We start from the raw sequence: 72,089 nt of genomic DNA on the forward strand, positions 1-72,089 counted from the left end.
GTATGATTGCCAATGAGACAACTATCCACATAAGACCAAAATGACACAGACATTATAACAACTATAGGTCACCGTACGGCCTTCAACAATGAGCAAAGCCCATATCGCATAGCCATCTATATAAGGCCCCGATAAGACAATGTAAAAAAATTCAAACGAGAAAACTAACGGCATTATTTTTGTAAAAAAAAAAAAAAATGAACGAAAAACGAATATGTAACACATAAACAAACGACAACCACTGAATTACAGGCTCCTGATTTCGGACAGGCACATACATAAATAATGTGGCGGGGTTCAACATGTTAGCGGGATCCCAACCCTCCCCCTAACCTGGGACAGTGGTATACCAGTACAACATAAGAACGAACTATAAAAATCAGTTGAAAAAGGCTTAACTCATCAGATGGACAAAAATACAAGTGGACGTGGCCCAGTTAAACATCCCGACACAAAAAGACACAATGAACAGATCTGAGAGTACTCGCAGTTATCTGACAGCTAGTTCAAAGCCACTAACAACTAATAAAAAAATCATGCATCTAAGACTAAACTTTCAATCCGTACACATCCAACATCCAATGGATTTAGTGTAAAGACGTCATAAACAGCCAGAGAAAAACATGACCTTGTGCAATGCAAAGTTACAGGTGTCGACAGATTGTAGATCCATGAATATGTATATGCATATAACATACTAGTAATATTAAGTTAGCTTTTAATTTACTGATAACAAAATCAATATTTATACCAATAAAAACAATATTCAATGATCTTATTACAGTGTTGAATAGGTAACCTTTTAGAATAAGTTTATTTAAAGGAGCGACAAGTTTACATGGATCATTTTTTAAATTTCCGGGTACGGTTAACAACATTTCCGTAAAAATGAGGATGTGCTATCCCGTTTGAAATAAGTTTTCTACAGGTACAACCAAACTTCAAAAACTAAATCTTTATATCTATGGAAAAATTTAGTAAAGGTTTTTAGTAATTTATGGTAACGATATCACTGGTTTAATAATTTACCAGTAATACATAGGTTGCGTTCATTAAAATCAAAAACGTCACAACAGACACGGGCATAGCGAACAAGTTGTGAAATATAAACACCGTAAGATGGTGCCAAAGGAACATCACCATCTAAAAATGGAAAATTAACAATAGGGAACGAAAAATCGATTCTTTTGTCGTAAATTTTAGTGTGGAGTTTCCCGTTTAAAACCAAAATATCTAAATCTAGGAAAGGACAGTTATTACCGAATAAATTTGATTTATTTAAAGTAAGTTCCTTGGGGTAAATTTCAGCAGTATATTGAGAAAATTCTTGATTATTTAACGAAAAAATATCATCAAGGTAGCGGTAAGTGTTGTTGAATTTATCAATTAAATGCAATTTCGACGGGTCTTTGCTGAGTTTAGTCATGAACTGTGATTCGTAACAGTACAAAAACAAGTCTGCTATTAAAGGGGCACAATTAGTGCCCATGGGGATACCTACAACCTGTCGATAAACTTTGTTGCCGAAACGTACATAAATATTATCAAGGAGAAAATTAACAGCTTCAGTCATCTCATCACACCTCCAGTAAGTATATCTAGCATATTTACCTTTCTCATTAGAGAAGAAGGCTTTAAATGAGTTGCAGCAAATATATCTACATTTAGCTTTACCAAACTACCATTTAATTAAATAGGAGAACTTTTGTTTAATAAGATAGTGTGGAAGTGTAGTGTAAAGAGTAGAAAAATCAAAACTATTAACAGAATCAAAAGGACCATCAAAAGCACGTAATTTATCTAAAACTTCCAAAGAATTTTTTACACTCCAAAAATGGTTTATACCACTATGTTCATATATTTTATTCAAGAGTTTATGATAAGCTCTTTAATAGTAGTTTTAAATGAACTAGTTAAGAACACTGAAAGATTAGTTGTAGAACACTTACTAGAGGCCGAGATGAAACGATATTTTTATGGTTTTTTGTGTAGTTTAGGTAGCCAATACATAGTAGGGACCTTCAAATGTTCAGAAGAAGCCTTAACCTTTTCTCTGCCATAGGGCCTATCCGGCCTATTCAAAAACACTACCGTTGAGTGCCACGCTGAGGCCCAAAGGCCAACGGAATGTTTACGTTACGTAATAATAAGCATTGCGTCATAGTGCCAGAGTGCTTGATTTGGAAAATGGCAGGCGTCAACGCCGTGGATTCGGGTTTAGCCGGTCAGAAGAAGATGAACCAGAGTTTAACGTCACCCAACGGGGACCAATTAGAAAGCCGGATAAAACTTGATTTTTACAAATGTTAATTATGTTCATCATCAAAATTACTTTATTCGTACTATAAAAAAAATCTAGAATTTTCTTCTTTGAAGTCATAAAAATTTTTCTAAAAAGAATTTCTCATTTTATTTAACGTGCGCTTTAAGCAAGCGAGAGCACCTGATAGCTTGGTACATGTTTGAAATTCTTTGTATTCGGAAAATAAAAGAAAATGATGTCGCATTGTTGTTTTGTTTATACTAACTATAAAAAAAAAACAATAAGTCAGAAACTTTAAATTGCCTTGTATCAACTATTCAAAATATCTTCTCTTTTGTTTGTCGGTGATTTTGTTTCCATGCACTATACGTTTACTGAATGAATTCTAGTTTATAAAAAAGTGTCATTAGCTCAACAAAACAAACGTATAAAATGTCAAACTAGCATACAAAATTTCGAAGCAGTGGCAGTGTACTACACAAATGAAACCATTTATCAATTTTGATCAATATCTGATTTAAACCAAACACGGAAAAATATATATATTTCGATTTATTTGTGATAAATTGGATATAATGAATAACAATCAAATAGATCAGCTGAAATTAGTTATGTCGTCCTGACGGATGTCGGGTGACATTTGGTTATTGTACGATTCTTTTTTCATTCAGGCCCCTCATCGAGGTTTGGGCGTACACGTAAAAATTACCTAGCTACTCCACTGAGCACAAACATGATCTGATAACGTTTACAGGGTACATGTTTCTGGAGAAAACTAAAAACATTAGATGACTAAATTATCTGAAAATATTCTTCAAACAATTCTTTATCTTTCTAATTAACATGATTAAAATTTGTAAAACTTTCAAAATATATATTTTAAATGTGTTAAATATTTGAAACCAATAGCAAAATGTTAAGACTGTACATCCATAAGACAGAAAACAAACGATACAAAAATGGAAAAAATAAAAAGAAGGGGTCAACAAACACTGCCGCCCATAAATTGTATGGCTTGATCCCTACTACACAAATATTACACCCAATTTGAAAGTCAAACTTTTTTTTTCTAAGCAGAAATTGCGTAGCGTGAGATATATAAGTAATATTTTTTGTTGTCCCATTTGTAATCATATGTCAAATCAACACCTGCTTTGTGGATGACATGAGAACAAAAAGTGCGGAAGATATTAAAGGATCACACAAAACTTTTAAGTTCAAGAGAAACTGACAATGCCAAGGTGAAATCCTGTCTCACGAATTTTCTTTAAAAATGGTGCATTCTTGAGTATTGATATAGAAATGTCCATGATATTGATATATACTCTATTAGGGTCACCAAACTTTTTTTTTATTATATAAATATATATATATATATATAACGTCTGAATATTAGAAAAAAAGAAGATGTGGTATGATTGCCAACGAGACAGCTGTCCACCAGACCAAAATGACACATACATTTAATGATTAACAACTATAGGTCACCGTACGGCCTTCAACAATGAGCAAAGCCCATACCGCCCATTAGTCCACATATCTTTCCAACGAGAGCGCTGGATCGTTATGAGTAAAGATATAGTAACATGTACTACACAATAAATAAATAACATAAGTACGTCTGAACCAGTGACAACACTACGACAAATTATATCCATAGGTTTATTGGTCCGAGTACACAGTTATTTCGTAGTGCATTTCTTTTAGACAATAAATGAAAATTAAAAAAAAATCCCACCTGCGCTTTCTCAATAATATTTTTACAGTGTGTTGTACTACTTTTGGGACAAATTATATCAAAATTATAGAAAACTTCATCAGCTCTAAATCAAAATATGGACAATTTTATGTTAAGGGGGTCTTGAAATCTTTTGACAGCTTCCGAAGTGCTAATTTTTTACCTTTTTCAGCTGGACCTAATCACTACTTTACATTAATATTTATGACCCAATTTTATTTACGGTGTCATTTCACCCCCCCCCCCCCCCCCCCAACTTGCTATATGAGGCATAAAACATGGAGAAATAAATTTGGAAGGGGTATAACAAAATTTGGCAAGTAACACACTGTCCACACTAAGGACTACACTAGTAAATGTGCCACGCATGATAATCGTGCTAAAATCATACGAAAATCAAAGGACGGTAACTGTGTACTCGGACCTATTGGCTGAAAACACATTCTGTATAAGTAATAAATAAATAATTCGTCTGAATATCAGCCAAACAGTGTAAGATCTGTAAATTTGCGGAGTTCTATATTCTGTTCAATAGGAGAATGGCATAGTAACGTCGTGATTGCATTGTGCATCAAATTCTTAATTTCAAAGTCTCTATATATAACATGTACATTTGAAAGGGATCAAACAGTAAACACAAATTCGTTTACTCCTGTAAAGGAGTAGGTCCGGTAAGACCCCTTTTTGGCCCCAAAATATAGCAGTTTTACAAAATTGTTAAAATGTTAAGTCATGCTAAATCACTGAAATCTTCACAATTCTAGCATTTTAGTTAAATTTTAGACGGTTTTCGTGTAAAACGAAAGTGGCCGCATTCGTGTTCATCCTTAATATTAAAATGTAAGTTGTATTTTATGATAATACATAACATATATACATATATAAAGGTTGAGGATGAACACGGATGCGACCACTTTCATTTTTGACAAAAACCATCTGAAAAGTGACATTTTTTTGCATATTTGGTAGATTTTTCATATTTGAGCTTGAATCATATCGTTTTACAGTGACTTGACTGATAGTGTTGCTATCCAACAATTGCAATTCATTCAAAATTTTGACCAAATTGCAATTTGTTTTATTAAACCAAATTGTTCAACTGGTCAGAAATTTGAACAAATTGTTCAGTCAAAATGTGAAAGTGCAAGGTGATAAAATAAATCATACTTACAATCCTATAAGACTTTAACTCCACTGTGTTGATGTTATTTTTAAATTAGTTTATCAATCTGTATAGGTATATATAGCTATTACCATACTAAAGGTGAACTGTTTTATTTGTAATTGCTATAAAAATGTCCAAACTAAGCTTTTATATAGTTTTTCTTTCAAAATGTATTCTATATTCATAAGAATCACACAGTATATGAATAAAAACATCATATTCAGTAAAATAATTTGTAAAATTGCAATATATTTGTAGGAAGGGGAGATAATCTTTTTTGGTTTCAAAAAGTCTTTATTCAAAAGAATTAGTATTTTAGGTTATTTCCCAAAGGAAACTTATCAATAGCATATTGTTATTTCACATATAGTTTACTGAATATATGATGTATTATTTTAAATGATATATGATTCTTATAAATATAAAATCCTTTTCGAAAGAAAAACTATATAAAAGCTTAGTTTGGACATTTTTATAGCAATTCAAAATAAAATAGTTGACCTTTAGTATGGTAATGGCTATAATATAACATATATGATATAATATAATTATACCAATTGCAACTCATTCAAAATTTTGACCAAATTGCAATTTGTTTTATTAATCCAAATTGTTCAGCTGGTCAAAAATTTGAACAAATTGTTCAGTCAAAATGTGAAAGTGCAAGGTGATAAAATAAAATATACTTACAATCCTATAAGCCTTTAACTCCACTGTATTGATATATTATATCATATATGTTATATTATAGCCATTACCATACTAAAGGTCAACTATTTTATTTTAAATTGCTATAAAAATGTCCAACCTAAGCTTTTATATAGTTTTTCTTTCGAAAAGGATTTTATATTTATAAGAATCATATATCATTTAAAATAATACATCATATATTCAGTAAACTATATGTGAAATAACAATATGCTATTGATAAGTTTCCTTGGGGAAATAACCTAAAATACTAATTCTTTTGAATAAAGACTTTTTGAAACCAAAAAAGATTATCTCCCCTTCCTACAAATATATTGCAATTTTACAAATTATTTTACTGAATATGATGTTTTTATTCATATACTGTGTGATTCTTATGAATATAGAATACATTTTGAAAGAAAAACTATATAAAAGCTTAGTTTGGACATTTTTATAGCAATTACAAATAAAACAGTTCACCTTTAGTATGGTAATAGCTATATATACCTATACAGATTGATAAACTAATTTAAAAATAACATCAACACAGTGGAGTTAAAGTCTTATAGGATTGTAAGTATGATTTATTTTATCACCTTGCACTTTCACATTTTGACTGAACAATTTGTTCAAATTTCTGACCAGTTGAACAATTTGGTTTAATAAAACAAATTGCAATTTGGTCAAAATTTTGAATGAATTGCAATTGTTGGATAGCAACACTATCAGTCAAGTCACTGTAAATGGCACAATCAGTTAAAATCTTTCACATCAACTAATTGAATCAAATAAAATAGACAATTAAGTGTTTAAAAAGTGGTCAAAATCTTTCGTCAGATGAACCTGAAATTTGAGGCCAAAATCGGTCCTTACCGGACCTACTCCTTTTATATAAAACGGAAAATGTATTGACATAAAATATAGTTTCAAATAAAACAATTTCTAAGACAGTTTTAGAGAAAACACAATAAACATTAAGAGCTGCATCGGATAAAAATCGACCGAATGAAAGTGCGTGTATATATGTACATGTATGTAAGACTCAATTTAAGACTTTGTTTGATTTTGGAACATTCAAATACGAAAAAGAAGATGAATTTTGGACTGTTAGTAGGGTTCTTATAACAACTCAGTTTTCAAACACTTACAGACTTTCTGTAGATTAACAGATGTATTGATATACATTTGCATAAGATCGATTTCTATCCGACGTACATGTAGCTCAATATTTTGATTTATTTATGTACTTCTTTCTGAAGAATATTAAATTCGCTCTTTCCCCAGAATTATAAAATTTCTTGCATGCTTTTTTTATATATATTTTCTGCTCTAATAGGTATATCAACTTTGCATATTTCTTAAACATCCGTTAGATTGACCATTTTCGTTTATTATCAAACAAAAATCTAACTAACAAACGTCGACCGTCGAAACAGAATTGCGTCCATACGGAAACAATTGCATGACGTTATGCATTGTTACGCTTCCTTTGTGACGTTTTCCGTTGGAATTTGAAATCAAGGGCCTATCCCTTGGCACTCAACGGTATAATAGTAGCAAAATATTGTTTTGGCACATGCATGCGGAGGGTATTAATTTGTTGTCAAAAGCGGAATCGTTTCTTCTCGGGAGGCATTGAACGCCTGACGTTATGCCCCTTTCAGATAACCAGTCTACTCGCAAATACAACTTAACTTCCACGTGATGCAAATTCAAATTTTTCAAATATTTTATTGGACAAAGCACATATGATACAATGCGTATTCCAAGATACAAACACATTAAACATGACAATTTATGCAAATACAACATAAAGAAACATTTCAAGTACTAATTATATATATAATATCACAGTATTACTCAGTATTATACTTATGGTAGACCAACTGACATTAGATTTTTATTACGAAGTTCAAAAGCTTGACTTAAATAATTACATATTTGTCTGATATCATCATCATTATTAAGGTTATTGAAAATATCAAACTTCTCTCGAAGGTCTTTATATAGAGGACAATATAAAAGAAAATGAACTTCATCTTCCACTTTATCTTTACAAAGTTTGCAGTATCTTTCACTTGCTAAAATTTTTGGTTTGCTATATCTCCCAGTTTCAATTGCAAGTGAATGTGCACTTATTCTAATTTTTGTAAGCAGTGATCTATCATATTTCTTAATATCAAATCTTAAGTAAGCTTTTAAGTCAAAAGATGAGCACATTTTACTATAAAATCTTAGTTTACCTGTGTTATTAGATTTGATATGCTGAAGTTGACCCAAAATCTTGCATTTATAAAAGTTTTTTAGTGAGTCCTCAAACACATTATGTGATATTTGAAGTGAATCGAAGTTGATTAACTTTTTTAGTTTATGTAATGATTGTACCCAGCAAGAGCTCTTTTGTGTATACAATTTTTTATCTTCAATGAATGCAGATTTTAATAAATCAAATTTTGGGTTGTTTCCAACTTCAATGTCAGTTAATCTAGCATAGTATTTAAACATTAGTTTATATGATATAAAACACACTGGATATAGCTCAAGTTCTGTACGTAAAGCTAAATTGGAAGCCTTACCATGAACACCAAGAATATTTTTCATAATCATATTCTGAACCTTTTCAAATGGCAGTTTATCAGCAGTTTCAAGATTTATATTAAAATCTGAGATCCAAATTTCAGATCCATAAGTCATAATTGGTGAAATTAATGAGTTGAAAAGTCTTACCCATTTTTCCACTGCAATACAATTAGAATATGGTAATTTTGATTTCAAGGCGAAATATGCCTTACGTGCTTTATCAGCAAGATTTTCAGCTGCTATATTAAGTTTACCTCTATTGTTGAAGACTATACCTAAGTATTTATATTCTTTAGCAGATTCTAATGGTTGGGGACCAAAATAAAAATAATGTTTATCTAATAAAGATCTATTTTTACTATTTGATAAAATCATAGTTTGGGTTTTCTTGGTGTTCACATTTAGGCCCAATCAATACAAAAAGATTGTAAGGCATCCACACAGTGCTGCAAGCCATTAGGTGTTTCTGAAATTAAGATTAAATCATCTGCATAAAGAAGATGACTAAAGTTATTCTGATTTAAATTAACTGGATCAGACAAAACGGGGTTGAAATAGGAATCGATGTCATCAACAAAAATATTAAAAAGGGTGGGGCTAAGACTGTCCCCCTGTTTCACCCCTAAATTAGCATGGAATGATTCACTAATAAATCCATCTGTTTTACAACAATATAATGTATTACTATACATATGTTTTAACAAGTCATAAAATTTCCCACCTATTCCCTTTTTGAGCAATTTATGTAGTAATGCCTTTCTTACAACACTGTCGAATGCCTTTTTAAAGTCCACAAAACAAATGTAAAGATTTTTCTTACACTTATTTAAATATTTATTAATTAAAGTTTTCATTATGAATATATGGTCACTTGTTCTATATCCTTCACGAAAACCACCCTGCTTGGCACTCAACAAGTCTTTAGACTCTATGAACACAGTTAATCTGTTTTGCAGTAATGAAGTAAATAATTTACCTAAACAGCTAGAGACACATATACCTCTATAGTTATTGCAATCATTTGGATCACCTGATTTAAAAATTGAAGAAATATATGACAGATTCCATGATTTTGGAAATTTTCCACATTGTAGTATTTTATTAAAAAGTTTTACTATAACTAGTACCATGGATGAGGCACTACATTTAATAAACTCATTCAATATCAAATCAGGGCCACCAGACTTACCAGATTTAAGTCTAGTGATACCCTTTTTAACTTCATTACAAGTAAATGGGTAATCCAGAGAGCAATGATTGTCCTTTGATGTTTCAAGATCATCAGGAAAATTAAGTTCTGAATCAGAGTTTAATAAGGATTTGTAATGTTCTACCCATTCCTGCTTTGATAATGGACTGGGCGCCTGTTGGTGGTTATTTTTTAGATTGTTAATAGATTTCCAAAAGGACTTAGAGTCTTTGTGTTCTAGGCTATTCAATTTACTAATAAATGTCCTATAAAATTCTGCTTTTAAGCTCTTTTTTTGTTTATTATAATGTTTTACACAATTAGAATATGTTTGGCGCAGGTTAGCATTATTTTTATCCTTTTGGAGTCTTTTACCAAGAGACCTTACTTCTTTCCTCAGCAAAAGACAATCATTGGACATCCATGCTTTTTTTGGTTTAGCTCTTTTTCTCTTATTAGATGGACGAGAACTTTTCTTTTTTAATACTAAAGTTTTTGATGCTGCATTTACATAAATTTTATTAACTGATGAGACAAGAAAATCAATATCATCACAGTTTTCATCATCAATATTGTTCATTAGATCTAATATATCATTTACAGACTCTTTATGTAATAAAGCATCATGATAATTGTCTGACATGGAATGTTCCCATTGAAATTTACCAACATCAGAAAGAGACTCAAGAGTTGTCTCTCTTTGAGTACATGATTTAAAGCATACAGATAATAAACAGTGGTCAGACAATTCCACTGGAGATCTAACAATAAAATGCTGTACACAATAGAATAAATTAGGTGTTGCTAACATATAATCAACTGTGCTTTGGCCATTAGAATTATAAAAAGTAAAAAATCCTAAGGAATCGCCTAGAAATCTCCCATTAAGAAGTCTCAACTGCAAATCTTTACAAAGGGACATAAGAAGAGTGCCATGTATGTTTTTTTCTCTATCCATTTGACGTCTTACTAAGGGAATATCAGGGGAGTAATTAATAGGGACAGGACAATCAATGAAATTTTCATTTCCATCATCATTTTGAATGTAGTCCTGCAGTCCTCCTGTTCGGGCATTAAAGTCACCACAGATTAGAATTTCTCCCTGATGTTTAAACTGCATGATTTCATTTTGAAGCTGTGTAAATATCAATTCTGAATCATCTTTATTCATATATGGTTTTATATAACAAAAACACAAATAAACTGTATAAGGTAGTCCAAGTATTTGCTTATCCAGCTTTAACCAAAGTGAAAATTTTGATCTTTTTATCTCTTTTACTCCCTTTCTGATATGCGGTTTGCAGTATACTGCTATACCACCTGATGCCCTTCCCTTTCTTTTGCGTTTAATAGGTTTTACAGTAAAAGGCATAGAAAAATCTGGGAGATTTCCAGGTGAGTCAGATACTAAAGTTTCAACAAAACCAACTATCTCAAAACTATTTACATAAGTAACAAAATCTACATCTTCAATTTTGTGACTATTTAGGCCATGAGTATTCCAAAAACCTATATTAAGCTTACTCATTTTTTCAAAAAGATATATGTGAGAATAAAAGGGTTATCATAAAATCGATAACTTTGGATTGAATCAATCCGATAGACCTGGTTTGACATCTTTGTTTACTTGTCGACGTCATGTATATACATTGTATGTGTAGAACAAAAATTTTTGGGTTTTTTTTTTGTTTTTTCAGTTTTAAGAACTGAATTAATTATTTTAACTTTAATTGAAAATGAAATAATCATTACATTAAAATTGAAAAAAGAAATCAATCTAAATCCTGAAGCTAATCAAAACTGAGGGGGCTATATTTCTCTAAGAAAAAGACAAAAAAGGGGGGGGGGGCAAATTGAATTACAGTAAAACTATTTTAATATCAATTTTTTGATTTTTTTCTCATCTTTTTCATTAGGAAGAAATTTTTTTTTTTACCATTAGCTACATTTTGTACATTAGTATTTCAAAAATAACAATTAAACATGTTGGTCCATCTGACCAAAATACAAGCTCAAGTTGCTAGTTATCTTTTACTGAGTCTGTGGGCCATACCTTTTACTTTTTCAAAAATAGGGGGGTTTAAATTACATAAAAGTAATAAAAAGTCTTTATTTTCCTAAAAAGACATAAAATATGATCATTCTAAATAATAAAATAAATTTATAAAAATGAATGTTTATAATTAGGCTACAGTACATTTGTATTTCGAAAATTACAGTTTAACTAGCAAGTTGTAACAGCTGTTGGACTAGCTTGTTGATTTCAAATTCTTTGTTCTTATTTCCATGATTACCAGTGAATTTTCCCTTTTCTGAGTTTTGTTTTGTCACTTTTGATTGTTGAAAAGATCTGTTTTTCTGTGGACGGAAGTAGTCCTCATATGGCTTAAGACCAATGTGCGGGTTAAGATGGGCCTTGATTATTCGCACTAAACTTTTCTTTCCAGTATTACTGAAGTGAATACCATCTGAGAACAGTGATGGATCTAGCGATGATATTAATTTGTTTTCAATGAATTCACACTTTTCATTTTGTGAGCAAAACCATTTAATTTCTGCATTAAAATCTGCACATTTTGAGTTGAAAGTCGCTTTGTTTACCCTTTCAAATGCAGGTAAAACATGGATGGTTGTATCCTTATTCTTTTGAAGAAATGTAAGAATAAAGTACTTTATGTCTGCAATACATGTATCAGTGGGTTTCTTTTCTAAATCATTGTTTCCTACCCCTATAACAAGATGTGTAGGGGAGCTGTGTGAATCACAGTAGTTTTTTGCTCCATTTATGGTTTTTTCTCCTTTTCCCAATATAATTAGTTCTGCGTCTTTGTTTTTATAAATTCTTTTTGGATCTATCCCATTTCCATGGGAATCCATAACAAATCTAATTTCACAATGATGTTGATTAGAGATTGGAGCTTTAAGCTCTGTTTCTTTTTCGTCATTGCTTATGTTGTTATTATGGTCCGCAAGTAAGGAGAATGAATTTGAGGTTGATACCTGTGGGATAACGTCTTGTGTTTTGTGTTCCATTAAGGATTGAATTTTCTCCTCTAACATTTTCAAATTTGATTTCAAGGTCATATTTTCTGACCGCAGCAATTGGTTGTCAGAAATCAGTTGAGAATCTTTGTTTTGAGAAAATTGTGATTCTGGTTGTTTCTCTTTTGGTTGTACAAATGTTGCATGTTCGCACTTTTCTTGAAATATTTCAAACTTGTTTTCAAATTCCAATACTTTCTCTTCTATTTCAGAGTATGTCTTTGTTTCTTGTTTTATTTCTGTTACCTTTAAGTTGACGTAATCAACAATTTTGTTCTCTAAAACATTTAGCCTTTGTTCAAGAGCTGCTGATTGATTGTTTTCGAATTCAAATACTTTCTCTTCTATTTTAGGATATGTCTTTATTTCTTGTTTTATTTCTGTTACCTTTGAGTTTATGTAATCAAAAATTTTGTTTTCTAAGACTTGTAGCCTTTGTTCAACATCTGCTGGTTGATTGTCACTTTTTAATGTCAAGTCTTGTATCAATTGTTCACATTTACTGAGTTTTTCAATTTTTGAATTAATATTGTCTAAATGGGAATCTAGACTTGTTGACATACTACAAATTTTTTCTTCCATTTTCTGAATGGAAAAACAAATGCTCTCATTGTCAGTATGAATCTTTGACTGCGATTTTGGTACAATAATTCGAGGCGAAGAGGCGACTTTGAGATTTGTTTCACTTACGTCATTCTTTGATTCAAGCATTGTAACAAAATGAAGATAGTTATTATCACTGCTGTCAAGGTCATGTGTTAATAAGTTTTCTGACGGTACAATGCAGTCAGCATCTACGATAGATTTCATATATTTGAATTCATTTTCTGCCCACACAGAGTGAAGGTTACCCTGCACAGTTATGACAAATGTTGTAGGATAAAGGTGGAATGTTAAAAGTTTATTGGATTCAATTTTTGTCTCTTGTTCTGTTCCTTGAAAAATCTGAATAAAAATTTCAACTATTGGACCAGTATCATTGTTTACTTTGTCTACCCAGATACAAGTGTGATCACTCAGTTCCCCTAGTTGTAAATGATATCGATATGCAAATGTTTTTATCCAGGATAAAAATCTTTCAGTGGATCTCACTCGAAACGCTGTCATTCTTGCCCCTGGCATATATAGGTCACCACTACATGTATTGGCATCTTCATATTGTGCATGTAGGGCTTTGCCAGTAGGCTGCTTGGGTAGTCTGGGTAGTTTATATTTGGAGATATCATTTTGTTTTTTCCAAAAAGGAGAGGACAGAACTTGTTCTGGATCTAGCTTCTCTAATTTCGTAAACACCGGATCCATATTTATCATGGCCACGTGGGTCTTCAAACAATGTTATTAATATAAATATCGATAATAGAACACCTTATTCTGATTTTTATGATTACAAATCAGTCATATTGTCTTTCTACAAATTCCATTTTACTCTCACAAATCATTATTTAGCAATCTATGCTTTTGTTTCGACTGCTGTTTTCTTTCCGTCCGTTCATGGCGGGACCGGAAGTAATATTATGCCTTTGAATGTCGATTGTTTTAAAACTTTTTTTAGTCGTCTTCGTCTCTTTCATGGTTTATTGTTGATATGAGTGACTGTGGATCAAAATAGAGAGGGCAAACGATGTCCGGTAAAAAATTGAAAAAAAAAAACCATAAATAAAATTAAATTAAAAAAAATCAGTATAGAACTTAACTATAGATACATTGACTTAATTGATTTGCGAGCCGACATGTAAAATATTTAGATCGTCTGATCACTTTATATAACATGATCATAGAAAAGTAGTTGCGGAAATTTGAAAAAGCCGGTTCAGACGATTGAAGACCTCTTTTAGGATATTTAGGACAACCACAAAAGAAAAGCGTCTATAGTTACCAGCAGATCTACTTAGCTCAACTTATTTAGAGAATAGCTGTGCAAAGGATTATTAATTTCGATTGCAATTCAAAAGGGTATGTTGATTATTTTACTTATCAATTTATCTAAACAGAAATATGCGGGGTTCCGTACAACAGTATTGTATTTAAAATATTAATCTTCTTACGGTACATATGAAACTGCAAGAATTTTCACGATCATTTCAACTTAAAAAACTTACATGAATCCGTAAGAAAATCAAAAACATACCAAAAATAAATTGGTATTTTGAACAATAAAATTTAACAGTTCGTAATATTATATTATTAATATTGCCGCGGACGATGCCAAGAAAAGAAATCATTTACGGAGTCTGAAAACTACTTGCTCTAAGAAACTTTTTTGAGTTTCTTTTCTATAACGTTATATTATTACTATACTATATATAAAAATATTAATTTTCGCGAACCATTTAGGTCACGGAAATTCCAAAATATGGCATCAGTAAGGAGAGTTGTGCAAATAATGTGAATACACAGAACCCCCATCCAAATTATCTCTAGCTAAAAGTATTCATCTTTTTCTATTTTATATGTACTAACAATATTCAATTTTTCTATAATTTCGATTAAAATATTCCAAAATCTGAGTAAAAATAGATCGAATGCCCCAAATAAACATTGTCTGATTGGTTGAAGTACTGTGGCGTCGGTGCTTAGCATAATAAGCCTCGATGTAAAGCACACGCTTTACAGGAATAAGGAGAGTTTTACAAATAATGTGAATACACAGATCATCCATCCTATTTATATTTTGCTGGAAATGTTGCAGTGTTCATCATTTCTGTTTTGATTCTGCTCACAACATTCCATTTTTTCTATAATTCCGATTTAAATATGTGGAACCCGCAATAAAAATAGATGGCCTTAATCACGTGGCCTCAATGATTTAATGGCAACGCAAAAAATTCCATTAATCATGTTGTACTTTGTTACCAGTCGGAACTTCTCGGCCTTTCTGCTTGCACGAAGTGAATAGCCGAGTAGTTCCGATTGACGATGTTACATAAGCCGAATCACACATACAGATCTTTGCGCTCAAATGTAATTCTTGGTGAAGCATACAGGTAACTTCGTTTACGAAAATTTATACACACTTTTTCATTAACATATTACCAGACTTTTGCATATTCACGTTTTTTTTATGCTGAACTGTAGTCGAATTCAATTCTATACATTTTTTTTTACGTGAAGCAATAGGAGTAAGAATTTTTTTCGCGCCAATTTAAGCAGCTTCATCACCATCAACAAAATTATTTATTGTTATTTTCGTGAAATTTTAGTCATATAGTTTATCAATTAGAGAATTTTTGGTAAGTATTACTTATTAATGTTAAAGTTCTACTGATGTGCTTCTCTAGACCTTTTTGACGGTTCGTTTTATCCCATTTATCTCAATACTATCTCCGATGACAGAAATGTCAACCCGACCTATTCGTGTCGAAAGTGAAAATCGCATCTATGATCATCTATTTGATGAAATAATTTCTTCTTCAGCGGTTCATGCATTATTTCTGTAATGTTTGATAACCAATCACATTCACGTTACATGTTTGCATGAAAATGGTTATGTATTAGTGAATTGTAAGGGCGATGCAACATGGGAGGTCAGTGCGCGATCACGTGACATTATTATTTGTAAACATACATGCTCCCCGTGTAACACGTGTCTGAATTATATTTTCAAAGTGTTATGAATCTTTCAATCACTATTTTATGATATATTTCTTTTTGTTTTTAGGTCTGCATATCAGTATAGTCCAAGTGAATTAGTAATAGTTCTGAGTTGTGTGTTTTTTTTATAGAATTAGAAGGTAACTATAAGTCTACATAAGTTATATTTAACTAATGTCTAAAAAGATAACTCGATCCACTTTCCCTCTATATTTAAAACCGCATACTAATTTAAACAGCATTTGCTCCCCTTGAACACTAATTTGCCCCTTCCCCGTCATTTCCCTTTAAATTTGCGCAAAAGTCATACTTTTAGTCCATTTACATTAATGACCGATTGTCTTTTTTTTTTTCATTTCTATACTCATGTGACATGATACAACAAATCTGAGCACAAAAAGGCTCTTGCAATTAACTTTTCTTGCAGAGAGAATGGTCTGATACAAAGATTTTTGGCTTTTTAGTGAAAAACTTGAATGCAATTTTAGTGTCAACAGGCTTATATTTAAACCACTTGCTATCCTACAGAAGAAAACGAAAGATATGTGAAATGGAACAGGTACAATAGACATTGTAAAGTGCTTTTGGTTCAAATTTAGTGAGGTCTTCATTGTGGACTTCAAATTTTATGTACCAAGAACCCCACTTTTGACTTCATCCAAACAAGGGCGTTAGACAAGGGTCATTTATACAACACATTTTGCACATATTGTCTGAGATAATCTTCTTTCTGTAGATCCTGAGTTCATAAACAAGTAAAGGAACTAGATGAAAAGGCATAGAAACACAAGTATTGACACATGAAAACCTGTCCGATAGAAAGTCAGGATGCCATGTATGCATTAATATTGAAAAAGCCTTAAAATGCCTATTTTGACCATAAAATGCCAAAATTGGTAATTTTTGTAGAAATTCTATAGAATAAAAGTTTGAATCCTTTAGTTTCATGCTATTTGACAAATTGACACCACCAAATCATTTAAGGAAGTTGCCCAAGTACAGATTCTATATTGACAGACTTCACGAACACAATTAATTGGTAGCGCATTTCTTTTAGAACATAAATGAAAATAAAAAAAATCCCACCTGCGCTTTCTCAATGAAACTTTTACAGTGTGTTGTACTACTTTTTGGACAAATTATATCAAAATTGTAGAAAACTTCATCGTCTCTAACTCAAAATAAGAACAATTTTATTTTTAGGGCGTCTCGAAATCTTTTGACAGCTTCCGAAGTCCTATATTTCAACCTTTTTCACCTGGAACAATTCACTACTTTCCTTTTAAATTCGGGACCCAAATTTTTTTACAGTGTAATTTCACCCCCTTACTTACAATTTGAGGCATTAAACATGGATAAATTAATTTGGAAGGGGTATTAAAATTAATGGCAAGTAACCCACTATTAACACTGGGGACTTTATTCGTGAACAACGAAAATCAAGGGACAACAATTGTGGTCTCGAACCATTTGTCTGTCTGGATTGTTAAAACCACAAAATCAGATAGTGATGAATATGCAAGTTTTCAACAATCCCGGAAAATACGAAAAATACACCTTATCGCTATTTAATCCAATCTGGGAAAGACAGTCAAATGTACAACTCCCTGTTTGGGTCATGTGGCTGAAAATAGAGTTTTTTTAGTAGAGAGCTGAGGGAGTAAAAACTTTAGAAAGCGATCATCAAGAAACTTTAAGGGGGTGGCGGGTCTAAATCATTTATATAGGATTTCTCTATATTTTTCTATAAATGAACTTTATATTATAGTTAATAGAAAAATTAAATAAAAAAAGTGGGGTCACCCTTCATTTGCGCTCATAATCAGTCTTCCAAAGAAGCATACATTTATGTAAAAGTGTTTTTTTTTCTGTTGAAGTAATAGGAGAAATAAAGTTAATATCGAAATAAAAAAAGAAATTTATTACAGAAATCGCTCAAATTTTACAATAATTTAGTTTAAGTACAGCTTACATATGGAAATGATATTAAAAAATATAGGTCACAGATGAGTTGAAAAAGATATTTCAATTTTAAAGCAAAAAAATGACATTTACCCACCAAAGGGAGATCATTTGGAACTTTTTCAATGATGAATACATTCTAAAACAGGGACAAAACTTAAAGGGGGCCCAGTCGCCCATGGCTCCTACATTTTGAGCTGGGCCCCTAAACTTTCAGTTAAATTTTAGTTGAACATATACAAACTAATTATGAAATATCTGGTCTGGGCTCCTAGCTTGAAATTCCCAAGTTTAGTCCCTGTAAAAGTCATCTGGGGCCAACACAAATTTATTGTTTTGAATGATTTTTGTACCATATGATTAAGTAACAACTACAAAAGGTAACAAATAAAATTTGTAATGAAAAACAAATGTTTATTTTTTTTCTGAAAATTTTATACCCTCGAGGCTCCTAAATCATGTTGATATAGTATGATCCACTTTTTTCGAAATTAAAATTGAAGTAAAAAATTATTTTGTTTAAAGTTTTTACGGTAAGGGACGACATCAAAAGATCAATGTAAGATAAAAAACTTAATTCAAATAGTTTGGGGGTTGGACTGCGGCAAAATATATCCATATGGGTCAATAAGTTTTTCCCAAATTAAGTTAAGAAGGGGGTAGGGGGGTCAGTGAAAAAATTATGTGAATTAAGTTTTTTATCCTTCATTGAACTTTTGGTGTCGTCCTTAAGTTAAAACAGGTCTCATAAAAAAGTATTGTGCATCAGTTTAAATTTCATGAATTCTTAAATCACATGTATATGAATCATGGATATGTTTCATTGACGTCAGTAACATGCAAAATCATGGAACACATCATTTTCAAACACATTATGCAACATCTTGAAAAATATGACATATTAGTCGATTACCAACACGGCTTCAGACAGAAAAGATCATGCGAATCTCAATTAGTAACAACAATTGAAGATATCGCAAAACATCTAGATAAAAAAGAGCAAGTGGATATGCTAATATTAGATTTCAGCAAAGCATTTGATGTAGTGCCTCACATACGGCTTCTGCGGAAACTAGAGCACTATGGAATAAATGGCAAAATAATAGAGTGGGTAAAGGCCTGGCTCACACAACGACAGCAGTGTGTAGCAGTTGAAGGCGAAACATCTACAAATGCCTTTGTAAAATCAGGAGTACCCCAAGGTACAGTTTTAGGTCCATTGATGTTTCTTTTGTACATCAATGATATTGGGGATGACATCAAGTCAAAGTTGCGTCTCTTTGCAGATGACAGCCTATTATACCTAGCAATAGACTGCAAAGATGACTGTAACCAACTACAAAAAGATCTAGATAAATTGATTGACTGGGCATCTAAATGGCAGATGAAATTTAATGCTTCAAAATGTTATGTTCTAAGAATAACCAACAAGAAAAAACCTATATTACATAACTATCATATGCATGGCCAAGTTTTAGAAAATGTAAGCCAAAACCCATATTTAGAAGTTCAGTTTACCAACAATCTGAAATGGGATATACACATCAATAACATCACGACAAAGGCAAATAAATCATTAGGCTTTCTGAGGAGAAACATCGGCAAATTCCCAGAAGAAATTAAGAAAAGAGCATATCAAGCCATTGTCAGACCAAACGTTGAATATGCAAGCAGTGCATGGGATCCATATCAAGAAAACCACATCAAACAGATAGAAATGGTGCAAAGAAGATCAGCACGTTTCATCAAACATCAATACAGCAGAGAACCGGGGTCAGTTACTAGTCTACTGAAGGAGCTAAAACTACCATCATTAGAAATAAGACGGAAAATAAAAAGGCTTTGCTTGTTTCACAAAGCTTTACATAAAAAGATAGCCATAAATATACCAGATTATGTAGAACAACAAGGCAGGACAACACGGCAATACCACCGAAGCAAATTTAGAAACCTTCAAACTTCAACAAACACCTACAAATACAGCTTCTTTCCACGTACCATCAAAGACTGGAATACTCTACCAATAAGACTGTTAAATATAGAAGATGCAGAGGCATTCAAGAACAGCCTCACATCTTATTTAACAGAGTAGTCACGCAACAAACATTTGATTTTAATTTCACATGTAAATACGTTTTTAATGAGCACCATATTGAATGACCAAATTAGTACTTGCGTGATGGGTCTTAGACCCTTTGCATTTCAACGATATAGATGTAGATGTAGATGGACTATAATTCTTTATAGCAATGTCTGTTAGCCATTTAGGGGTCTTTTGCATTTAAAGTTCAGATTAAGTGGGTTTATTTTACGAAAAATGACCTCAATATAAAGGACAATATATATATATATATATAGACAATATATAGACTCAAAAAATGGTATATCAAACAGAAGACAAAAAAAGGGAAAATATAGTGAATTTTGGAGAATTTATATTATTGTTAGCAATATAATATTTCCCACAGAACGTAATCAAAAGTTAGCGTGCAATAAATTCTAATATTGCACTAGTGCAATAAATCTTCAAAATTCATGACGTCATCAACGTTTAAATCTTAGTTTAAACCAAGTTTTACTTTAAAATATTATATTGCTATACAATAAAAGGGTTATTGCATGAATATTGGGGAATATTGTCCCTCGTAGAACATATATTGCACTCGCAAGCTCGTGCAATATAAAATTCTACTCGGGACAATATTCCCCAATATTCATGCAATAACCCTATATTATTAAATGTACATGCATTTGAAATATTTAAGATCCATGGTGACCTAGCTACCTGTTTAGAAAACAGTGATTTAAATGCTAGTCTATTAGAGGGATATTTCATTTTCATTGGTAGTAGATATAGAATCTTATTTTATCATGAAGTCCAATTTGAAAATGACTTTGGGGAGGGTTGGGATCCCGCTAACATGTTTAACCCCGCCACATTATTTATGTATGTGCCTGTCCCAAGTCAGGAGCCTGTAATTCAGTGGTTGTCGTTTGTTTATGTGTTACATTTGTTTTTCATTCATTTTTTTTTACATTGTCTTATCGGGGCCTTTTATAGCTGACTATATATGCGGTATGGGTTTTGCTCATTGTTGAAGGCCGTAGGGTGACCTATAATTGTTAATGTTTGTGTCATTTTGGTCTTTTGTGGATAGTTGTCTCATTGGCAATCATACCTCATCTTCTTTTTTATATTTGGGTATGAAGATGTAGTAAAGGCTGAATGCCAGTTTTAGTCTTATATATGTACTTTATAATTTTAGCCTTACATGTATATAATTACATATATATATATATATATATATGTATGTGTACATATATCACTGATTTAGTGGCAATGATAAATAGACACTGACAAGTCTTCAATGGTGGATCAGAGCTCCAGATAAGCTGCGTATTTGCGTGATCCCGCTATACAAATAATAAAAAACCCAATGCAATTGCCCATTGTTGGGTTCAATAACCCAATTATATGCCAAAAACATTAGTTCTCAACCCTTTTATTGGCTACAGTTTACGTTATTTACCCTTATCTGTTTACAGTCGTTGCGTAAATCTTTAAATTTTTATAATATTCATAATTGGAAATTTCCTTTCGTCCTAAAAATAAATCCCTGCATCAAGTAGCTGAAATGGGTCCCTGTTGGAGTTTTCCATTGCTTAATAAGTACACATGTTTTTTAAAACATTTCAATCTTCTCGGCGTTTATCCATTAGCATGTGTCATGAAGTCATATTTGTTTCGAATTGCTCGGGATTTATCATAACATACATTGAATTCAAACAAAAGTGTATGTCCGATAAAAATATTGAATAGAAGCATGTTTTCTGCTTCTTTTGAAAAGCTGAGGGAAAGTTCTGATGATAACAAGACCCAACCAGTTTTATTAGGAAGCGTCCTCGAACGCACGGGCGTGTATGCATACCTTAAAAAGAACATTGCAATCAAACATCAGGTTTTCGTAAAAAAAAAAAACAGTTGGAAAAAGTGAAAGGCCAAATCAATTATGACATGATAAACATGATAAAGCACCAGAAACCTAAAGTTCTAGTAAAAGACAACTAAACCAGTAGATTTATGTAAATTGAATAAAACTTAAACATTCATGTATAATTAGAGTTCTTATACTATTTTTATTTCATTTTACGGTTAATTTATGAATACACATATACAGGCACTGTCACTGGTCTCAGAATTTATTATATAAAGGTACATGACGTGTGCCTGTGAATACACATATCCATTTTTGTGAGAAAACACAAAACTGGCAGAAAGTTTAAAACGGGACACAAATTGAACCTACTATTGCTCCTCAGTGAATAAACCAAATAAAACAGCTAGCAAATAACCCTAAACCAAATAAAACAGCTAAACAAAGAAAGAAACACATTTAAGATGGAAAAAAATCTGGGGTTGATATTGCCTAAATATTCAATATTGTGTTGATGAAAAAACCCAATACATTAAGGAGCTTGGTGGTGAAAACCCCAATTTGATATTAACATGAGGGGTGAACTGGAATTGATAATGCAATAAAAAAACTTTATCACCCAATTATATAAGAAAATGGTGGGTAAAAATCCCAATTTGTGAATCCTTATCTGGAGCTCTGGTGGATCCAGAACTTTTCATGGGGGGGGGGGGGGGGGCAGTCATGCTTTAGTGAGTGATTCCCTATATAATCAACCTATATCAATATGTGCATAAAGCAAATTGATAGTTGCTAGATACTGAATGATTATACCACAAGAAAGTTTTAACCTGTGCATATATATACTTAAAATACGATAAAACAATCATGTCTTTTTCAGGAATTCTGAATCCAACCATGTAGTATGGAATGTTCTTGAGATATGGTTTTGGTCGATGGATGTTCACGAAGGACCTGTAGTACAAAGTATATCACTGGATTTAGCTCTTTGTCTAAGTGTATTATTAAATTACTCTGCTTTGAGCTCAGTTCATTGTTATGCAATTCTTTCTTTGTAAAATATTTGAAAGACAACTCTCATGTACAAGGATTTGTCAAAGTAGTATCACCTCTTATGTACAATGTAAGTATTAGGGAGATAAAAGCATTCTATTTTAATTTGAACCAAACATATTATGTTTGTTCAATTATGTTAAAAAAATGATAAGCTCTATCTAGGCTTATCGATTTCTTAAACTATATTTCATTGTTCATGCTTGAAATTTTTATACAACCACAGAAATTTTTGCGGTCCTAAATAGGTATCCTGTCGTCGTCGTCCGAAGACAGATGGTTTCCATATAATAACTTAACTATAAGCAAAAAGAAATAAATAAAATTATAACACAATGTTTATAACCACAAAAGGAAGCTTGGGATTGATTTTGGAGGTTATAGTCCATAAGGTTTAGGTTCCAAAGGTGCCCAAAACAAGCATTAATTTAGTGTCAGTACAATAAGTTGTGTATAAGTATTTCAATTGCTCTGAAATTGTACCATAATGTTTAATACCATAAGTAGAAGGTTGGGGTATATTTTAAGGGTTATTGGGGCAAACAGTAGAGGAATTGAGGGCCAAAAACAAGCATGTTTGTAGAGTCGAGACCATAAATTGTCCAGAATGGTTGTTGAATTACCTAAAACCAATGCTTTATGAAATCTTCTTTGAAAATTAGAGTTGTCTTTCTCTGTCAAGAATAGTAGTTTAATCATCTTAAATTAATGCTTTATACAATATACAATGCAAAATTCACTTTACTACCAACTGATAAATTAAAGTAGTCTTTAATAACCATTCAGTGATTACAAGCACTTTGATTATCATTCTAGGGTTATGCCCTTTTACAAATGGAAACATTGAAGAATTATTTAGTCTTAACTTAAGTTTGTTTTAACTAAATCTAGTGAACCATACCAATAGTAAGCAAATACATATGAAAAAGATGTGGTATGCTTTCCAATGAGACAGTTCTCCACAAGAGACCAAATGACACAGAAGTTAACAACTATAGGTCACTGTACGGACATAAACAATAGGTAAAGCCAATACCGCATAATCAGCTATAAAAGGCACCGAAATGACAATATAAAACAATTCAAACGAGAAAACTAATGGCCTTATTTAGTAAAAAAAAACAAAAAAAAAAAATTTATATGTAACACATAAATAAACGACAATCACCGAGTTACATGCTCCTTATATCATGTTCTCAAATCTAGATATCATCTCCCATATAGAAAAAAAATGAGACAACTATCCACAAAAGACCAAAATGACACAAACATTAACAGTTATAGGTCACCGTACGGCCTTCAATAATGAGCAAAGCCCATACCGCATATATAGTCAGCTATAAAAGGCCCCGATAAGACAATGTAAAACAATTCAAGCGAGAAAACTAATGGCCTCATTTATGTAAAAAAATGAACGAAAAACAAATATGTAACACATAAACAAATGGCAACCACTGAATTACAGGCTCCTGACTTGGGACAGGCACATACAAAAATAATGTGGCGGGGTTAAACATGTTAGTGGGATCCCAAGCCTCCCCTAACCTGGGACCCCTACAACATAAGAACAAACTATAAAAATCAGTTAAAAAAGGCTTAACTCATCAGATAGACAAAAAAATAACACCATAAAGGAAAAACATAGAACTCCTTTTGTCATAAGACACTGTCAAACATCCAAACATACTATCCACACTCATCTGTGTCCACACTTGTAAATATATACAATATAAATAAACAATGAAAAGATCACAATTTATCCTACAATTTGAAGTTCTAAGATTAAAACAGTGTAGTTTCTTAGATATCGTATGCTCAAGACACTTTCCTAACGTATTGTTGAATTTAAGTACCTGTAATTTATCAACTAATAAGCAGTTGAAGCGATACCCGTGAGGTTGAGGTCGTCAGTTTTGAAGTGCGAAGATACGAGTTCGAATCACGAGATTTTTTCAAAAATTTTTTTTTGGCATAATTACTTTTTTAATATTGTCATAACGTTTTAAAGACAATAACAATCAAAACCAAGGAGTAAACAAAGACTCACAAAACCAAAGGACATTTACATCAACAGTTATAAATAATAACTATTGAAACAACACGAACTCCACTAAAAAGAATGATTTTTAATGATGAGATTTTTTTATAGATATTTACTGAAGAGCGGTAAACATGTGATTTTGAAGAGAGACATTATACTTCACCTGAATGTACTAGCAGTTGTCACTTACATACTTAATGGTCCCATACTTTAGGTATTACTTATCTTTTTTTTCTGATTCGTTTCTCAAAGCATTTGTGCTCGAATAAAGAGTTTAAACCTATGTTTTAATGATGATTAATTGATAACATTATATTATCATGCACAGAAACGAAAAAGACTACTTTTTGACAGTTTATAGTGTGCGGCTATAGAAGAACTTATCTTTTATTTTTAAATTGAAAAAATGGTTAGTAATATTTTCATAGTAATTTTGATAAACTTTCTAAACATAAAATGTTTACTTAATACCCTGTCATATTCAGTTCAAAATAAAGAATACATTATTTTGATAATCTTTTTTTTTCAACAGATTTTAAGCTGGTTTAAACAATGCAAGTGTATGATGGATGGAAGGAATACGTCGGTTCCTGATAGGAACTCTTGATCTTAAGGTGAGAATAGAATTAAGAGAAATTGACTGCGTGCTTTAAATTCTAGTAATTATGATAAACGTAATTTGATGAGAGCATGTATTACTTACATTTCGAGAACACTTAAGAGCTTCGCATATTGAGTAGATACATTTTTGTTGAATATTTTATGTTTCCCTCTGTTTGTCTTTGTTTGTGTGTGTTGTTATAGGGGTGGTGTTCAGCAGCTGTCCTATGAATGTTTATCCGTTATATCTTTGTACTCCTGTTTTTAGGTTGTATATCTAATATGTGAAGAGTTTACGATTTATTTATTATCATTAACTATCCGTGATTTTTATACTGACATAAACACTTTTGTTAGTAGGTTCCATTTATAGCTAATTTCCTAATACATGTAGAGAAAGACTTTGGCTAGCTTGTTTGCTTTGTTTTTAGATTATGTAAAATTGTAATTGGGATAACGTCCAATCAATTTTAAAAAGTAATATATACATGTTTAACTACGTCTGAGTATATATATATATTGTTTGAAGATGCTAATTTTTATTACAAAACTTGATTAAATGTTTATACAAACATAGCAAGCAAGCCAACCAAAGTTTTATTCTACACGCAGTAGGAAATTAGCTGTAAACGTTAAACAATAATTAAGTATAGACAATCAGGGTTGAATACCGCATATTCTAAAACTGATATTTCGTGAAGAAATTGACATGTATTAAACAAAAAAGTAAACACACACACGTGCACAGACAAATACACACAACAAAACTAAGAAACGTACGCACCATGGTATTTTCAGGCTAAAACAATCTATTTACGATATTGTATTTTATGATTTTAAATCACACTTTGGATATTCTGCATGTTATTCTGATTTACCTCATGCTAAGTGTTTAAATATTTCCATTTCTAATTTTCAGAGAATGTCAACGCCCAGAAACTATAATTGCATTTTGTGTTCAAAAAGACCAAAAACCAGAGACAGGCGAAAACTCATAGGACCCAACAATAAATCACTACGTAAATGTTTACAACAGAAGTTTTTCATTGAACATGACAAAATTAAGCATTTTTATAAAGTAGCACCACTGACCCCTCAGTAACTCCATGACACAAAAGTATCACCATTGACAACATACTTCAAATTTCACTTTTATTAAGTAATAAACACAAAACAAAGAACATGTGCACTGAGCAAAATAAAAAGAAAAAAAAACCAATAAACACTAAAACAGATGTTTTTATCCTCATTGTTTTCAACACTTAAAATAAACAAGTTTATAATTTTATTACGTATTGTTGGTCATCACCATTCTACTATAAGTCGTTTTGAGAATAAAAATCAGGCAAGAAGCGATGTTAAAGACCTTCCGAGGTCAAGAAGACCCCCTATAACATCTGCTAGGGAAAATAAAGCATAATGAAGGTTGGTCAGAAGGAAACCCATTGCAAATAATACAATCCTTAAAAGAGAATGATGACAATACAGGAGCCTTTAAACAAGAACTGTTCGAGATCGGCTCATCGCTACTGGTTATCGTGCGATAATACCATTTCGGGGACCTTTGCCTACGAACAGACTCACAGATGCCCGTATCCAATATAGTGCAGAGCTCGCCAAAGTTGGAAATTAGCGTCGTGGAGGAAGATCCATTGTTCCAATGGAATTCGGTTTATCTTCCTTGGCCCAATCGTAGCCCGAATTTGAACCATATCGAACATATATGGGACACTATTGGGCGTAAAGTGCATGAAAGGACACCCCAGTTCAAACAAGTCATGAAATAAACAATACCCTTCGTCAAGAATGGTTGCTGCTAGCTTAGCAACAAATTAGTCGACTTATGACAGGAATTAGAAGACGTTAAGATGTGGTTATCCGTTTGAATGGAGGCTGCGCACAAAGTACTAATTCTTTGGCGTATAACGATCCACCATGATGTGAACAATCATCTAAAGATTAATTTTGAAATGTCTGACATTGTAAAGTTCGACTACAGTGAAAGTTGAAAATGCATTTTTTTGTACAAAAAACACTTCATTTTGTAATAAAAATTTTGGTTAGATACAACTTTTTTCTTCATACATTTTTTGTTCGTTTTAAAGCCAATGTTATCATTAACTACGTTTCAATATTATTTTACAAATATTTCATCATATTCCATCCAAAATAAGAGATTGACTTTTCAAGTTTTAAAAAATCAAGGTGTTGCAATACTATTTTCCATGTGTATATATTCAGTGGTGTTACTGAACTGGTCAATGGTGTTATTTTATCAAAGTGGTCTCACCATTGACAGTAACACCAATGATTTACAGTTGAATTTTAAGATTTAATTACATGTACAAAATAAGTGCTCCATTCCCCTATTTTATATGTTGTTCCTGGTGCATGTTTCTGTAATCAATATCTTTTCATAAATCAAAGTTCAGGAAATCTTTCGGAAAATGATTTTTATAAAGGGTACACGATGGACACTATTTTCAATTGCGATATAGCTTTTACTTATTTTTAAGATTTTTCACTTAATTTTCAACATAGACGTTTGTTTTCTTTTGCATAACATGCTTACATTGCTAAGGGAGAAACTATTGTAAATGTTAAAATTTTGAGAAAGATAAATCTTACCCTACCAAATTGTCTTTTGGTTACACCATGACCATAGTGATAAATTATCATAACAAATGATATGAATAATAGTCATATTTCAGGTCTGAAAGGATTTATGGTAAAAAATAAGTTAATTCTGGCTATATCCAAGGGTTTAAGAAAACATTAAGGATGTTTTTATTTACATTTCATATTGTATAATTTTTTGATAATGACCCGTATATTAAACTGCCATTATAAGAAATATGTTCACTTGTTATAAAAAAAAAGAAGAAGAAAAGGAATAAAGAAAAAAATAGTCGTTGAATTTTGTTACCATGCCTTAAATCATTATATGGTGAAATTTTAGGTTGTAACTTTGTCATATAGTTAATTTTTTGCATGTCATATTGGGGCGCAGTTGTTCTCACTCTTTCGCACAATTATCTTGGTTTACATAAAGTAGTAAATAAGATGTTTACGCCAAACAGTGAGTTGCGGTTTTAGTAAATTAATCCTCTTTGTGAAGAAGCGTTCAAAGTCTATGACTGAAGATGGAACATATACTAGGACTCTGTTCACACTAGCATTTTTTTTTAATCGATCTAATTTGAATCGAACTAAATAAAATCAGTTAGCGTTCACATTATCTCTTATCAAAACGATCTCTATCGGTCCAATCTGAACCAGTGCGTTCACACTACAATTAAAAACGCAATCGATCTGACCTTTTTACCCGTAAAACTTTAAACATTGCGTATAATTAGAACTAATTTATCAAATTAATGTGTTGATACAATGATACACACACTTGAAAGTTATTGTTTCTCTTGAATCACAAGTTTAAATTTTGATACTGGTACATGAATTATTGAAGTTTAATTTCTTTATTTTGAAAAAAAAAATGTAGCAACGAAGTTACAACATGACGAAATACTGCGGTTCCTCAGTGAAAAGAAAAAAATCAACAAGAAAAAAAATCAACATATGAAAAGAAGACACAGATTTCGCGAAGGAGTAGGGACGGTAAGGGCCTCAAATTTCAGGTTCATCTAACGGAAGTTTTTGGACACTTTTTAAACACTTTTAGTGTCTATTTCAATTGATTCGATTAGTTTATGTGAAAGCTTTTAACTGGTTTTATAGTCATTAAAAACGCTCTGATTCAAGCTAAAATATGAAAAATCTATCAAATATGCCAAAAAACGTCACTTTACAGATGTTTTTTTGTCAAAAATGGAAGTGGCCGCATCCGTGTTCATCCTCAACCTTCATACATATTTTATATTATCATCAAATACAACTTACATTTCAATATTATGGATGAACACGAATGCGGCCACTTTCATTATAGACAGAAACCGTCTAAAAATTAACCAAAATGGTAAAATTGTGAAGATTTCAGTAATTTAGCATGACTTAATGATGATAGAACGCGATATTTGTGCATTGTGTTGTCAAACACAGCTCATATTTATGCAGCAGAAGCAGTTTACTTTCCAAAATATAGCTTAAAGATTACATTTTCACAATTTTCTAAAACTGCTATATTTTGGGGCCAAAACGGGGTCTTACTGAACCTACTCCTTTATCACGGTGTATATTCATAACGCTTCCTTTCCGATAGGCTTCCTTTCCGAGTCAGAAAACGCGTACTTTCCGATACTGTACACAGAAAAAGATTACAACGATTGAATGGTAGGTTTCCTTTTATGCCAATTTATGCTACGTCGAAGACAATATGTTTTCATTTTGTTTTATAAAACGTGCATGTACACAAAGGTCTGTTAACAGAGAAATATGGGCTAAACAATGAACCAATGATATATAGTTTTGCCGCTATACATGCGCAAACATTATTTTCGATTCAATCGTACTAGTTTAAACCGATCTATGTGTTCACATTTAAAGTAAGATCGGTTTACTTTAGATCGATTCAAACTAAACTATCTCTTTTGGTGTTTTAGTTTAGACCGATTGAAGACCGATTCAAAGCGTTCACATTATCCCTTAAAATTAATCGATCTAAAGTGAACCGATCTAGTTTAAATCGCTCTAAATGGCCTAGTGTGAACGGGGTCTAGTACTTGGTTTACATTTGCAAACATTTCACATATTTACAAACTTTTTTAAAACCCTTTTAAACTAAAATAAAAAAATACCAAAACCACTTAAAACAATTAAGGGGCACTACCTACGAGATAAATAAAAAAAAATAAAATAAGATTTTTTATTCGTTCAATCATTTATAAAAGTGAAATAGTGAAATAATAATTAGCTTTTAGCAGGCATTATGGTTCAATTTTGTTAAAATAAGCGAAGAAACATTTATAATGTATTATTCACCTGCAAGTGAATAACTCAACCTCATTAAATCCGTATTCATGTGAACTTCAATATAACACCTTAGCTAGAGATGGATAATGCACGAATTGTGCGTGTATAGTTACTCAAAGGAAAAGAATGTCAGCATTGAAAGTGAAACAAGGATAAATCATTTAATTGACAAATTCGATTTAAAAAAAATCATCCTTATATAGGTAAAAACAATTATATGGTTAGACTGTTGTTATGATATTGTAATTATTATGTTTATTTATGTTGGCCTAATTTGTGTTGTATGGCCTGATAGTTGTTTACCAAATAATCTTATAACTGTGCAGTTGAGGAATCACTGGAACAATCACAGAATGATTGGAACTTTCTAGAATGATCCTTATAAAAGATGCGTAATTTAAACTTCTACGTTATTCCAGAAACTTCCGTTGTAACTTTCCAGGATTTTCCACAATGTTCCATTATAGAGTGTTCTAGAATTTTCCATTGACAACACTATATATACAGACACTAAAGTTAAACTCTCATGATTAAAACTTGGACATAGACATTGATAGACATTAGTATTCACAGCATTTGGATTGACACTTTTATTCTACAAACAACATCATACTGGATTGTGACATTAGTAGTGAACGTAATATTCAAATTGGATTCCGAAAGATTTCCGGATACAGATAAAGATAACTGATTGGACTCATATTTTGACAGTTAAGTTAACAGTAATATTTGTGTAATACCTTTTGTAAACTTTTGTATATTAAATATTGTTAAATTTTATTATTGATTTGTGTCTTTTGTTGGCTACAATTTAAAGGCGATTTCTGGCCGTAACACTGTTTATTTATATAAAGAAAACTTGGTGGTTTAATTTATAATACAAAATATTTAATCAAACATAAAAGTTCGTGTTTTGAGAACATTTGTTTCAAATAAGCTATTTAAGGGGAGATTAACCCTTTTAGTAAAAAAAAAAATACATACTGGCTATTAGGGAAATTTTTAATTTTGACTTGTAGCAAGAAAACACATGTTTGGTGACACCATTTTCTCATTTTATTTTCGTTAAACATATTATGAAACCTTTCTTCTCACTTCTATCTCGTATATTTTTTTTTAAGCACACACACGAATCAGTTTTCATGAACAATCTAACCAAATTTAGGCAATTTCAACGACTCATGATCAGAGCTTGAAAAATAGCACGGTGATCCATACTTATTAATACTTATTAATATATAATTTGGCAAAGTAAAAGAAAATTCTTTCTCAAGAAATACATACTTACATGGCCCGTATGCATAAAACATCTTAACTTAAGTATTCCTAAGACTTAGATTTCACTAAGAATTCCCTTAGTTAAGTAAAAATCTTAAGTCGTATGCATATACTTACTTAAGTCTTCACTTAACTAAGGAATACTTAAATCGGAACCTTTCTCTAATTACCGTATGATAAATTATATATGATTATATTAGCCCATTACACGTACTGATCATCCGTGTAAAAGTTTGTTATGATTATTTACATTGATTGATCAATACATACTTTTATCAAGAGCTGGGTTAAACTGATGTCGGTATGTTAAACAATTCTATAACTAAAAAATAATGCATAAGAAAAAAGGTTGACGTTTTGGTGTTTCCAAAACTTAACACTTCTTAATCTTTAATGCATCCTTCACGGATGTTATATTTTCTAGAGACAACAATATTATGTAAACTCTCACAAAACATTTATGATAAAGGTTCCAATGGCGTAGCACAAGTGTAGCATTGTAAGCAAGTGTTTACAAATAAATAAATATACCTTTTTTTCAATAAAAAATTTACTATAATCATTCAGCTGCTTTTGGATTGCCGTCCCCCCTTTCACACCCACTGTTTACGTTTTCAGTTTGGTTTTAAAAAAATCTACTTCGATTTGAAATAGCATTTTTATCCTTTCCATTTTACTACAAAAAAGGGGGTAGGATTAATTTTCCACGAATCCATATAAAAAAAGGGTATTTTTCAAAAAAAGGTTTTACAATCTTAACTAAAACACATGATTAGATTGATATATTCACGGCAAGGTTTAATCAATGTCTTAGTGCGATTATCAATACTTTCGTTAACAGCAACATATTTTTTTTTACATAAATAAGGCTGTTAGTTTTTTCGTTTGAATTGTCATTTCGGGGCCTTTTATAGCTGACTATGTGGTATTGGCTTTGCTCATTGTTGAAGGCCGTACGGTGACCCATAGTGGTTAATTTCTGTGTCCTTTTGGTCTCTTGTGGAGAGTTGTCTCGTTGGCAATCCTTCCACATCTTTTTTTCTATATATCACTGCGTATATAAGGAAACATGCGTGGTTAAGGTATCATAAATACGTTATATAATCTTCAAACTGCATGGCAGTGACGGATCCAGAGGGGTCCTTTGGTTGGAAGCTCCCCTTTTAGACATTAAATTCATTTGAATGGGAACATATAGTTGGAATATCCCTTTATCCTGGCATGCCAAGAAATCCTCGCTAAAAATTCCGGTTGACCTCCTGCGGCACCTATTAGTAGTTAAAGATTGGATTTCATTCAACAAATTAATTTATGATCTGCATGTACGTGTCGCTTAGAACACGGCCATATACCAAATGGTTAATAATAATCATCCATGTAATTTGCTCTATGGGATGTTTGCAAAATTTCAACGGAGGCAATTTCTTGGCATGACGACACAGCCTTCTAGCGATAAAATAATATGTTTAAAAGAACTAAGCACTCGGCTACCTTGTTTTCTTCAAATCGTTTTTAAAACGTCTTGGTTTCTTCAATTTGAATAATAGAAAACAAAACTATATATCAAACGAAAACTGGATAAAGTTAGAAACAAGTTTCTTTCGTTAGTAAAAATTACTATTTCACTGCTTATTTCAGAGTTCGAACCCTACGCGTGGTAGCTTGGTTCGACTCCAATCTTAATTGACTAGGATTGACAGTTTCCCTGCCGAAGGTCAGTGGTTCTCTCCGGGCGTCTCAGCTTTCTACACTCAAAAACAGCTGGGCGCCATGAAATAGCAAATAATGATAAAAGTGACATTAAAGACCAACAATGAATACACCAATCATTGTACATCAGATCATAGTTTTGTTCAAACACGAATCTATTTATTTGAAATTGAATTTGACAATAGCAATTTTTCCCGCATCGTATAACGATGAATCCGGATAACACTGTGATATGTGCCGCTGGACATGAAAAAGCTTAACCTTTAATAATTTTAAATAATAGAAAGATTACTAGATGAATTTTAAAGCAGAACTATTAAAAATTAATGTCAGATGTTTAAAGGGATTCCAATAAATAATAAGAAGATATTTAAGATTTCCAAGGATAAGAGAACATAAAGGGGTACTGTCATTAAAGGTTGGTGTATCCATCATATTACATATGTGGCAACCTTTTGTTTAAGTTTTATAACAAATAAAACTTTTCAAAGTTATTCAAGTTCCATTACTAACTTAAAGTCGACACCTTATAATGTAGAATATCTATTTTAAATAGAAAAGGGTGTTTTCTAAGTCAAAAGATTGCAAAATTTTTGAGAATGAATAGAGCTGTCCCTATTCGAATGCAGCATTCATTAACTTAGTAGACATGTCTTTGATAAGCAATACTTTGAACCACTGACAGGGTCTTTAACGACCCAATGCGCAAAAATGACAATATTAAAGACAGAGTATTGTCCCTGCTAACCTGAAGAGTGTAGGTTTCAGCTCGAGAGTTCCCAGTGAAGAAATTTTTTTTGTTTCAGTTAAAAAATTTGAGGTTCAGAAAATCAGATCATTTCGTCTTTTTCTATTTAGTTCTTTGAGTCGCTTTTTTGCTTTTCTTTACTTTAGTATGCATGACATGAAACTTTAAATTCATATTCTAAAACAATATTTACGTGTGCATTGTGCTTCAATATGAAAATATGGGATAAACGTCAATGATACAGTCACCTAGTGACAGAAACAACCAAAAGACATGCATGTGCTCGGTTTGACGGTAAACCAGATATATGCGAGATAGCCTCACGGGAGAAAGGAAGAAAGAACCTTCACAATTTGCCTTACAATTGTTTTTCCCTTTTTTTTAAATAAACAATTAAAAAAAAACTTTCTAATGTAGAGTTCTTAAGATAAAAATATTCCCTGTGGAAGAACCCGCCCCCCTTTTTTTTCGTCCTCTCCGATTTTAACTCTCAAATTAAGCTTTCCAATCTAATTAAAATTAAAACCTTGCTTTCTAACCGATCTATCCATGTATTGGACCGGCAATTTTCTCCATTTAATAAGAAAATATACAGTTGCGTTATAAAACATGCATGTTGTCTGCTTGGAGTCCCCGCCCGAAAAGAAAGAAATAGCCTAACTCCAAGATACAATATTCCTGCATCACGTGATTTTTGCCACGTGGAGCTTACATTAGAATGAATACCGAATATGGAAAGTGAAACTAAAATTCAAAACAAAGTCCAAAGGCACATGGATAGAAAAAGTTTGTTTTTTTTTTTGCAAAGGGTGCCGGGGTAATCTCTCTGTGTTCATAATATACATGAAACATTTGCCACTGCTCCTTGTCTGCTCTATAAATTCTTACCCCGAGTTTTCTATCTGTTACTGACGACACAGCCTTCTAGCGATAAAATAATATGTTTAAAAGAACTAAGCACTCGGCTACCTTGTTTTCTTCAAATCGTTTTTAAAACGTCTTGGTTTCTTCAATTTGAATAATAGAAAACAAAACTATATATCAAACGAAAACTGGATAAAGTTAGAAACAAGTTTCTTTCGTTAGTAAAAATTACTATTTCACTGCTTATTTCAGAGTTCGAACCCTACGCGTGGTAGCTTGGTTCGACTCCAATCTTAATTGACTAGGATTGACAGTTTCCCTGCCGAAGGTCAGTGGTTCTCTCCGGGCGTCTCAGCTTTCTACACTCAAAAACAGCTGGGCGCCATGAAATAGCAAATAATGATAAAAGTGACATTAAAGACCAACAATGAATACACCAATCATTGTACATCAGATCATAGTTTTGTTCAAACACGAATCTATTTATTTGAAATTGAATTTGACAATAGCAATTTTTCCCGCATCGTATAACGATGAATCCGGATAACACTGTGATATGTGCCGCTGGACATGAAAAAGCTTAACCTTTAATAATTTTAAATAATAGAAAGATTACTAGATGAATTTTAAAGCAGAACTATTAAAAATTAATGTCAGATGTTTAAAGGGATTCCAATAAATAATAAGAAGATATTTAAGATTTCCAAGGATAAGAGAACATAAAGGGGTACTGTCATTAAAGGTTGGTGTATCCATCATATTACATATGTGGCAACCTTTTGTTTAAGTTTTATAACAAATAAAACTTTTCAAAGTTATTCAAGTTCCATTACTAACTTAAAGTCGACACCTTATAATGTAGAATATCTATTTTAAATAGAAAAGGGTGTTTTCTAAGTCAAAAGATTGCAAAATTTTTGAGAATGAATAGAGCTGTCCCTATTCGAATGCAGCATTCATTAACTTAGTAGACATGTCTTTGATAAGCAATACTTTGAACCACTGACAGGGTCTTTAACGATCCAATGCGCAAAAATGACAATATTAAAGACAGAGTATTGTCCCTGCTAACCTGAAGAGTGTAGGTTTCAGCTCGAGAGTTCCCAGTGAAGAAATTTTTTTTGTTTCAGTTAAAAAATTTGAGGTTCAGAAAATCAGATCATTTCGTCTTTTTCTATTTAGTTCTTTGAGTCGCTTTTTTGCTTTTCTTTACTTTAGTATGCATGACATGAAACTTTAAATTCATATTCTAAAACAATATTTACGTGTGCATTGTGCTTCAATATGAAAATATGGGATAAACGTCAATGATACAGTCACCTAGTGACAGAAACAACCAAAAGACATGCATGTGCTCGGTTTGACGGTAAACCAGATATATGCGAGATAGCCTCACGGGAGAAAGGAAGAAAGAACCTTCACAATTTGCCTTACAATTGTTTTTCCCTTTTTTTTTTAAATAAACAATTAAAAAAAAACTTTCTAATGTAGAGTTCTTAAGATAAAAATATTCCCTGTGGAAGAACCCGCCCCCCTTTTTTTTCGTCCTCTCCGATTTTAACTCTCAAATTAAGCTTTCCAATCTAATTAAAATTAAAACCTTGCTTTGTAACCGATCTATCCATGTATTGGACCGGCAATTTTCTCCATTTAATAAGAAAATATACAGTTGCGTTATAAAACATGCATGTTGTCTGCTTGGAGTCCCCGCCCGAAAAGAAAGAAATAGCCTAACTCCAAGATACAATATTCCTGCATCACGTGATTTTTGCCACGTGGAGCTTACATTAGAATGAATACCGAATATGGAAAGTGAAACTAAAATTCAAAACATAAAGTCCAAAGGCACATGGATAGAAAAAGTTTGTTTTTTTTTTTGCAAAGGGTGCCGGGGTAATCTCTCTGTGTTCATAATATACATGAAACATTTGCCACTGCTCCTTGTCTGCTCTATAAATTCTTACCCCGAGTTTTCTATCTGTTACTGACGACACAGCCTTCTAGCGATAAAATAATATGTTTAAAAGAACTAAGCACTCGGCTACCTTGTTTTCTTCAAATCGTTTTTAAAACGTCTTGGTTTCTTCAATTTGAATAATAGAAAACAAAACTATATATCAAACGAAAACTGGATAAAGTTAGAAACAAGTTTCTTTCGTTAGTAAAAATTACTATTTCACTGCTTATTTCAGAGTTCGAACCCTACGCGTGGTAGCTTGGTTCGACTCCAATCTTAATTGACTAGGATTGACAGTTTCCCTGCCGAAGGTCAGTGGTTCTCTCCGGGCGTCTCAGCTTTCTACACTCAAAAACAGCTGGGCGCCATGAAATAGCAAATAATGATAAAAGTGACATTAAAGACCAACAATGAATACACCAATCATTGTACATCAGATCATAGTTTTGTTCAAACACGAATCTATTTATTTGAAATTGAATTTGACAATAGCAATTTTCCCCGCATCGTATAACGATGAATCCGGATAACACTGTGATATGTGCCGCTGGACATGAAAAAGCTTAACCTTTAATAATTTTAAATAATAGAAAGATTACTAGATGAATTTTAAAGCAGAACTATTTAAAATTAATGTCAGATGTTTAAGGGGATTCCAATAAATAATAAGAAGATATTTAAGATTTCCAAGGATAAGGGAACACAAAGGGGTACTGTCATTAAAGGTTGGTGTATCCATCATATTACATATGTGGCAACCTTTTGTTTAAGTTTTATAACAAATAAAACTTTTCAAAGTTATTCAAGTTCCATTACTAACTTAAAGTCGACACCTTATAATGTAGAATATCTATTTTAAATAGAAAAGGGTGTTTTCTATGTCAAAAGATTGCAAAATTTTTGAGAATGAATAGAGCTGTCCCTATTCGAATGCAGCATTCATTAACTTAGTAGACATGTCTTTGATAAGCAATACTTTGAACCACTGACAGGGTCTTTAACGATCCAATGCGCAAAAATGACAATATTAAAGACAGAGTATTGTCCCTGCTAACCTGAAGAGTGTAGGTTTCAGCTCGAGAGTTCCCAGTGAAGACATTTTTTTTTGTTTCAGTTAAAAAATTTGAGGTTCAGAAAATCAGATCATTTCGTCTTTTTCTATTTAGTTCTTTGAGTCGCTTTTTTGCTTTTCTTTACTTTAGTATGCATGACATGAAACTTTAAATTCATGTTCTAAAACAATATTTACGTGTGCATTGTGCTTCAATATGAAAATATGTGATAAACGTCAATGATACAGTCACCTAGTGACAGAAACAACCAAAAGACATGCATGTGCTCGGTTTGACGGTAAACCAGATATATTCGAGATAGCCTCACGGGAGAAAGGAAGAAAGAACCTTCACAATTTGCCTTACAATTGTTTTTCCCTTTTTTTTTAAATAAAAAATTAAAAAAAAAAACTTTCTAATGTAGAGTTCCTAAGATAAAAATATTCCCTGTGGAAGAACCCGCCCCCCTTTTTTTTCGTCCTCTCCGATTTTAACTCTCAAATTAAGCTTTCCAATCTAATTAAAATTAAAACCTTGCTTTGTAACCGATCTATCCATGTATTGGACCGGCAATTTTCTCCATTTAATAAGAAAATATACAGTTGCGTTATAAAACATGCATGTTGTCTGCTTGGAGTCCCCGCCCGAAAAGAAAGAAATAGCCTAACTCCAAGATACAATATTCCTGCACAACGTGATTTTTGCCACGTGGAGCTTACATTAGAATGAATACCGAATATGGAAAGTGAAACTAAAATTCAAAACATAAAGTCCAAAGGCACATGGATAGAAAAAGTTTGTTTTTTTTTGCAAAGGGTGCCGGGGTAATCTCTCTGTGTTCATAATATACATGAAACATTTGCCACTGCTCCTTGTCTGCTCTATAAATTCTTACCCCGAGTTTTCTATCTGTTACTGACGACACAGCCTTCTAGCGATAAAATAATATGTTTAAAAGAACTAAGCACTCGGCTACCTTGTTTTCTTCAAATCGTTTTTAAAACGTCTTGGTTTCTTCAATTTGAATAATAGAAAACAAAACTATATATCAAACGAAAACTGGATAAAGTTAGAAACAAGTTTCTTTCGTTAGTAAAAATTACTATTTCACTGCTTATTTCAGAGTTCGAACCCTACGCGTGGTAGCTTGGTTCGACTCCAATCTTAATTGACTAGGATTGACAGTTTCCCTGCCGAAGGTCAGTGGTTCTCTCCGGGCGTCTCAGCTTTCTACACTCAAAAACAGCTGGGCGCCATGAAATAGCAAATAATGATAAAAGTGACATTAAAGACCAACAATGAATACACCAATCATTGTACATCAGATCATAGTTTTGTTCAAACACGAATCTATTTATTTTAAATTGAATTTGACAATAGCAATTTTTCCCGCATCGTATAACGATGAATCCGGATAACACTGTGATATGTGCCGCTGGACATGAAAAAGCTTAACCTTTAATAATTTTGAATAATAGAAAGATTACTAGATGAATTTTAAAGCAGAACTATTTAAAATTAATGTCAGATGTTTAAGGGGATTCCAATAAATAATAAGAAGATATTTAAGATTTCCAAGGATAAGAGAACATAAAGGGGTACTGTCATTAAAGGTTGGTGTATCCATCATATTACATATGTGGCAACCTTTTGTTTAAGTTTTATAACAAATAAAACTTTTCAAAGTTATTCAAGTTCCATTACTAACTTAAAGTCGACACCTTATAATGTAGAATATCTATTTTAAATAGAAAAGGGTGTTTTCTATGTCAAAAGATTGCAAAATTTTTGAGAATGAATAGAGCTGTCCCTATTGGAATGCAGCATTCATTAACTTAGTAGACATGTCTTTGATAAGCAATACTTTGAACCACTGACAGGGTCTTTAACGATCCAATGCGCAAAAATGACAATATTAAAGACAGAGTAGTGTCCCTGCTAACCTGAAGAGTGTAGGTTTCAGCTCGAGAGTTCCCAGTGAAGACATTTTTTTTTTGTTTCAGTTAAAAAATTTGAGGTTCAGAAAATCAGATCATTTCGTCTTTTTCTATTTAGTTCTTTGAGTCGCTTTTTTGCTTTTCTTTACTTTAGTATGCATGACATGAAACTTTAAATTCATGTTCTAAAACAATATTTACGTGTGCATTGTGCTTCAATATGAAAATATGTGATAAACGTCAATGATACAGTCACCTAGTGACAGAAACAACCAAAAGACATGCATGTGCTCGGTTTGACGGTAAACCAGATATATTCGAGATAGCCTCACGGGAGAAAGGAAGAAAGAACCTTCACAATTTGCCTTACAATTGTTTTTCCCTTTTTTTTTAAATAAAAAATTAAAAAAAAAAACTTTCTAATGTAGAGTTCCTAAGAGAAAAATATTCCCTGTGGAAGAACCCGCCCCCCTTTTTTTTCGTCCTCTCCGATTTTAACTCTCAAATTAAGCTTTCCAATCTAATTAAAATTAAAACCTTGCTTTCTAACCGATCTATCCATGTACTGGACCGGCAATTTTCTCCATTTAATAAGAAAATATACAGTTGCGTTATAAAACATGCATGTTGTCTGCTTGGAGTCCCCGCCCGAAAAGAAAGAAATAGCCTAACTCCAAGATACAATATTCCTGCATCACGTGATTTTTGCCACGTGGAGCTTACATTAGAATGAATACCGAATATGGAAAGTGAAACTAAAATTCAAAACATAAAGTCCAAAGGCACATGGATAGAAAAAGTTTGTTTTTTTTTTTGCAAAGGGTGCCGGGGTAATCTCTCTGTGTTCATAATATACATGAAACATTTGCCACTGCTCCTTGTCTGCTCTATAAATTCTTACCCCGAGTTTTCTATCTGTTACTGACGACACAGCCTTCTAGCGATAAAATAATATGTTTAAAAGAACTAAGCACTCGGCTACCTTGTTTTCTTCAAATCGTTTTTAAAACGTCTTGGTTTCTTCAATTTGAATAATAGAAAACAAAACTATATATCAAACGAAAACTGGATAAAGTTAGAAACAAGTTTCTTTCGTTAGTAAAAATTACTATTTCACTGCTTATTTCAGAGTTCGAACCCTACGCGTGGTAGCTTGGTTCGACTCCAATCTTAATTGACTAGGATTGACAGTTTCCCTGCCGAAGGTCAGTGGTTCTCTCCGGGCGTCTCAGCTTTCTACACTCAAAAACAGCTGGGCGCCATGAAATAGCAAATAATGATAAAAGTGACATTAAAGACCAACAATGAATACACCAATCATTGTACATCAGATCATAGTTTTGTTCAAACACGAATCTATTTATTTTAAATTGAATTTGACAATAGCAATTTTTCCCGCATCGTATAACGATGAATCCGGATAACACTGTGATATGTGCCGCTGGACATGAAAAAGCTTAACCTTTAATAATTTTGAATAATAGAAAGATTACTAGATGAATTTTAAAGCAGAACTATTTAAAATTAATGTCAGATGTTTAAGGGGATTCCAATAAATAATAAGAAGATATTTAAGATTTCCAAGGATAAGAGAACATAAAGGGGTACTGTCATTAAAGGTTGGTGTATCCATCATATTACATATGTGGCAACCTTTTGTTTAAGTTTTATAACAAATAAAACTTTTCAAAGTTATTCAAGTTCCATTACTAACTTAAAGTCGACACCTTATAATGTAGAATATCTATTTTAAATAGAAAAGGGTGTTTTCTATGTCAAAAGATTGCAAAATTTTTGAGAATGAATAGAGCTGTCCCTATTGGAATGCAGCATTCATTAACTTAGTAGACATGTCTTTGATAAGCAATACTTTGAACCACTGACAGGGTCTTTAACGATCCAATGCGCAAAAATGACAATATTAAAGACAGAGTAGTGTCCCTGCTAACCTGAAGAGTGTAGGTTTCAGCTCGAGAGTTCCCAGTGAAGACATTTTTTTTTTGTTTCAGTTAAAAAATTTGAGGTTCAGAAAATCAGATCATTTCGTCTTTTTCTATTTAGTTCTTTGAGTCGCTTTTTTGCTTTTCTTTACTTTAGTATGCATGACATGAAACTTTAAATTCATGTTCTAAAACAATATTTACGTGTGCATTGTGCTTCAATATGAAAATATGTGATAAACGTCAATGATACAGTCACCTAGTGACAGAAACAACCAAAAGACATGCATGTGCTCGGTTTGACGGTAAACCAGATATATTCGAGATAGCCTCACGGGAGAAAGGAAGAAAGAACCTTCACAATTTGCCTTACAATTGTTTTTCCCTTTTTTTTTAAATAAAAAATTAAAAAAAAAAACTTTCTAATGTAGAGTTCCTAAGAGAAAAATATTCCCTGTGGAAGAACCCGCCCCCCTTTTTTTTCGTCCTCTCCGATTTTAACTCTCAAATTAAGCTTTCCAATCTAATTAAAATTAAAACCTTGCTTTCTAACCGATCTATCCATGTACTGGACCGGCAATTTTCTCCATTTAATAAGAAAATATACAGTTGCGTTATAAAACATGCATGTTGTCTGCTTGGAGTCCCCGCCCGAAAAGAAAGAAATAGCCTAACTCCAAGATACAATATTCCTGCATCACGTGATTTTTGCCACGTGGAGCTTACATTAGAATGAATACCGAATATGGAAAGTGAAACTAAAATTCAAAACATAAAGTCCAAAGGCACATGGATAGAAAAAGTTTGTTTTTTTTTTTGCAAAGGGTGCCGGGGTAATCTCTCTGTGTTCATAATATACATGAAACATTTGCCACTGCTCCTTGTCTGCTCTATAAATTCTTACCCCGAGTTTTCTATCTGTTACTGACGACACAGCCTTCTAGCGATAAAATAATATGTTTAAAAGAACTAAGCACTCGGCTACCTTGTTTTCTTCAAATCGTTTTTAAAACGTCTTGGTTTCTTCAATTTGAATAATAGAAAACAAAACTATATATCAAACGAAAACTGGATAAAGTTAGAAACAAGTTTCTTTCGTTAGTAAAAATTACTATTTCACTGCTTATTTCAGAGTTCGAACCCTACGCGTGGTAGCTTGGTTCGACTCCAATCTTAATTGACTAGGATTGACAGTTTCCCTGCCGAAGGTCAGTGGTTCTCTCCGGGCGTCTCAGCTTTCTACACTCAAAAACAGCTGGGCGCCATGAAATAGCAAATAATGATAAAAGTGACATTAAAGACCAACAATGAATACACCAATCATTGTACATCAGATCATAGTTTTGTTCAAACACGAATCTATTTATTTGAAATTGAATTTGACAATAGCAATTTTCCCCGCATCGTATAACGATGAATCCGGATAACACTGTGATATGTGCCGCTGGACATGAAAAAGCTTAACCTTTAATAATTTTAAATAATAGAAAGATTACTAGATGAATTTTAAAGCAGAACTATTTAAAATTAATGTCAGATGTTTAAGGGGATTCCAATAAATAATAAGAAGATATTTAAGATTTCCAAGGATAAGGGAACACAAAGGGGTACTGTCATTAAAGGTTGGTGTATCCATCATATTACATATGTGGCAACCTTTTGTTTAAGTTTTATAACAAATAAAACTTTTCAAAGTTATTCAAGTTCCATTACTAACTTAAAGTCGACACCTTATAATGTAGAATATCTATTTTAAATAGAAAAGGGTGTTTTCTATGTCAAAAGATTGCAAAATTTTTGAGAATGAATAGAGCTGTCCCTATTCGAATGCAGCATTCATTAACTTAGTAGACATGTCTTTGATAAGCAATACTTTGAACCACTGACAGGGTCTTTAACGATCCAATGCGCAAAAATGACAATATTAAAGACAGAGTATTGTCCCTGCTAACCTGAAGAGTGTAGGTTTCAGCTCGAGAGTTCCCAGTGAAGACATTTTTTTTTGTTTCAGTTAAAAAATTTGAGGTTCAGAAAATCAGATCATTTCGTCTTTTTCTATTTAGTTCTTTGAGTCGCTTTTTTGCTTTTCTTTACTTTAGTATGCATGACATGAAACTTTAAATTCATGTTCTAAAACAATATTTACGTGTGCATTGTGCTTCAATATGAAAATATGTGATAAACGTCAATGATACAGTCACCTAGTGACAGAAACAACCAAAAGACATGCATGTGCTCGGTTTGACGGTAAACCAGATATATTCGAGATAGCCTCACGGGAGAAAGGAAGAAAGAACCTTCACAATTTGCCTTACAATTGTTTTTCCCTTTTTTTTTAAATAAAAAATTAAAAAAAAAAACTTTCTAATGTAGAGTTCCTAAGATAAAAATATTCCCTGTGGAAGAACCCGCCCCCCTTTTTTTTCGTCCTCTCCGATTTTAACTCTCAAATTAAGCTTTCCAATCTAATTAAAATTAAAACCTTGCTTTGTAACCGATCTATCCATGTATTGGACCGGCAATTTTCTCCATTTAATAAGAAAATATACAGTTGCGTTATAAAACATGCATGTTGTCTGCTTGGAGTCCCCGCCCGAAAAGAAAGAAATAGCCTAACTCCAAGATACAATATTCCTGCATCACGTGATTTTTGCCACGTGGAGCTTACATTAGAATGAATACCGAATATGGAAAGTGAAACTAAAATTCAAAACATAAAGTCCAAAGGCACATGGATAGAAAAAGTTTGTTTTTTTTTGCAAAGGGTGCCGGGGTAATCTCTCTGTGTTCATAATATACATGAAACATTTGCCACTGCTCCTTGTCTGCTCTATAAATTCTTACCCCGAGTTTTCTATCTGTTACTGACGACACAGCCTTCTAGCGATAAAATAATATGTTTAAAAGAACTAAGCACTCGGCTACCTTGTTTTCTTCAAATCGTTTTTAAAACGTCTTGGTTTCTTCAATTTGAATAATAGAAAACAAAACTATATATCAAACGAAAACTGGATAAAGTTAGAAACAAGTTTCTTTCGTTAGTAAAAATTACTATTTCACTGCTTATTTCAGAGTTCGAACCCTACGCGTGGTAGCTTGGTTCGACTCCAATCTTAATTGACTAGGATTGACAGTTTCCCTGCCGAAGGTCAGTGGTTCTCTCCGGGCGTCTCAGCTTTCTACACTCAAAAACAGCTGGGCGCCATGAAATAGCAAATAATGATAAAAGTGACATTAAAGACCAACAATGAATACACCAATCATTGTACATCAGATCATAGTTTTGTTCAAACACGAATCTATTTATTTGAAATTGAATTTGACAATAGCAATTTTCCCCGCATCGTATAACGATGAATCCGGATAACACTGTAATATGTGCCGCTGGACATGAAAAAGCTTAACCTTTAATAATTTTAAATAATAGAAAGATTACTAGATGAATTTTAAAGCAGAACTATTTAAAATTAATGTCAGATGTTTAAGGGGATTCCAATAAATAATAAGAAGATATTTAAGATTTCCAAGGATAAGAGAACATAAAGGGGTACTGTCATTAAAGGTTGGTGTATCCATCATATTACATATGTGGCAACCTTTTGTTTAAGTTTTATAACAAATAAAACTTTTCAAAGTTATTCAAGTTCCATTACTAACTTAAAGTCGACACCTTATAATGTAGAATATCTATTTTAAATAGAAAAGGGTGTTTTCTATGTCAAAAGATTGCAAAATTTTTGAGAATGAATAGAGCTGTCCCTATTCGAATGCAGCATTCATTAACTTAGTAGACATGTCTTTGATAAGCAATACTTTGAACCACTGACAGGGTCTTTAACGATCCAATGCGCAAAAATGACAATATTAAAGACAGAGTAGTGTCCCTGCTAACCTGAAGAGTGTAGGTTTCAGCTCGAGAGTTCCCAGTGAAGACATTTTTTTTTGTTTCAGTTAAAAAATTTGAGGTTCAGAAAATCAGATCATTTCGTCTTTTTCTATTTAGTTCTTTGAGTCGCTTTTTTGCTTTTCTTTACTTTAGTATGCATGACATGAAACTTTAAATTCATGTTCTAAAACAATATTTACGTGTGCATTGTGCTTCAATATGAAAATATGGGATAAACGTCAATGATACAGTCACCTAGTGACAGAAACAACCAAAAGACATGCATGTGCTCGGTTTGACGGTAAACCAGATATATGCGAGATAGCCTCACGGGAGAAAGGAAGAAAGAACCTTCACAATTTGCCTTACAATTGTTTTTCCCTTTTTTTTTTTTTAAATAAACAATTAAAAAAAAAACTTTCTAATGTAGAGTTCTTAAGATAAAAATATTCCCTGTGGAAGAACCCGCCCCCTTTTTTTTTCGTCCTCTCCGATTTTAACTCTCAAATTAAGCTTTCCAATCTAATTAAAATTAAAACCTTGCTTTCTAACCGATCTATCCATGTACTGGACCGGCAATTTTCTCCATTTAATAAGAAAATATACAGTTGCGTTATAAAACATGCATGTTGTCTGCTTGGAGTCCCCGCCTGAAAAGAAAGAAATAGCCTAACTCCAAGATACAATATTCCTGCATCACGTGATTTTTGCCACGTGGAGCTTACATTAGAATGAATACCGAATATGGAAAGTGAAACTAAAATTCAAAACATAAAGTCCAAAGGCACATGGATAGAAAAAGTTTTTTTTTTTTGGCAAAGGGTGCCGGGGTAATCTTCTCTGTGTTCATAATATACATGAAACATTTGCCACTGCTCCTTGTCTGCTCTATAAATTCTTACCCCGAGTTTTCTATCTGTTACTGACGACACAGCCTTCTAGCGATAAAATAATATGTTTAAAAGAACTAAGCACTCGGCTACCTTGTTTTCTTCAAATCGTTTTTAAAACGTCTTGGTTTCTTCAATTTGAATAATAGAAAACAAAACTATATATCAAACGAAAACTGGATAAAGTGAGAAACAAGTTTCTTTCGTTAGTAAAAATTACTACTTCACTGCTTATTTCAGAGTTCGAACCCTACGCGTGGTAGCTTGGTTCGACTCCAATCTTAATTGACTAGGATTGACAGTTTCCCTGCCGAAGGTCAGTGGTTCTCTCCGGGCGTCTCAGCTTTCTACACTCAAAAACAGCTGGGCGCCATGAAATAGCAAATAATGATAAAAGTGACATTAAAGACCAACAATGAATACACCAATCATTGTACATCAGATCATAGTTTTGTTCAAACACGAATCTATTTATTTGAAATTGAATTTGACAATAGCAATTTTCCCCGCATCGTATAACGATGAATCCGGATAACACTGTAATATGTGCCGCTGGACATGAAAAAGCTTAACCTTTAATAATTTTAAATAATAGAAAGATTACTAGATGAATTTTAAAGCAGAACTATTTCAAATTAATGTCAGATGTTTAAGGGGATTCCAATAAATAATAAGAAGATATTTAAGATTTCCAAGGATAAGAGAACATAAAGGGGTACTGTCATTAAAGGTTGGTGTATCCATCATATTACATATGTGGCAACCTTTTGTTTAAGTTTTATAACAAATAAAACTTTTCAAAGTTATTCAAGTTCCATTACTAACTTAAAGTCGACACTTTATAATGTAGAATATCTATTTTAAATAGAAAAGGGTGTTTTCTATGTCAAAAGATTGCAAAATTTTTGAGAATGAATAGAGCTGTCCCTATTCGAATGCAGCATTCATTAACTTAGTAGACATGTCTTTGATAAGCAATACTTTGAACCACTGACAGGGTCTTTAACGATCCAATGCGCAAAAATGACAATATTAAAGACAGAGTAGTGTCCCTGCTAACCTGAAGAGTGTAGGTTTCAGCTCGAGAGTTCCCAGTGAAGACATTTTTTTTTGTTTCAGTTAAAAAATTTGAGGTTCAGAAAATCAGATCATTTCGTCTTTTTCTATTTAGTTCTTTGAGTCGCTTTTTTGCTTTTCTTTACTTTAGTATGCATGACATGAAACTTTAAATTCATGTTCTAAAACAATATTTACGTGTGCATTGTGCTTCAATATGAAAATATGGGATAAACGTCAATGATACAGTCACCTAGTGACAGAAACAACCAAAAGACATGCATGTGCTCGGTTTGACGGTAAACCAGATATATGCGAGATAGCCTCACGGGAGAAAGGAAGAAAGAACCTTCACAATTTGCCTTACAATTGTTTTTCCCTTTTTTTTTTTAAATAAACAATTAAAAAAAAAACTTTCTAATGTAGAGTTCTTAAGATAAAAATATTCCCTGTGGAAGAACCCGCCCCCCTTTTTTTTCGTCCTCTCCGATTTTAACTCTCAAATTAAGCTTTCCAATCTAATTAAAATTAAAACCTTGCTTTCTAACCGATCTATCCATGTACTGGACCGGCAATTTTCTCCATTTAATAAGAAAATATACAGTTGCGTTATAAAACATGCATGTTGTCTGCTTGGAGTCCCCGCCTGAAAAGAAAGAAATAGCCTAACTCCAAGATACAATATTCCTGCATCACGTGATTTTTGCCACGTGGAGCTTACATTAGAATGAATACCGAATATGGAAAGTGAAACTAAAATTCAAAACATAAAGTCCAAAGGCACATGGATAGAAAAAGTTTTTTTTTTTTTGGCAAAGGGTGCCGGGGTAATCTTCTCTGTGTTCATAATATACATGAAACATTTGCCACTGCTCCTTGTCTGCTCTATAAATTCTTACCCCGAGTTTTCTATCTGTTACTGACGACACAGCCTTCTAGCGATAAAATAATATGTTTAAAAGAACTAAGCACTCGGCTACCTTGTTTTCTTCAAATCGTTTTTAAAACGTCTTGGTTTCTTCAATTTGAATAATAGAAAACAAAACTATATATCAAACGAAAACTGGATAAAGTGAGAAACAAGTTTCTTTCGTTAGTAAAAATTACTACTTCACTGCTTATTTCAGAGTTCGAACCCTACGCGTGGTAGCTTGGTTCGACTCCAATCTTAATTGACTAGGATTGACAGTTTCCCTGCCGAAGGTCAGTGGTTCTCTCCGGGCGTCTCAGCTTTCTACACTCAAAAACAGCTGGGCGCCATGAAATAGCAAATAATGATAAAAGTGACATTAAAGACCAACAATGAATACACCAATCATTGTACATCAGATCATAGTTTTGTTCAAACACGAATCTATTTATTTGAAATTGAATTTGACAATAGCAATTTTCCCCGCATCGTATAACGATGAATCCGGATAACACTGTAATATGTGCCGCTGGACATGAAAAAGCTTAACCTTTAATAATTTTGAATAATAGAAAGATTACTAGATGAATTTTAAAGCAGAACTATTTAAAATTAATGTCAGATGTTTAAGGGGATTCCAATAAATAATAAGAAGATATTTAAGATTTCCAAGGATAAGAGAACATAAAGGGGTACTGTCATTAAAGGTTGGTGTATCCATCATATTACATATGTGGCAACCTTTTGTTTAAGTTTTATAACAAATAAAACTTTTCAAAGTTATTCAAGTTCCATTACTAACTAAAAGTCGACACCTTATAATGTAGAATATCTATTTTAAATAGAAAAGGGTGTTTTCTATGTCAAAAGATTGCAAAATTTTTGAGAATGAATAGAGCTGTCCCTATTCGAATGCAGCATTCATTAACTTAGTAGACATGTCTTTGATAAGCAATACTTTGAACCACTGACAGGGTCTTTAACGATCCAATGCGCAAAAATGACAATATTAAAGACAGAGTAGTGTCCCTGCTAACCTGAAGAGTGTAGGTTTCAGCTCGAGAGTTCCCAGTGAAGACATTTTTTTTTGTTTCAGTTAAAAAATTTGAGGTTCAGAAAATCAGATCATTTCGTCTTTTTCTATTTAGTTCTTTGAGTCGCTTTTTTGCTTTTCTTTACTTTAGTATGCATGACATGAAACTTTAAATTCATGTTCTAAAACAATATTTACGTGTGCATTGTGCTTCAATATGAAAATATGGGATAAACGTCAATGATACAGTCACCTAGTGACAGAAACAACCAAAAGACATGCATGTGCTCGGTTTGACGGTAAACCAGATATATGCGAGATACCCTCACGGGAGAAAGGAAGAAAGAACCTTCACAATTTGCCTTACAATTGTTTTTCCCTTTTTTTTTTTTTTAAATAAACAATTAAAAAAAAAACTTTCTAATGTAGAGTTCTTAAGATAAAAATATTCCCTGTGGAAGAACCCGCCCCCCTTTTTTTTCGTCCTCTCCGATTTTAACTCTCAAATTAAGCTTTCCAATCTAATTAAAATTAAAACCTTGCTTTCTAACCGATCTATCCATGTACTGGACCGGCAATTTTCTCCATTTAATAAGAAAATATACAGTTGCGTTATAAAACATGCATGTTGTCTGCTTGGAGTCCCCGCCTGAAAAGAAAGAAATAGCCTAACTCCAAGATACAATATTCCTGCATCACGTGATTTTTGCCACGTGGAGCTTACATTAGAATGAATACCGAATATGGAAAGTGAAACTAAAATTCAAAACATAAAGTCCAAAGGCACATGGATAGAAAAAGTTTTTTTTTTTTGGCAAAGGGTGCCGGGGTAATCTTCTCTGTGTTCATAATATACATGAAACATTTGCCACTGCTCCTTGTCTGCTCTATAAATTCTTACCCCGAGTTTTCTATCTGTTACTGACGACACAGCCTTCTAGCGATAAAATAATATGTTTAAAAGAACTAAGCACTCGGCTACCTTGTTTTCTTCAAATCGTTTTTAAAACGTCTTGGTTTCTTCAATTTGAATAATAGAAAACAAAACTATATATCAAACGAAAACTGGATAAAGTGAGAAACAAGTTTCTTTCGTTAGTAAAAATTACTACTTCACTGCTTATTTCAGAGTTCGAACCCTACGCGTGGTAGCTTGGTTCGACTCCAATCTTAATTGACTAGGATCGACAGTTTCCCTGCCGAAGGTCAGTGGTTCTCTCCGGGCGTCTCAGCTTTCTACACTCAAAAACAGCTGGGCGCCATGAAATAGCAAATAATGATAAAAGTGACATTAAAGACCAACAATGAATACACCAATCATTGTACATCAGATCATAGTTTTGTTCAAACACGAATCTATTTATTTGAAATTGAATTTGACAATAGCAATTTTCCCCGCATCGTATAACGATCAATCCGGATAACACTGTAATATGTGCCGCTGGACATGAAAAAGCTTAACCTTTAATAATTTTAAATAATAGAAAGATTACTAGATGAATTTTAAAGCAGAACTATTTAAAATTAATGTCAGATGTTTAAGGGGATTCCAATAAATAATAAGAAGATATTTAAGATTTCCAAGGATAAGAGAACATAAAGGGGTACTGTCATTAAAGGTTGGTGTATCCATCATATTACATATGTGGCAACCTTTTGTTTAAGTTTTATAACAAATAAAACTTTTCAAAGTTATTCAAGTTCCATTACTAACTTAAAGTCGACACCTTATAATGTAGAATATCTATTTTAAATAGAAAAGGGTGTTTTCTATGTCAAAAGATTGCAAAATTTTTGAGAATGAATAGAGCTGTCCCTATTCGAATGCAGCATTCATTAACTTAGTAGACATGTCTTTGATAAGCAATACTTTGAACCACTGACAGGGTCTTTAACGATCCAATGCGCAAAAATGACAATATTAAAGACAGAGTAGTGTCCCTGCTAACCTGAAGAGTGTAGGTTTCAGCTCGAGAGTTCCCAGTGAAGACATTTTTTTTTGTTTCAGTTAAAAAATTTGAGGTTCAGAAAATCAGATCATTTCGTCTTTTTCTATTTAGTTCTTTGAGTCGCTTTTTTGCTTTTCTTTACTTTAGTATGCATGACATGAAACTTTAAATTCATGTTCTAAAACAATATTTACGTGTGCATTGTGCTTCAATATGAAAATATGGGATAAACGTCAATGATACAGTCACCTAGTGACAGAAACAACCAAAAGACATGCATGTGCTCGGTTTGACGGTAAACCAGATATATGCGAGATAGCCTCACGGGAGAAAGGAAGAAAGAACCTTCACAATTTGCCTTACAATTGTTTTTCCCTTTTTTTTTTTTTTAAATAAACAATTAAAAAAAAAACCTTTCTAATGTAGAGTTCTTAAGATAAAAATATTCCCTGTGGAAGAACCCGCCCCCCTTTTTTTTCGTCCTCTCCGATTTTAACTCTCAAATTAAGCTTTCCAATCTAATTAAAATTAAAACCTTGCTTTCTAACCGATCTATCCATGTACTGGACCGGCAATTTTCTCCATTTAATAAGAAAATATACAGTTGCGTTATAAAACATGCATGTTGTCTGCTTGGAGTCCCCGCCTGAAAAGAAAGAAATAGCCTAACTCCAAGATACAATATTCCTGCATCACGTGATTTTTGCCACGTGGAGCTTACATTAGAATGAATACCGAATATGGAAAGTGAAACTAAAATTCAAAACATAAAGTCCAAAGGCACATGGATAGAAAAAGTTTTTTTTTTGGCAAAGGGTGCCGGGGTAATCTTCTCTGTGTTCATAATATACATGAAACATTTGCCACTGCTCCTTGTCTGCTCTATAAATTCTTACCCCGAGTTTTCTATCTGTTACTGACGACACAGCCTTCTAGCGATAAAATAATATGTTTAAAAGAACTAAGCACTCGGCTACCTTGTTTTCTTCAAATCGTTTTTAAAACGTCTTGGTTTCTTCAATTTGAATAATAGAAAACAAAACTATATATCAAACGAAAACTGGATAAAGTGAGAAACAAGTTTCTTTCGTTAGTAAAAATTACTACTTCACTGCTTATTTCAGAGTTCGAACCCTACGCGTGGTAGCTTGGTTCGACTCCAATCTTAATTGACTAGGATCGACAGTTTCCCTGCCGAAGGTCAGTGGTTCTCTCCGGGCGTCTCAGCTTTCTACACTCAAAAACAGCTGGGCGCCATGAAATAGCAAATAATGATAAAAGTGACATTAAAGACCAACAATGAATACACCAATCATTGTACATCAGATCATAGTTTTGTTCAAACACGAATCTATTTATTTGAAATTGAATTTGACAATAGCAATTTTCCCCGCATCGTATAACGATCAATCCGGATAACACTGTAATATGTGCCGCTGGACATGAAAAAGCTTAACCTTTAATAATTTTAAATAATAGAAAGATTACTAGATGAATTTTAAAGCAGAACTATTTAAAATTAATGTCAGATGTTTAAGGGGATTCCAATAAATAATAAGAAGATATTTAAGATTTCCAAGGATAAGAGAACATAAAGGGGTACTGTCATTAAAGGTTGGTGTATCCATCATATTACATATGTGGCAACCTTTTGTTTAAGTTTTATAACAAATAAAACTTTTCAAAGTTATTCAAGTTCCATTACTAACTTAAAGTCGACACCTTATAATGTAGAATATCTATTTTAAATAGAAAAGGGTGTTTTCTATGTCAAAAGATTGCAAAATTTTTGAGAATGAATAGAGCTGTCCCTATTCGAATGCAGCATTCATTAACTTAGTAGACATGTCTTTGATAAGCAATACTTTGAACCACTGACAGGGTCTTTAACGATCCAATGCGCAAAAATGACAATATTAAAGACAGAGTAGTGTCCCTGCTAACCTGAAGAGTGTAGGTTTCAGCTCGAGAGTTCCCAGTGAAGACATTTTTTTTTGTTTCAGTTAAAAAATTTGAGGTTCAGAAAATCAGATCATTTCGTCTTTTTCTATTTAGTTCTTTGAGTCGCTTTTTTGCTTTTCTTTACTTTAGTATGCATGACATGAAACTTTAAATTCATGTTCTAAAACAATATTTACGTGTGCATTGTGCTTCAATATGAAAATATGGGATAAACGTCAATGATACAGTCACCTAGTGACAGAAACAACCAAAAGACATGCATGTGCTCGGTTTGACGGTAAACCAGATATATGCGAGATAGCCTCACGGGAGAAAGGAAGAAAGAACCTTCACAATTTGCCTTACAATTGTTTTTCCTTTTTTTTTTTTTTTTTAAATAAACAATTAAAAAAAAACCTTTCTAATGTAGAGTTCTTAAGATAAAAATATTCCCTGTGGAAGAACCCGCCCCCTTTTTTTTCGTCCTCTCCGATTTTAACTCTCAAATTAAGCTTTCCAATCTAATTAAAATTAAAACCTTGCTTTCTAACCGATCTATCCATGTACTGGACCGGCAATTTTCTCCATTTAATAAGAAAATATACAGTTGCGTTATAAAACATGCATGTTGTCTGCTTGGAGTCCCCGCCTGAAAAGAAAGAAATAGCCTAACTCCAAGATACAATATTCCTGCATCACGTGATTTTTGCCACGTGGAGCTTACATTAGAATGAATACCGAATATGGAAAGTGAAACTAAAATTCAAAACATAAAGTCCAAAGGCACATGGATAGAAAAAGTTTTTTTTTTTTGGCAAAGGGTGCCGGGGTAATCTTCTCTGTGTTCATAATATACATGAAACATTTGCCACTGCTCCTTGTCTGCTCTATAAATTCTTACCCCGAGTTTTCTATCTGTTACTGACGACACAGCCTTCTAGCGATAAAATAATATGTTTAAAAGAACTAAGCACTCGGCTACCTTGTTTTCTTCAAATCGTTTTTAAAACGTCTTGGTTTCTTCAATTTGAATAATAGAAAACAAAACTATATATCAAACGAAAACTGGATAAAGTGAGAAACAAGTTTCTTTCGTTAGTAAAAATTACTACTTCAGTGCTTATTTCAAAGTTCGAACCCTACGCGTGGTAGCTTGGTTCGACTCCAATCTTAATTGACTAGGATCGACAGTTTCCCTGCCGAAGGTCAGTGGTTCTCTCCGGGCGTCTCAGCTTTCTACACTCAAAAACAGCTGGGCGCCATGAAATAGCAAATAATGATAAAAGTGACATTAAAGACCAACAATGAATACACCAATCATTGTACATCAGATCATAGTTTTGTTCAAACACGAATCTATTTATTTGAAATTGAATTTGACAATAGCAATTTTCCCCGCATCGTATAACGATGAATCCGGATAACACTGTAATATGTGCCGCTGGACATGAAAAAGCTTAACCTTTAATAATTTTAAATAATAGAAAGATTACTAGATGAATTTTAAAGCAGAACTATTTAAAATTAATGTCAGATGTTTAAGGGGATTCCAATAAATAATAAGAAGATATTTAAGATTTCCAAGGATAAGAGAACATAAAGGGGTACTGTCATTAAAGGTTGGTGTATCCATCATATTACATATGTGGCAACCTTTTGTTTAAGTTTTATAACAAATAAAACTTTTCAAAGTTATTCAAGTTCCATTACTAACTTAAAGTCGACACCTTATAATGTAGAATATCTATTTTAAATAGAAAAGGGTGTTTTCTATGTCAAAAGATTGCAAAATTTTTGAGAATGAATAGAGCTGTCCCTATTCGAATGCAGCATTCATTAACTTAGTAGACATGTCTTTGATAAGCAATACTTTGAACCACTGACAGGGTCTTTAACGATCCAATGCGCAAAAATGACAATATTAAAGACAGAGTAGTGTCCCTGCTAACCTGAAGAGTGTAGGTTTCAGCTCGAGAGTTCCCAGTGAAGACATTTTTTTTTGTTTCAGTTAAAAAATTTGAGGTTCAGAAAATCAGATCATTTCGTCTTTTTCTATTTAGTTCTTTGAGTCGCTTTTTTGCTTTTCTTTACTTTAGTATGCATGACATGAAACTTTAAATTCATGTTCTAAAACAATATTTACGTGTGCATTGTGCTTCAATATGAAAATATGGGATAAACGTCAATGATACAGTCACCTAGTGACAGAAACAACCAAAAGACATGCATGTGCTCGGTTTGACGGTAAACCAGATATATGCGAGATAGCCTCACGGGAGAAAGGAAGAAAGAACCTTCACAATTTGCCTTACAATTGTTTTTCCCTTTTTTTTTTTTTAAATAAACAATTAAAAAAAAAACTTTCTAATGTAGAGTTCTTAAGATAAAAATATTCCCTGTGGAAGAACCCGCCCCCCTTTTTTTTCGTCCTCTCCGATTTTAACTCTCAAATTAAGCTTTCCAATCTAATTAAAATTAAAACCTTGCTTTCTAACCGATCTATCCATGTACTGGACCGGCAATTTTCTCCATTTAATAAGAAAATATACAGTTGCGTTATAAAACATGCATGTTGTCTGCTTGGAGTCCCCGCCTGAAAAGAAAGAAATAGCCTAACTCCAAGATACAATATTCCTGCATCACGTGATTTTTGCCACGTGGAGCTTACATTAGAATGAATACCGAATATGGAAAGTGAAACTAAAATTCAAAACATAAAGTCCAAAGGCACATGGATAGAAAAAGTTTTTTTTTTTTGGCAAAGGGTGCCGGGGTAATCTTCTCTGTGTTCATAATATACATGAAACATTTGCCACTGCTCCTTGTCTGCTCTATAAATTCTTACCCCGAGTTTTCTATCTGTTACTGACGACACAGCCTTCTAGCGATAAAATAATATGTTTAAAAGAACTAAGCACTCGGCTACCTTGTTTTCTTCAAATCGTTTTTAAAACGTCTTGGTTTCTTCAATTTGAATAATAGAAAACAAAACTATATATCAAACGAAAACTGGATAAAGTGAGAAACAAGTTTCTTTCGTTAGTAAAAATTACTACTTCAGTGCTTATTTCAAAGTTCGAACCCTACGCGTGGTAGCTTGGTTCGACTCCAATCTTAATTGACTAGGATCGACAGTTTCCCTGCCGAAGGTCAGTGGTTCTCTCCGGGCGTCTCAGCTTTCTACACTCAAAAACAGCTGGGCGCCATGAAATAGCAAATAATGATAAAAGTGACATTAAAGACCAACAATGAATACACCAATCATTGTACATCAGATCATAGTTTTGTTCAAACACGAATCTATTTATTTGAAATTGAATTTGACAATAGCAATTTTCCCCGCATCGTATAACGATGAATCCGGATAACACTGTAATATGTGCCGCTGGACATGAAAAAGCTTAACCTTTAATAATTTTAAATAATAGAAAGATTACTAGATGAATTTTAAAGCAGAACTATTTAAAATTAATGTCAGATGTTTAAGGGGATTCCAATAAATAATAAGAAGATATTTAAGATTTCCAAGGATAAGAGAACATAAAGGGGTACTGTCATTAAAGGTTGGTGTATCCATCATATTACATATGTGGCAACCTTTTGTTTAAGTTTTATAACAAATAAAACTTTTCAAAGTTATTCAAGTTCCATTACTAACTTAAAGTCGACACCTTATAATGTAGAATATCTATTTTAAATAGAAAAGGGTGTTTTCTATGTCAAAAGATTGCAAAATTTTTGAGAATGAATAGAGCTGTCCCTATTCGAATGCAGCATTCATTAACTTAGTAGACATGTCTTTGATAAGCAATACTTTGAACCACTGACAGGGTCTTTAACGATCCAATGCGCAAAAATGACAATATTAAAGACAGAGTAGTGTCCCTGCTAACCTGAAGAGTGTAGGTTTCAGCTCGAGAGTTCCCAGTGAAGACATTTTTTTTTGTTTCAGTTAAAAAATTTGAGGTTCAGAAAATCAGATCATTTCGTCTTTTTCTATTTAGTTCTTTGAGTCGCTTTTTTGCTTTTCTTTACTTTAGTATGCATGACATGAAACTTTAAATTCATGTTCTAAAACAATATTTACGTGTGCATTGTGCTTCAATATGAAAATATGGGATAAACGTCAATGATACAGTCACCTAGTGACAGAAACAACCAAAAGACATGCATGTGCTCGGTTTGACGGTAAACCAGATATATGCGAGATAGCCTCACGGGAGAAAGGAAGAAAGAACCTTCACAATTTGCCTTACAATTGTTTTTCCCTTTTTTTTTTTTTAAATAAACAATTAAAAAAAAAACTTTCTAATGTAGAGTTCTTAAGATAAAAATATTCCCTGTGGAAGAACCCGCCCCCCTTTTTTTTCGTCCTCTCCGATTTTAACTCTCAAATTAAGCTTTCCAATCTAATTAAAATTAAAACCTTGCTTTCTAACCGATCTATCCATGTACTGGACCGGCAATTTTCTCCATTTAATAAGAAAATATACAGTTGCGTTATAAAACATGCATGTTGTCTGCTTGGAGTCCCCGCCTGAAAAGAAAGAAATAGCCTAACTCCAAGATACAATATTCCTGCATCACGTGATTTTTGCCACGTGGAGCTTACATTAGAATGAATACCGAATATGGAAAGTGAAACTAAAATTCAAAACATAAAGTCCAAAGGCACATGGATAGAAAAAGTTTTTTTTTTTTGGCAAAGGGTGCCGGGGTAATCTTCTCTGTGTTCATAATATACATGAAACATTTGCCACTGCTCCTTGTCTGCTCTATAAATTCTTACCCCGAGTTTTCTATCTGTTACTGACGACACAGCCTTCTAGCGATAAAATAATATGTTTAAAAGAACTAAGCACTCGGCTACCTTGTTTTCTTCAAATCGTTTTTAAAACGTCTTGGTTTCTTCAATTTGAATAATAGAAAACAAAACTATATATCAAACGAAAACTGGATAAAGTGAGAAACAAGTTTCTTTCGTTAGTAAAAATTACTACTTCACTGCTTATTTCAGAGTTCGAACCCTACGCGTGGTAGCTTGGTTCGACTCCAATCTTAATTGACTAGGATCGACAGTTTCCCTGCCGAAGGTCAGTGGTTCTCTCCGGGCGTCTCAGCTTTCTACACTCAAAAACAGCTGGGCGCCATGAAATAGCAAATAATGATAAAAGTGACATTAAAGACCAACAATGAATACACCAATCATTGTACATCAGATCATAGTTTTGTTCAAACACGAATCTATTTATTTGAAATTGAATTTGACAATAGCAATTTTCCCCGCATCGTATAACGATCAATCCGGATAACAGTGTAATATGTGCCGCTGGACATGAAAAAGCTTAACCTTTAATAATTTTAAATAATAGAAAGATTACTAGATGAATTTTAAAGCAGAACTATTTAAAATTAATGTCAGATGTTTAAGGGGATTCCAATAAATAATAAGAAGATATTTAAGATTTCCAAGGATAAGAGAACATAAAGGGGTACTGTCATTAAAGGTTGGTGTATCCATCATATTACATATGTGGCAACCTTTTGTTTAAGTTTTATAACAAATAAAACTTTTCAAAGTTATTCAAGTTCCATTACTAACTTAAAGTCGACACCTTATAATGTAGAATATCTATTTTAAATAGAAAAGGGTGTTTTCTATGTCAAAAGATTGCAAAATTTTTGAGAATGAATAGAGCTGTCCCTATTCGAATGCAGCATTCATTAACTTAGTAGACATGTCTTTGATAAGCAATACTTTGAACCACTGACAGGGTCTTTAACGATCCAATGCGCAAAAATGACAATATTAAAGACAGAGTAGTGTCCCTGCTAACCTGAAGAGTGTAGGTTTCAGCTCGAGAGTTCCCAGTGAAGACATTTTTTTTTGTTTCAGTTAAAAAATTTGAGGTTCAGAAAATCAGATCATTTCGTCTTTTTCTATTTAGTTCTTTGAGTCGCTTTTTTGCTTTTCTTTACTTTAGTATGCATGACATGAAACTTTAAATTCATGTTCTAAAACAATATTTACGTGTGCATTGTGCTTCAATATGAAAATATGGGATAAACGTCAATGATACAGTCACCTAGTGACAGAAACAACCAAAAGACATGCATGTGCTCGGTTTGACGGTAAACCAGATATATGCGAGATAGCCTCACGGGAGAAAGGAAGAAAGAACCTTCACAATTTGCCTTACAATTGTTTTTCCCTTTTTTTTTTTTTAAATAAACAATTAAAAAAAAAACTTTCTAATGTAGAGTTCTTAAGATAAAAATATTCCCTGTGGAAGAACCCGCCCCCCTTTTTTTTCGTCCTCTCCGATTTTAACTCTCAAATTAAGCTTTCCAATCTAATTAAAATTAAAACCTTGCTTTCTAACCGATCTATCCATGTACTGGACCGGCAATTTTCTCCATTTAATAAGAAAATATACAGTTGCGTTATAAAACATGCATGTTGTCTGCTTGGAGTCCCCGCCTGAAAAGAAAGAAATAGCCTAACTCCAAGATACAATATTCCTGCATCACGTGATTTTTGCCACGTGGAGCTTACATTAGAATGAATACCGAATATGGAAAGTGAAACTAAAATTCAAAACATAAAGTCCAAAGGCACATGGATAGAAAAAGTTTTTTTTTTTGGCAAAGGGTGCCGGGGTAATCTTCTCTGTGTTCATAATATACATGAAACATTTGCCACTGCTCCTTGTCTGCTCTATAAATTCTTACCCCGAGTTTTCTATCTGTTACTGACGACACAGCCTTCTAGCGATAAAATAATATGTTTAAAAGAACTAAGCACTCGGCTACCTTGTTTTCTTCAAATCGTTTTTAAAACGTCTTGGTTTCTTCAATTTGAATAATAGAAAACAAAACTATATATCAAACGAAAACTGGATAAAGTGAGAAACAAGTTTCTTTCGTTAGTAAAAATTACTACTTCACTGCTTATTTCAGAGTTCGAACCCTACGCGTGGTAGCTTGGTTCGACTCCAATCTTAATTGACTAGGATTGACAGTTTCCCTGCCGAAGGTCAGTGGTTCTCTCCGGGCGTCTCAGCTTTCTACACTCAAAAACAGCTGGGCGCCATGAAATAGCAAATAATGATAAAAGTGACATTAAAGACCAACAATGAATACACCAATCATTGTACATTAGATCATAGTTTTGTTCAAACACGAATCTATTTATTTGAAATTGAATTTGACAATAGCAATTTTCCCCGCATCGTATAACGATGAATCCGGATAACACTGTAATATGTGCCGCTGGACATGAAAAAGCTTAACCTTTAATAATTTTAAATAATAGAAAGATTACTAGATGAATTTTAAAGCAGAACTATTTAAAATTAATGTCAGATGTTTAAGGGGATTCCAATAAATAATAAGAAGATATTTAAGATTTCCAAGGATAAGAGAACATAAAGGGGTACTGTCATTAAAGGTTGGTGTATCCATCATATTACATATGTGGCAACCTTTTGTTTAAGTTTTATAACAAATAAAACTTTTCAAAGTTATTCAAGTTCCATTACTAACTTAAAGTCGACACCTTATAATGTAGAATATCTATTTTAAATAGAAAAGGGTGTTTTCTATGTCAAAAGATTGCAAAATTTTTGAGAATGAATAGAGCTGTCCCTATTCGAATGCAGCATTCATTAACTTAGTAGACATGTCTTTGATAAGCAATACTTTGAACCACTGACAGGGTCTTTAACGATCCAATGCGCAAAAATGACAATATTAAAGACAGAGTAGTGTCCCTGCTAACCTGAAGAGTGTAGGTTTCAGCTCGAGAGTTCCCAGTGAAGACATTTTTTTTTGTTTCAGTTAAAAAATTTGAGGTTCAGAAAATCAGATCATTTCGTCTTTTTCTATTTAGTTCTTTGAGTCGCTTTTTTGCTTTTCTTTACTTTAGTATGCATGACATGAAACTTTAAATTCATGTTCTAAAACAATATTTACGTGTGCATTGTGCTTCAATATGAAAATATGGGATAAACGTCAATGATACAGTCACCTAGTGACAGAAACAACCAAAAGACATGCATGTGCTCGGTTTGACGGTAAACCAGATATATGCGAGATAGCCTCACGGGAGAAAGGAAGAAAGAACCTTCACAATTTGCCTTACAATTGTTTTTCCCTTTTTTTTTTTTTTAAATAAACAATTAAAAAAAAAACTTTCTAATGTAGAGTTCTTAAGATAAAAATATTCCCTGTGGAAGAACCCGCCCCCCTTTTTTTTCGTCCTCTCCGATTTTAACTCTCAAATTAAGCTTTCCAATCTAATTAAAATTAAAACCTTGCTTTCTAACCGATCTATCCATGTACTGGACCGGCAATTTTCTCCATTTAATAAGAAAATATACAGTTGCGTTATAAAACATGCATGTTGTCTGCTTAAAGTCCCCGCCTGAAAAGAAAGAAATAGCCTAACTCCAAGATACAATATTCCTGCATCACGTGATTTTTGCCACGTGGAGCTTACATTAGAATGAATACCGAATATGGAAAGTGAAACTAAAATTCAAAACATAAAGTCCAAAGGCACATGGATAGAAAAAGTTGTTTTTTTTTTGGCAAAGGGTGCCGGGGTTATCTTCTCTGTGTTCATAATATACATGAAACATTTGCCACTGCTCCTTGTCTGCTCTATAAATTCTTACCCCGAGTTTTCTATCTGTTACTGACGACACAGCCTTCTAGCGATAAAATAATATGTTTAAAAGAACTAAGCACTCGGCTACCTTGTTTTCTTCAAATCGTTTTTAAAACGTCTTGGTTTCTTCAATTTGAATAATAGAAAACAAAACTATATATCAAACGAAAACTGGATAAAGTGAGAAACAAGTTTCTTTCGTTAGTAAAAATTACTACTTCACTGCTTATTTCAGAGTTCGAACCCTACGCGTGGTAGCTTGGTTCGACTCCAATCTTAATTGACTAGGATTGATAGTTTCCCTGCCGAAGGTCAGTGGTTCTCTCCGGGCGTCTCAGCTTTCTACACTCAAAAACAGCTGGGCGCCATGAAATAGCAAATAATGATAAAAGTGACATTAAAGACCAACAATGAATACACCAATCATTGTACATCAGATCATAGTTTTGTTCAAACACGAATCTATTTATTTGAAATTGAATTTGACAATAGCAATTTTCCCCGCATCGTATAACGATGAATCCGGATAACACTGTAATATGTGCCGCTGGACATGAAAAAGCTTAACCTTTAATAATTTTAAATAATAGAAAGATTACTAGATGAATTTTAAAGCAGAACTATTTAAAATTAATGTCAGATGTTTAAGGGGATTCCAATAAATAATAAGAAGATATTTAAGATTTCCAAGGATAAGAGAACATAAAGGGGTACTGTCATTAAAGGTTGGTGTTTCCATCATATTACATATGTGGCAACCTTTTGTTTAAGTTTTATAACAAATAAAACTTTTCAAAGTTATTCAAGTTCCATTACTAACTTAAAGTCGACACCTTATAATGTAGAATATCTATTTTAAATAGAAAAGGGTGTTTTCTATGTCAAAAGATTGCAAAATTTTTGAGAATGAATAGAGCTGTCCCTTTTCGAATGCAGCATTCATTAACTTAGTAGACATGTCTTTGATAAGCAATACTTTGAACCACTGACAGGGTCTTTAACGATCCAATGCGCAAAAATGACAATATTAAAGACAGAGTAGTGTCCCTGCTAACCTGAAGAGTGTAGGTTTCAGCTCGAGAGTTCCCAGTGAAGACATTTTTTTTTGTTTCAGTTAAAAAATTTGAGGTTCAGAAAATCAGATCATTTCGTCTTTTTCTATTTAGTTCTTTGAGTCGCTTTTTTGCTTTTCTTTACTTTAGTATGCATGACATGAAACTTTAAATTCATGTTCTAAAACAATATTTACGTGTGCATTGTGCTTCAATATGAAAATATGGGATAAACGTCAATGATACAGTCACCTAGTGACAGAAACAACCAAAAGACATGCATGTGCTCGGTTTGACGGTAAACCAGATATATGCGAGATAGCCTCACGGGAGAAAGGAAGAAAGAACCTTCACAATTTGCCTTACAATTGTTTTTCCCTTTTTTTTTTTTAAATAAACAATTAAAAAAAAAACTTTCTAATGTAGAGTTCTTAAGATAAAAATATTCCCTGTGGAAGAACCCGCCCCCCTTTTTTTTCGTCCTCTCCGATTTTAACTCTCAAATTAAGCTTTCCAATCTAATTAAAATTAAAACCTTGCTTTCTAACCGATCTATCCATGTACTGGACCGGCAATTTTCTCCATTTAATAAGAAAATATACAGTTGCGTTATAAAACATGCATGTTGTCTGCTTGGAGTCCCCGCCTGAAAAGAAAGAAATAGCCTAACTCCAAGATACAATATTCCTGCATCACGTGATTTTTGCCACGTGGAGCTTACATTAGAATGAATACCGAATATGGAAAGTGAAACTAAAATTCAAAACATAAAGTCCAAAGGCACATGGATAGAAAAAGTTTTTTTTTTTTTTGGCAAAGGGTGCCGGGGTAATCTTCTCTGTGTTCATAATATACATGAAACATTTGCCACTGCTCCTTGTCTGCTCTATAAATTCTTACCCCGAGTTTTCTATCTGTTACTGACGACACAGCCTTCTAGCGATAAAATAATATGTTTAAAAGAACTAAGCACTCGGCTACCTTGTTTTCTTCAAATCGTTTTTAAAACGTCTTGGTTTCTTCAATTTGAATAATAGAAAACAAAACTATATATCAAACGAAAACTGGATAAAGTGAGAAACAAGTTTCTTTCGTTAGTAAAAATTACTACTTCACTGCTTATTTCAGAGTTCGAACCCTACGCGTGGTAGCTTGGTTCGACTCCAATCTTAATTGACTAGGATTGACAGTTTCCCTGCCGAAGGTCAGTGGTTCTCTCCGGGCGTCTCAGCTTTCTACACTCAAAAACAGCTGGGCGCCATGAAATAGCAAATAATGATAAAAGTGACATTAAAGACCAACAATGAATACACCAATCATTGTACATCAGATCATAGATTTGTTCAAACACGAATCTATTTATTTGAAATTGAATTTGACAATAGCAATTTTCCCCGCATCGTATAACGATGAATCCGGATAACACTGTAATATGTGCCGCTGGACATGAAAAAGCTTAACCTTTAATAATTTTGAATAATAGAAAGATTACTAGATGAATTTTAAAGCAGAACTATTTAAAATTAATGTCAGATGTTTAAGGGGATTCCAATAAATAATAAGAAGATATTTAAGATTTCCAAGGATAAGAGAACATAAAGGGGTACTGTCATTAAAGGTTGGTGTATCCATCATATTACATATGTGGCAACCTTTTGTTTAAGTTTTATAACAAATAAAACTTTTCAAAGTTATTTAAGTTCCATTACTAACTTAAAGTCGACACCTTATAATGTAGAATATCTATTTTAAATAGAAAAGGGTGTTTTCTATGTCAAAAGATTGCAAAATTTTTGAGAATGAATAGAGCTGTCCCTATTCGAATGCAGCATTCATTAACTTAGTAGACATGTCTTTGATAAGCAATACTTTGAACCACTGACAGGGTCTTTAACGATCCAATGCGCAAAAATGACAATATTAAAGACAGAGTAGTGTCCCTGCTAACCTGAAGAGTGTAGGTTTCAGCTCGAGAGTTCCCAGTGAAGACATTTTTTTTTTGTTTCAGTTAAAAAATTTGAGGTTCAGAAAATCAGATCATTTCGTCTTTTTCTATTTAGTTCTTTGAGTCGCTTTTTTGCTTTTCTTTACTTTAGTATGCATGACATGAAACTTTAAATTCATGTTCTAAAACAATATTTACGTGTGCATTGTGCTTCAATATGAAAATATGGGATAAACGTCAATGATACAGTCACCTAGTGACAGAAACAACCAAAAGACATGCATGTGCTCGGTTTGACGGTAAACCAGATATATGCGAGATAGCCTCACGGGAGAAAGGAAGAAAGAACCTTCACAATTTGCCTTACAATTGTTTTTCCCTTTTTTTTTTTTTTAAATAAACAATTAAAAAAAAACTTTCTAATGTAGAGTTCTTAAGATAAAAATATTCCCTGTGGAAGAACCCGCCCCCCCTTTTTTTTCGTCCTCTCCGATTTTAACTCTCAAATTAAGCTTTCCAATCTAATTAAAATTAAAACCTTGCTTTCTAACCGATCTATCCATGTACTGGACCGGCAATTTTCTCCATTTAATAAGAAAATATACAGTTGCGTTATAAAACATGCATGTTGTCTGCTTGGAGTCCCCGCCTGAAAAGAAAGAAATAGCCTAACTCCAAGATACAATATTCTTGCATCACGTGATTTTTGCCACGTGGAGCTTTTATTAGAATGAATACCGAATATGGAAAGTGAAACTAAAATTCAAAACATAAAGTCCAAAGGCACATGGATAGAAAAAGTTTTTTTTTTTTGGCAAAGGGTGCCGGGGTAATCTTCTCTGTGTTCATAATATACATGAAACATTTGCCACTGCTCCTTGTCTGCTCTATAAATTCTTACCCCGAGTTTTCTATCTGTTACTGACGACACAGCCTTCTAGCGATAAAATAATATGTTTAAAAGAACTAAGCACTCGGCTACCTTGTTTTCTTCAAATCGTTTTTAAAACGTCTTGGTTTCTTCAATTTGAATAATAGAAAACAAAACTATATATCAAACGAAAACTGGATAAAGTGAGAAACAAGTTTCTTTCGTTAGTAAAAATTACTACTTCACTGCTTATTTCAGAGTTCGAACCCTACGCGTGGTAGCTTGGTTCGACTACAATCTTAATTGACTAGGATTGACAGTTTCCCTGCCGAAGGTCAGTGGTTCTCTCCGGGCGTCTCAGCTTTCTACACTCAAAAACAGCTGGGCGCCATGAAATAGCAAATAATGATAAAAGTGACATTAAAGACCAACAATGAATACACCAATCATTGTACATCAGATCATAGTTTTGTTCAAACACGAATCTATTTATTTGAAATTGAATTTGACAATAGCAATTTTCCCCGCATCGTATAACGATGAATCCGGATAACACTGTAATATGTGCCGCTGGACATGAAAAAGCTTAACCTTTAATAATTTTGAATAATAGAAAGATTACTAGATGAATTTTAAAGCAGAACTATTTAAAATTAATGTCAGATGTTTAAGGGGATTCCAATAAATAATAAGAAGATATTTAAGATTTCCAAGGATAAGAGAACATAAAGGGGTACTGTCATTAAAGGTTGGTGTATCCATCATATTACATATGTGGCAACCTTTTGTTTAAGTTTTATAACAAATAAAACTTTTCAAAGTTATTCAAGTTCCATTACTAACTTAAAGTCGACACCTTATAATGTAGAATATCTATTTTAAATAGAAAAGGGTGTTTTCTATGTCAAAAGATTGCAAAATTTTTGAGAATGAATAGAGCTGTCCCTATTCGAATGCAGCATTCATTAACTTAGTAGACATGTCTTTGATAAGCAATACTTTGAACCACTGACAGGGTCTTTAACGATCCAATGCGCAAAAATGACAATATTAAAGACAGAGTAGTGTCCCTGCTAACCTGAAGAGTGTAGGTTTCAGCTCGAGAGTTCCCAGTGAAGACATTTTTTTTTGTTTCAGTTAAAAAATTTGAGGTTCAGAAAATCAGATCATTTCGTCTTTTTCTATTTAGTTCTTTGAGTCGCTTTTTTGCTTTTCTTTACTTTAGTATGCATGACATGAAACTTTAAATTCATGTTCTAAAACAATATTTACGTGTGCATTGTGCTTCAATATGAAAATATGGGAAAAACGTCAATGATACAGTCACCTAGTGACAGAAACAACCAAAAGACATGCATGTGCTCGGTTTGACGGTAAACCAGATATATGCGAGATAGCCTCACGGGAGAAAGGAAGAAAGAACCTTCACAATTTGCCTTACAATTGTTTTTCCCTTTTTTTTTTTTAAATAAACAATTAAAAAAAAAACTTTCTAATGTAGAGTTCTTAAGATAAAAATATTGCCTGTGGAAGAACCCGCCCCCCCTTTTTTTCGTCCTCTCCGATTTTAACTCTCAAATTAAGCTTTCCAATCTAATTAAAATTAAAACCTTGCTTTCTAACCGATCTATCCATGTACTGGACCGGCAATTTTCTCCATTTAATAAGAAAATATACAGTTGCGTTATAAAACATGCATGTTGTCTGCTTGGAGTCCCCGCCTGAAAAGAAAGAAATAGCCTAACTCCAAGATACAATATTCCTGCATCACGTGATTTTTGCCACGTGGAGCTTACATTAGAATGAATACCGAATATGGAAAGTGAAACTAAAATTCAAAACATAAAGTCCAAAGGCACATGGATAGAAAAAGTTTTTTTTTTTTGGCAAAGGGTGCCGGGGTAATCTTCTCTGTGTTCATAATATACATGAAACATTTGCCACTGCTCCTTGTCTGCTCTATAAATTCTTACCCCGAGTTTTCTATCTGTTACTGACGACACAGCCTTCTAGCGATAAAATAATATGTTTAAAAGAACTAAGCACTCGGCTACCTTGTTTTCTTCAAATCGTTTTTAAAACGTCTTGGTTTCTTCAATTTGAATAATAGAAAACAAAACTATATATCAAACGAAAACTGGATAAAGTGAGAAACAAGTTTCTTTCGTTAGTAAAAATTACTACTTCACTGCTTATTTCAGAGTTCGAACCCTACGCGTGGTAGCTTGGTTCGACTACAATCTTAATTGACTAGGATTGACAGTTTCCCTGCCGAAGGTCAGTGGTTCTCTCCGGGCGTCTCAGCTTTCTACACTCAAAAACAGCTGGGCGCCATGAAATAGCAAATAATGATAAAAGTGACATTAAAGACCAACAATGAATACACCAATCATTGTACATCAGATCATAGTTTTGTTCAAACACGAATCTATTTATTTGAAATTGAATTTGACAATAGCAATTTTCCCCGCATCGTATAACGATGAATCCGGATAACACTGTAATATGTGCCGCTGGACATGAAAAAGCTTAACCTTTAATAATTTTGAATAATAGAAAGATTACTAGATGAATTTTAAAGCAGAACTATTTAAAATTAATGTCAGATGTTTAAGGGGATTCCAATAAATAATAAGAAGATATTTAAGATTTCCAAGGATAAGAGAACATAAAGGGGTACTGTCATTAAAGGTTGGTGTATCCATCATATTACATATGTGGCAACCTTTTGTTTAAGTTTTATAACAAATAAAACTTTTCAAAGTTATTCAAGTTCCATTACTAACTTAAAGTCGACACCTTATAATGTAGAATATCTATTTTAAATAGAAAAGGGTGTTTTCTATGTCAAAAGATTGCAAAATTTTTGAGAATGAATAGAGCTGTCCCTATTCGAATGCAGCATTCATTAACTTAGTAGACATGTCTTTGATAAGCAATACTTTGAACCACTGACAGGGTCTTTAACGCTCCAATTCGCAAAAATGACAATATTAAAGACAGAGTAGTGTCCCTGCTAACCTGAAGAGTGTAGGTTTCAGCTCGAGAGTTCCCAGTGAAGACATTTTTTTTTGTTTCAGTTAAAAAATTTGAGGTTCAGAAAATCAGATCATTTCGTCTTTTTCTATTTAGTTCTTTGAGTCGCTTTTTTGCTTTTCTTTACTTTAGTATGCATGACATGAAACTTTAAATTCATGTTCTAAAACAATATTTACGTGTGCATTGTGCTTCAATATGAAAATATGGGATAAACGTCAATGATACAGTCACCTAGTGACAGAAACAACCAAAAGACATGCATGTGCTCGGTTTGACGGTAAACCAGATATATGCGAGATAGCCTCACGGGAGAAAGGAAGAAAGAACCTTCACAATTTGCCTTACAATTGTTTTTCCCTTTTTTTTTTTTTTAAATAAACAATTAAAAAAAAAACTTTCTAATGTAGAGTTCTTAAGATAAAAATACTCCCTGTGGAAGAACCCGCCCCCCCTTTTTTTTCGTCCTCTCCGATTTTAACTCTCAAATTAAGCTTTCCAATCTAATTAAAATTAAAACCTTGCTTTCTAACCGATCTATCCATGTACTGGACCGGCAATTTTCTCCATTTAATAAGAAAATATACAGTTGCGTTATAAAACATGCATGTTGTCTGCTTGGAGTCCCCGCCTGAAAAGAAAGAAATAGCCTAACTCCAAGATACAATATTCCTGCATCACGTGATTTTTGCCACGTGGAGCTTACATTAGAATGAATACCGAATATGGAAAGTGAAACTAAAATTCAAAACATAAAGTCCAAAGGCACATGGATAGAAAAAGTTTTTTTTTTTTTTGGCAAAGGGTGCCGGGGTAATCTTCTCTGTGTTCATAATATACATGAAACATTTGCCACTGCTCCTTGTCTGCTCTATAAATTCTTACCCCGAGTTTTCTATCTGTTACTGACGACACAGCCTTCTAGCGATAAAATAATATGTTTAAAAGAACTAAGCACTCGGCTACCTTGTTTTCTTCAAATCGTTTTTAAAACGTCTTGGTTTCTTCAATTTGAATAATAGAAAACAAAACTATATATCAAACGAAAACTGGATAAAGTGAGAAACAAGTTTCTTTCGTTAGTAAAAATTACTACTTCACTGCTTATTTCAGAGTTCGAACCCTACGCGTGGTAGCTTGGTTCGACTACAATCTTAATTGACTAGGATTGACAGTTTCCCTGCCGAAGGTCAGTGGTTCTCTCCGGGCGTCTCAGCTTTCTACACTCAAAAACAGCTGGGCGCCATGAAATAGCAAATAATGATAAAAGTGACATTAAAGACCAACAATGAATACACCAATCATTGTACATCAGATCATAGTTTTGTTCAAACACGAATCTATTTATTTGAAATTGAATTTGACAATAGCAATTTTCCCCGCATCGTATAACGATGAATCCGGATAACACTGTAATATGTGCCGCTGGACATGAAAAAGCTTAACCTTTAATAATTTTGAATAATAGAAAGATTACTAGATGAATTTTAAAGCAGAACTATTTAAAATTAATGTCAGATGTTTAAGGGGATTCCAATAAATAATAAGAAGATATTTAAGATTTCCAAGGATAAGAGAACATAAAGGGGTACTGTCATTAAAGGTTGGTGTATCCATCATATTACATATGTGGCAACCTTTTGTTTAAGTTTTATAACAAATAAAACTTTTCAAAGTTATTCAAGTTCCATTACTAACTTAAAGTCGACACCTTATAATGTAGAATATCTATTTTAAATAGAAAAGGGTGTTTTCTATGTCAAAAGATTGCAAAATTTTTGAGAATGAATAGAGCTGTCCCTATTCGAATGCAGCATTCATTAACTTAGTAGACATGTCTTTGATAAGCAATACTTTGAACCACTGACAGGGTCTTTAACGATCCAATGCGCAAAAATGACAATATTAAAGACAGAGTAGTGTCCCTGCTAACCTGAAGAGTGTAGGTTTAAGCTCGAGAGTTCCCAGTGAAGACATTTTTTTTTGTTTCAGTTAAAAAATTTGAGGTTCAGAAAATCAGATCATTTCGTCTTTTTCTATTTAGTTCTTTGAGTCGCTTTTTTGCTTTTCTTTACTTTAGTATGCATGACATGAAACTTTAAATTCATGTTCTAAAACAATATTTACGTGTGCATTGTGCTTCAATATGAAAATATGGGATAAACGTCAATGATACAGTCACCTAGTGACAGAAACAACCAAAAGACATGCATGTGCTCGGTTTGACGGTAAACCAGATATATGCGAGATAGCCTCACGGGAGAAAGGAAGAAAGAACCTTCACAATTTGCCTTACAATTGTTTTTCCCTTTTTTTTTTTTTAAAATAAACAATTAAAAAAAAAACTTTCTAATGTAGAGTTCTTAAGATAAAAATATTCCCTGTGGAAGAACCCGCCCCCCTTTTTTTTCGTCCTCTCCGATTTTAACTCTCAAATTAAGCTTTCCAATCTAATTAAAATTAAAACCTTGCTTTCTAACCGATCTATCCATGTACTGGACCGGCAATTTTCTCCATTTAATAAGAAAATATACAGTTGCGTTATAAAACATGCATGTTGTCTGCTTGGAGTCCCCGCCTGAAAAGAA

General features: G+C 32.8%; 1 long non-coding RNA gene across 2 annotated transcripts; it reads left to right on the forward strand.

The window, feature by feature from the left end:
* The first annotated feature begins 14,215 nt into the window (after nucleotides 1–14,215).
* LOC143066621 (uncharacterized) lies at nucleotides 14,216–26,907 on the forward strand. 2 transcript variants are annotated; one of them, XR_012975702.1, is made up of 4 exons: nucleotides 14,216–14,620; nucleotides 25,358–25,463; nucleotides 25,782–25,863; nucleotides 26,769–26,907. It is a non-coding gene; the product is annotated as an uncharacterized LOC143066621 (long non-coding RNA). The 2 variants fall into 2 exon arrangements; XR_012975701.1 differs by lacking the exon at nucleotides 14,216–14,620 and having other exon boundaries at nucleotides 25,147–25,463.
* Nucleotides 26,908–72,089: the final 45,182 nt, after the last annotated feature.

Source organism: Mytilus galloprovincialis, chromosome 3 (assembly GCF_965363235.1).
Source record: "Mytilus galloprovincialis chromosome 3, xbMytGall1.hap1.1, whole genome shotgun sequence".
NCBI lineage: Eukaryota > Metazoa > Mollusca > Bivalvia > Mytilida > Mytilidae > Mytilus > Mytilus galloprovincialis.